The sequence below is a fragment of the Mercenaria mercenaria genome, chromosome 17 (assembly GCF_021730395.1).
Source record: "Mercenaria mercenaria strain notata chromosome 17, MADL_Memer_1, whole genome shotgun sequence".
Lineage (NCBI taxonomy): Eukaryota > Metazoa > Mollusca > Bivalvia > Venerida > Veneridae > Mercenaria > Mercenaria mercenaria.
Window position 1 is genome coordinate 25,434,963 of NC_069377.1, and position 72,089 is coordinate 25,507,051.

At 34.5% G+C, this 72,089-nt stretch overlaps 3 protein-coding genes across 3 annotated transcripts; all 3 read left to right on the plus strand.

Moving 5' to 3' along the window:
* Positions 1 to 21,136: 21,136 nt before the first annotated feature.
* Positions 21,137 to 21,962, plus strand: LOC128549930 (uncharacterized). Its single transcript, XM_053527715.1, has 2 exons — positions 21,137 to 21,167; positions 21,481 to 21,962. Exons 1-2 carry the CDS (start codon positions 21,137 to 21,139, stop codon positions 21,960 to 21,962), a joined length of 513 nt encoding a protein of 170 aa, XP_053383690.1.
* A 1,797-nt stretch (positions 21,963 to 23,759) lies between these two features.
* LOC128550365 (uncharacterized) lies at positions 23,760 to 30,881 on the plus strand. The gene is made up of 3 exons (XM_053529291.1): positions 23,760 to 24,135; positions 29,835 to 29,906; positions 30,297 to 30,881. Exons 1-3 carry the CDS (start codon positions 23,805 to 23,807, stop codon positions 30,545 to 30,547), a joined length of 654 nt encoding a protein of 217 aa, XP_053385266.1. The 5' UTR covers positions 23,760 to 23,804; the 3' UTR covers positions 30,548 to 30,881.
* A 6,629-nt stretch (positions 30,882 to 37,510) lies between these two features.
* LOC128550366 (uncharacterized) lies at positions 37,511 to 39,194 on the plus strand. Its single transcript, XM_053529292.1, has 3 exons — positions 37,511 to 37,744; positions 38,150 to 38,221; positions 38,599 to 39,194. The coding sequence occupies exons 1-3, from the start codon at positions 37,573 to 37,575 to the stop codon at positions 39,075 to 39,077; spliced, it is 723 nt and encodes a 240-aa protein (XP_053385267.1). The 5' UTR covers positions 37,511 to 37,572; the 3' UTR covers positions 39,078 to 39,194.
* Positions 39,195 to 72,089: the final 32,895 nt, after the last annotated feature.

Consider the following 72,089-nt stretch of genomic DNA (forward strand, 5'->3'; position numbering starts at 1 on the left):
AAGAAAATACATATGTGGCAGACAGTCTTAATCTTAAGAATATTTTGATGATTCAAAACCGATTACCTTTTCATAAGTACAGTATATAAGTTTAATATTAATATAGTATCGGTATGATATAAAATTTGAATTAACAAATTATCGACATACCTTTTTTTTCACACAACATCAACTCCTACTACTGGTTACCATATATTTCACAAAATATTTTGTTTCGATCTGCCGACAATGCAAAAGCTGCCGAAAAGGTTGGTAACATTAAACTTGTTTTTCTCAGACCGTTTAAATTTTGTACAGGAATAATGATCATTCCAAACGTCATATAACTTAAAACGATTTTACTTACTAGTTAAATGCATTTCGTAATAATTAAAATGTTAAACAACTGCATTATGTATATATTTTATCAGAGTAGAAATATCTTTTCACAAATAAAATTTTCAATTGAGGTAATTTTTATTCAGTTGGCCTTTGTCAAATTAGGGACTTTGCGAAATGTTATAACGGTGTATAAGAGTCATACGTTAAAATTGCAAGGTTTAATTCAATTTGATATTCTTTCATTTCCTTCTTGTTTTTATGTGAAAATAGCAAGATTTGAAGGAAAAAATAAATTTCCTGATACAGTCAAAAAGATACAGGATATTAAATATTAAAGTTGAAATAGTCGTCAAAACCAGAAATAATTTTCCTTACTAAAAAGTTTCAAAATCACAACTTTTCGGGTTTTGAAAGATTTTACGGCGGTATGTTTAGGACATGCATTCATTTTTTAAAGATTAAATAATCGCGTGCGCACTACATCTTATCTTGAGCGATCAACATCTTATCTCGGCCGGATAAGTTGTTGATCGCTGGAGAAAGATGTCTGCGCAGAGATAAGAATGCTGGGAAAATGCGTCGAGATAAGGTGTCGTGCACACAGAATAAGATGTTGATCGCTCGACATAGATGTCGTCGCATGGGTAGGAAGATGTTAAAACGCTGAGATAAAAGTCGTTTCGCACGAGATCAATTTGATCGCTCGAGATAAGATGTCGTGCACAGAGATAAGATTTTTATCGCTCAAGATAAGATTAAAAAGGTTTTGGGAAAAAATGCGAAAAATTTGGGAATAAGCGAATCGTTGTGTGGGTTCGAATCCTCAGGGGGTTTTTTTTTTCGATGTTTTTGTTTTTTTTTTCCTATTATTTTTCTTTTTTTGCTTTTTCCTTTTGTTTTTTTTGTTCCCGTATTTTGTTTTTTTTCTTTGAGGGGTTTGTTTTTGTATTAATTTTATATAACACTTTTTATATCTTAAGTTTGCATGGCTAAAGTACTGCTTTAATCAACATATCTTTTATTATAAAAATTTTGATCTCAATGTCCCCTTTTAGAATCTTGTCGTGTTTGTCACGAGCCATGAAGGAATTAAAAAAAAATTGACTGTCATTTTGTTTTTCGAAACCGCAAAAGATTTTGAACATGGACATATGTTTTCCCCCCTGAGCTAATTGTCTTGGTAAAATATAAAAATATTTAATTGTAAATGTTGAAAAATTTAAATTCCCCTATTTTCCCTTTTTAATTTATTTTAGTATGTTTGAAAATATCAATTTTCGTTGGGTAGTAAAGGATTTTTTTAAAAATAGAGAAAACGAATTCATGGGTCATTCAACAAAAAAACAAAATGTTGCGGGTTCGGTTTGTTTGGTCGTTCATGAGGGTAGTGGAAATTTGTCTTTTTTTTTATCATTATATTTTATTTTATTAACTAATACACAAGTAAAAAGGGGTATTAAAAAAAAAAAAACAACAAGTACCCGTACATTTTTTTTTAAATTTTTAAACCAGTTAAAATAAATAAAAGGACTTATTATATACATACAAAATTTTAGAAAATATGAACATTTTTAAAATACGATTCTAGTTTAATTTTAATTGGTAAATTAAGATACCCTAATTTTTTCCGATATCTATATACATTTTTTTAAAAAAAATTTTAAAAGAACAGATCCAAAAAGGCGTTATTATAGATTGCATTCAATATATAAAAAATTAATGGATACTTAAAAGGTGAAATCATGTTTGTAAAGAAATTGTTTTTAACCTTAAATAAAAAATGAAAAAATATTTTATTGGGGCGATATTGGGGTTTTTTTTTGAAACGCCGTAAGTGCAAAATTATTAAAAAATTTAATAGGATCCTTAAAGAAAAGGGGTCCGACAGGGCAATAGTTTTTTATTTGACGTCGGGGTTTTAAATCGGGTCTTGATCATTAAAAAAATTCTTTGTGTTAATTTTTTATATGCGCAATATTTTAAATTTTGTATAATTGTTGAACAAATTTGTAAAATTTTATATAGTAATTGATGTGAAATATATGTATTGAAAAGATTATAATTTTGTACCCAGATTCTGATCCGAAATGTCGCGATTTTTGGAAGATCCAATTGAAAACCTTTTATTATTGTACATTTTTGTAATAAAAGAATACGACTTAAATTATCGATAATATTCGCATTCCTCCCAAGGGAATATATCCGCTGCAAAAAACGTGAAAATTTCTTATACAAAATTTAAAATTTATTTATAAAAAACTAGTAAAATCACTTAGGATTTTTGTTAGTTAAATAATTTATACCCAAAAAGGATTAAAGAAAAAAAATTAAAAAAATCTTAGGGTTATGTGAAAAACGCAATAAACGAATAAAACGGATTTGCAGGGATAAAAGTACTTCCCCGGTTTTTATCAATATAAGTGTACCACAAACAAATTAATTTTTTTCGAACATTCTAAAAATGTATATTTCTCCAGTATAAATATGCTGGGAAATATGTTATAAAATATAAAGAGATGGGTTCAGCAAATGATGTCTTAATATGTGGTAACAATTAAGGGAGGCCCCTTATTTTTTCAATTATCATAATCCTCCGTACCGGGAACCTGATTTAATGCGGGGAAAAGAAATATTTTTCAAAAAAATTTTTCCCTTGTGATAGAAAAACGATCAAAAAATATTGAATAAAGACATTCACAAATATGACGACTTCGCGTGTTCCCCCTTATACATGTAATTTTTTCAAAATGTAAAGGGATAAGGAACCTTTTGTTTCACGATTGAAAGGCTCAATTAAGCGGAACAGCAAAGAAAAACAAAAATAAAACCAAATTTAAAAAACAAGCTATTCCTTACGATACCGTAAATGTTCGATGTGGCGCAGCTTCACAATGCCCCTGCAGAGTACAAAATTCCACTTTATTTTAAATTTGTTTTGTCCCTAATTACTTGTGAATAGTGTGCCCGTAAATTATATTATATTTATATATATATATATATAATATATAATATAATAATTTTATATATTAATTTAATTTGCTTTTTCGCCCAAAAATGTTTTCGACATAGTGAAATTATTTCCCCCCCTGCATTTCACGTAACGCCGTTTTTTGGGATTGCGTCTATGATGTCAATAGCTTGTTTTTTACAAATTTGGAACTTAAATATAGAGCATAAAATACTTAGGGTGTGTCTTTTTTACATCATTATGACTGTATAAAAAAAATAATAATACTTAAAGGGAAATTCAGTAATCAAATTGAGCCGCGCCTGAAAAAAAACATGGTGGCTTTCACCGCACGTCAGACCACTGCGCGTCCGGCAGTCTAGTCAGGGTTCATGCGTTCGTTAAAGTAGAGCATTTAAAAAACCTTACGAACAAAGGATCCCGACCCGATGCCGGATGCGCGGGTGGGTTTGGGTCCTGTGGTGATGGGTATATTTTTTGGTTTTTCCCCTGCTCGGCCAAATATTAATTATTCATTCAAAAATCGACTAAGAGATATGATATAAACAAAATTTATTAAAGTGTATATAACACAAACATTTTTTTTATATTTAAAAAATATCTTAAATTTAGTATTGAAAAAAAAATATTTTCAAAATTTCATTGAATAGTTTTTGAGATAATTTTATTGCATATTTTTAACAAAATCTTTTTTCTAAAAGACATTGTTTAAAATCAGTACGCACACTCAATGATTTGAACGGAATTGGGCGCAGCGAAACGCGCTTATTTGTGTTCAGAAGCTAGGTAATTAGGATGGGTTGTAGTAAAACCTTATAATCATTTTTTTTTGTAGTGGAACTATTTGTCTTTCTTTCTGAAATCAAATGCAAGTTCGAATTTTATTTTTGAGGTGAGTCAGTAACATTGGTCAAGATTATTTAGAAACCTGCTGTCTATAATGGACATTATATTGGTGTGCTGTCAATAAATAACATGCATGAAGAGTTACACTAATTTGTCCAGTAATACATAATAGTTGTAGCATGAACACGTGATGAATAATGTGCGTAAAATTGCCAAGCTAGAGCGTCTGGGCATTATCTGATTTAATGCGGATACTTTTCACTGTCCGAAGGTTCAAAGGTCATCTTTTGTACAACGGTATTCATAGTTTTGGAACAAAACAACGCTTTACAGAAAACATTTGCAAGGATATTAGCATCAATTCTTAAAAGGACGTATGCACCATTTTTAAGAAAGGAAACGTAAAATATATCAAGGTAAGATTTTGTATTTATATTTTCATAGAGTTATCGGAAGGATGTAAAATGCATTGTTTTATAGATTGTTACTGCATTTGATTTGACAAATTGACAAATTATACACGTTTCCCTGGTAACACTCTGCCCTCTCCATTTTTGCATGAACGTAGACATGAACAAATATTTCTTAAAATGGTATTATTACTAAGCTGTAACAATATTTACTATTTTTGAACAATGTATAATTCATGTACGTTTTGCATTTACTATACAATTATTTACTCATGTTTGGGTCAGATATGTGTTTTTACAGGTCCGTAAAATTACAAAAACTTTTGACCGAAACATATGTGTATAATTGCTATATAATATGCCCTTCTCAAATGCACTCATTTTAAAGACCTATATGTTAAAGATATTGTTTTTGCCTTCCAGAAAACAATAGTGTAGAATAAATAGTACAAACTATCCCCTGGCAATTTACATAATTCGACTGGAGTCATAAAATTTAAGAGCTAAAATGAACATGAAACTAAGAATTCTGATAACCCTTGATATTACACTATTGTAATTATTTATATTAGAATATTGACATGATATCACATTTTGACCAGCGATTATGAAAAACAATTATCTTTAAACATAATAAGTCATTGTAAAAATGAATGAATGAGTTGGGTTTTACGGCGAATCGACACAAAAAGGTCATATATCGCCGAGAAAATGTTAAATGGATTACGTTAATTGCAAAGCATAAATAAAACCATTGAAGTAAAAGCGTAAATACATAAATAGTGTAAAAAATCAAATGCAAACATTAAAAAGTATAAAAGCGGTGATTAATAATCAAATAAGGTTCAGATTTTATGATATATACCTATTTCTTTCAAAAACTGCAAAATTTTGTCGGCTGAAATTTGCTCGTACAGCTCTTTTAGAGATTCAACATTGTAGTATGAGTTGCGCTGTGGATCGAAGTCTATACAGTCGATTAAAATATGTTTAATAGTAAGTGGTGTTTGACATGGTATACATTCAGGTTGATCTTCATTGTTCAGCAAATACGAATGAGTCAACCGAGTATGACCTATCCGACAACGAGAAAGAACAACTTCCTCCCTGCGAACAGATCTATTTCCTTGGTGCCATTCACCTAAAGTAGGTTTAATTTCACGAAGTTTATTGAACGAAGCATTGTTCCACGAGGACTGCCATTTAGTTAAAATGTATTTGTTGATATTTGACCTAAAATCAGTATATGGTAATTTCAATTTAGATTGATTTAATGAAAGTGATTTCTTTGCTGCAGTATCAGCATCTTCATTTCCATAAATACCAACATGACTAGGAATCCAACAGAATATGATGGACTTTTTAAAAGATAGTTCATGAACCCTGAGAAAGAATGTTTTTGATGAAGGATTTTCTGTATTACGGTTGTGTATTGATTGTAATACAGAAAGTGAGTCGGAAAAGATGATAAACTTTTCTTCATTATATTCTGAAATAAAATTACGGGCCAAATCAATTGCTTTTGCTTCTGCTGAAAAAAATTGTAGCGTTATTTGGTAAACGTAATTTTGATTGATGCAGATGGCTAACGGCGGCACATCCAACCTTTGAATCATCTTTTGAACCATCTGTATAAATAGGAAAATGATCTTTGTAAGCCGATTTGATTTCGTTATATTTGGACTTGAATATTTCAGGGTTTGTCTCAGCCTTTTTCAATGCGGTTTTCATATCAAAAAGAACTGTTGGAGAATTAAGAATCCATGGTGGTGTATTCAGAACTAAATTATCTTTTACATCATGAAATTCAAAATCTGTTTCCTTCATAGAATTATCAATGCGAAATCCAAAAGGTTTAATTTGTTTTGGTTTTCTGTCATACGAATCGTGGTATTTGGGTTTAAATATGATTTTATGAGCAGGGTTGGATTTGTTGGCAGCTACCCTCAGAGCATATTGCAATGACAGTTTTTCACGTCTCGTATAAAGGGAGGGTTCGTTTGCTTCAACATACAAGCTTTCAACAGGCGATGTTCTAAATGCGCCAAGAGCAATACGAAGACCTTGATTATGAATAGTATCCAGCATCTGTAAATACGATTTTCTGGCTGAACCATAAACAACACAACCGTAATCTAGCTTGGATCGAATCAAAGCTCTATACAGTCTTAACAAAAAACTTGCGATCTGCTCCCCAATCAGTATTTGAAATTACCTTTAAAAGATCAACGATTTCAAACATTTGGCTTTCAGGTATTTTATGTGTGGTATAAAAGAAAGCTTTTTATCAAAAATAACACCAAGAAATTTTGCTTCGTCAACAACGGGTATTTTTGTACCATTTAGAAACAGCTCAGGGTCACAATGTTGTTTCCGTAATTGACAAAAATGGACACACTGAGTTTTTGATTGGGAAAATTTAAAACCATTTTTCCATGCCAAGTTTGAACTTTGTTCAAACACTGCTGTAATTGGCGTTCAATCGTACGCATATTTTTTTGAACGATAACATATTAGAAAGTCATCAACATATAATGAACAATCTATCCCTGGTGACAAACATTTCACAATATTATTAATTTTGATGCTAAAAAGTGTGACAGATAAAATAGAACCTTGTGGAACTCCCTGTTCTTGCTCAAAAGAGTCAGAAAGGGTAGAAACCAACACGTACTTTAAAAATTGCGATCTGATAAAAATTGCGATATAAATGTTGGAAGACGACCTTTTAAACCTAAGTCGTTAAGATCATTCATAATACCATATTTCCATGTAGTGTCATAGGCTTTTTCTAAAATCGAAAAAGACAGACACTAAATGCCTTTTTTTAACAAATGCATCACGAAATAAATTTTCCAGTCGAACAAGATGATCAGTTGTGCTGCGCTGCTTGCGAAACCCGCTTTGAAAGTTTGTAATTAGGCCTTGAGATTCAAGATACCAACTAGTCTAGAGTTGATCATACGTTCTAGCGTTTTACATAAACAACTGGTAAGTGCAATCGGTCTATAATTACTGGGGTTAGTGCTATCTTTCCCGGGTTTGGTATTGGAATAACTATAGCTTCTCTCCAGGAATCTGGAAAAATGCCAGTTTTCCATGTAATATTATAAATTTCAAGTAGGAGGTCTAATGATTCTTGTGGTAAATGTTTTAAAAGTTGATAATGAATTTGGTCCGGACCAGCTGCGGTATCGTGACATTTATCTAAAGCGTCAAGCAATTCTGTGAGTGAAAAAGATTTATTAAATCTTCATCATTATTTGAATCAAAATTTAAAGGTTTGCTTTCTTTAGTCGATTTTATGTTTTGAAACCTTTTATCATAATTGTTTGATGAAGAGTTTTTTGAAAAAGTTTACCAAGTGTATTGGCAATGTCCTCCTTGCTAGATGCAATAGACTGGTCTGTCTTTGTAAGATGGGAAACATTTGAAGATTTTCCTTTTCCACTTATTTTGCGAATCATTTCCCAGACTTTTTTAACCGATTGACCTAGAATTAAGTTTTGAAACGTATGAATGCCATGATTATTCTTTGCTTGTTTTATAGTTCTGCGAGCTTTTGCTCTCGAATCCTAACTGATTGTAAGTTTTCTTTCGTCGGCCGTATATTGAACTTTTAATGGCCGCTCTACGTTTTCGAACAGCAGTCTTACAATCATCATTATAACCAAGGCTTATTTTTATGTTTACCATTTCTTGAAGTTTTAGGAATGGACTTGTCAGCAATATCGGACAGAAGAACTGAAAACCGATCAATAGGATCATAAAAATTAGTAAAATTCTCCAAAGTCAAATCATTTTACATAGCGTTTCAAATTGCTTCCAATCAGCTTTATTAAAATTTGAAATATGAAGGGTGGTCTGATGGCAGATTAGAAGTATTTGAAATAATAATTGGAAAATGGTCACTACCATGCAAATCATACAGTACTTTCCATTCAAAATCAAGAAAGATGTTCGGTTGACAAATTGTCAAATCAAGCGAAGAAAAGTTACCTGTTGCAGGATGAAGATACGTTTTGGATTGATCATTTAATAAACAGAGGGCATTTCTTTCAATAAAAGTTTCAATAATTGACCTCTAGTGTTGTTGTCAGAACAGCCCCAGAATTCATGATGACCATTAAAATCTCCCATAAGCAAAAATGGTTGTGGTAATTGTTTTATAAGATCATCAAGTTCTTCAAGATTTAGTTTATATTTGGGAGGTATGTAAATCGAACAGATAGTAATCGGTCGATGTAATGTTACGTTTATTGCAACTGATTGGATACTTGTATTTAGAACAATTGTCTGTGCGGACATGCATTATTAATAATAATAGATGTACCACCAGACGCCCTATCAGTGTTAGTGTGTTTATGAAGTTATACACTGAATAATTTTGAAAGCTATTTATGTCCGTTTCCTTTAAAAATGTTTCACTAAGGCACATAAGTGAAGGATTATATTTTGATAAGAGAAGGAGAATTTCATTATAATTTGCTTTAAGTCCACGGCAATTCCACTGGATAATTTTACTTTCCATTTACAATGGCAAATAAAAATTAAACGACTGGAAAATTAAATTATTAGTGTTGCATTGACTCAGGAGGGAACCTTTGATTTTCCCCTCCTTTGTGCTGGTAAACTGGGCGGGGCAGATAATGGCGGATCGTCATCATCTTCCCCTGTTAACCGGTTCATATCATGAGGGAACCGGTTATGGGTTTGTATGGGATCATTGATCCCTTTCCAAACCCATCAGTTCTCAAGTCAATTTTTTGTTTGGGTGTTTGACTCACCCCACGTTGATTAGTGTTTGATGAAAACGTTTTGTCGTGACGACGGCGTACCTGAATACTTAGGAACATTTTGTATAGCTGGTGGCAGTGTTGGTTTAGCAGCTGCCCTTTGAAGTTGAGATGCCTCTGAAGGTTTTGCTGGTTACTTAGGCTTTTCATTTGGTACAGAAGTTTGAGTTGGATTTTGTTGAGCAGTCACTGAATCTGTTTGAGTACAGGCATCAATGCACTGTGTTGATTTGCTAGAGACAGATTTAGTTATTGATGAATAAGTTTGTACGAGTGTTGGAGATGTAAATTGGCATTGGCAAATTTGTCTTGCTTCTGGAAATCCAATGCCCTGTGTGAATTTGACATGAAGAACCTCCTTTTCGATTTTCCATGTCTTGCAATCACGAGACTTGGCTGAATGTGGCTCGTTGCAGTTCACACAACGCAATGGCGACTACAAGTGTCGTGGTCATGAGAATGTCCATCCTGTCCGCATTTTGGGCAAGTGTAATCGCCTTTGCAGTTTTTCTCATTGTGCCAAACTTAAAGCATAATAGCATTGAAGAGGATAGGAATATATGTTGTAACTTTGTGATGAGGTATCCAACTTTTACGAATGAAGGAGAAACGGAGTGCCAAATGTAAGAATAATAGTATTTGTGTGAATTTCTTTTCCTAATCGCTTGATTTTTATACGTCTAGCAGCAGTGACATGTTGATCTGAAAGGCCTTGCACAACTCCGTCTCCGAAACCCCTGCAAGGTCAGGACAACGAATGACCCCCCTTGAGGTGTTCAAAGTACGGTGTGCAATGCACTTACATGGCCGGTTGTAAAATGAAGATTACGGAAGTAAATTTCGTGATGTGAGGCTTTCTCAACTTCAACAAGCAGATCACCAGTTCGCAGTTTTTTGACTGATTTCGGTACACCAGCAATGCCTTCGATGGTTTTTTTCAATTATAAATGGCGAAAGGCTTGACATTTGAATGTTTCGTCTGTTGACTGGATCAAAAGAAATCGCGGAAATGCCATGTTGGAAGTGTATGGTCGGTGAGGATTCTCACCTTCCGTGCCGTCAGAATCTGTTTCGGTATGCGGTCGTTTTTTATTTTGGTTTTCCATATTAAATGTTTCAAATTCGTCACTCGCAGCCCCCACCCGCCGCGGAGTCCAACAAGGGAACATGAAAACAGAGCGGATATCCAGCTCATACATGTTTAGGGATACTGTAGTGATATACTCGCCAGGTATTTTTCAATCTTGTTCATATCACCGTTGAATGCAGAAAAGCAAACATGGGATTCAAGGGATTGTTACTCTACCCAACCGATTGGCCCTAAGCCACGCTTTCTAGGAAACATAGATTGAAGTACATATGAAATATAATGTTAAATACATTTGTGTGAACTAATATGAAGTTTATTGAGCGCAGTAAAATGTGACAATACAGCAGAGTAAAGACAGGTTTTGTGTAACGTATTTTGTTCCAAAGTTTGTGTTTGTGAAAATATAAAAATTATCACATAAAGATGCAGTTTGAAATAAGCAATAGAAAATGTAAACGTAAAGGTGAGATTTCCTAGGGCTTGGCATGACTAGCCGATTGATCGTATCGGGCCAATACGACCGCCAGAACGTCTACACCGAATTAGAGGCCAAAGATGTGTATTGGCACCCACATCCCGGGAAGAAGATGCGCACATGCAAACAAGTACGCATCATCTCCCCGGGATGCCATGGGGCACCTCAACATCCAGGACCCTCCTCTCCGGCTTACGGGCCGCCACCCACGGCAAACAGGTGGCTCCATTTTCGGGGGAGTCGTACCCCTCTGCATGGAATACACCCAGTTTTTTCCCCCGGGGAAAGGGGCCAATAAGTCTTGTAAAAGTCCCTGTTTCAGATTTTTCCTTTTTTAAATTAGTTTTTTTTTTTCAACAAATGATTTTGCGAAAGTTAAAACCCAGCACCTAAATGATAAAAAATTTGTCAAGAATTAAATAAAACGATTTTTTATCTTTTTTAATGACAAATGCATCTGTTTTTCATATTTTCCCCCTGGAATGATTTTTATTTGTTTTTGGGGCCCTTTGGATTTAATTGCTTTATTTCAATTTAAAAAAATAAAAAATTCTAAAAATTAACACCCAATTTAACCTATATAAAAACACATACTAGGAGAAAACTTTAAAACGGTTATTTGGCGTTAACCCATGGCGTGCGGGGAAGGGTCGACATTTTTTTATGAATGACCCAGGTGCGTAGCACGAAGTTTTGTTTTGTGTGCAAGAGAAGTGCAAGACTTTTCTGAAATAAAAAACCAAATTTTTTTTTTTTTTAAATTTTCAAGTTAGCGGGTGACATGAAAAAGAAATTTTTTTTTGTCGCCCCTTTTAAAAATTTTGTTCGTTTATTGGGCCAATTGTATGTTTAAATGTTTTTTTTTCTAATTCCTAATATATGAGCATTTAAAAACATATGAATGTTTAAGAAAATTAGATGAAAGGGGGACTTATGAAGTTTGAAAGTGTCCGATTTAAAAACATTAAAAAAAATTTTTTCTTGCTTTTTAAAAAAGTAAAATTTTTTTAATTTAAAATAAAAATTATAATATATCCAGAAAAATTTTGGTTTGTCATTTTTGTGGTCAAATTTGTCTAAAATGCTGGGCCAAAGCTACCCGAAAAAATCTATTTTCGGATAATTTTTTATTAATTTTGAAAAAATCAAAACCGCTATAAACGGGTACTAAAAAGCCTCCGAACCTAAACCAATTCGTCCCAAATTTTAGTGAACCAAAAAATTTTTTGAAAAATCAAATTTTTTTTTTTCAATTATTAAAGGGATTTTATATTTCTTAGCCTTTGCAATGAACATTGAAAACTGATCCCGGGATCAAATTACAGGCAATCCGCCATTTTTAAAATCACAATATTGATATATAAATTTTTTTTTTTGCCACCTTTTTAAAACACTTTTGAACAAATTGGATAACGTTGGTATGTATTATCCCGGGCAGGCCTTTTGTTTTTTCAAAGAAATTTTTTAATAATGCATGTAGAAAATAGTTTCAGATTAAAAAAAGACGTGATTTGCTATAATATTAATATGTGGGGTTTTTTTTGGTTCATCCCCCTTACATTTTTTTTTTTTTCACAATTTGTGTCTATGAAACTGTGACGAATCTGACACGTGTTTAAGGGTTTTTTTATGACAGAAAATAAATATAATTACAAGATTCTTGCCATTAAATTTGCTGGTATGTGAGTTTTACCTTCTTCAATAATTTAAAAATTAAGAAGTAACAAAAAAAATTTTTATCTTGCGTCTCTTTCAACAAGTAACCTAAATTGTACAAGCCAATATTGAATAAACCCGATTATATAAGTACATTAATCTTACAACTTAACTGTCGGGCAGTAAAATAATTCCCCTTAAAAAAGTTCGATTTTCGTACATAATTGAAGATGCCAGACTCCGAGGAAGAAAATAATTGGCAAACCCCTTCTTGTTAAATTTTAGAGCTTAAAATTCCTGCCCCCTGTATTTTTTTTATAGACCCAAATACTTCATTCTTCCTTTGCACAACAACCATCCCCTTGCTTAACATGCAATGAACGAGTGCATAATAATCGGTAAGGGGATTGAAAATTTTAAAAGAAAATAAAATAATCGATATCTGATCCCCTTTGCGGAGTCAAAAAGTTTTGTACTTTTTACTCTTTTGGTCCTAAATTTTTCCTCATTTTATTAAATTATTTTTTGGTTTTAGAGTGAAAATTCGGTTTTTAAGAGGGTTTTCTTTTACGTTTTTAACTTAGATTTTTATTTTGGGATAAAAAATTTAAAAAAAACTTTGTTTTAAAAAGTTTTATGACAAATAACTTCTGGTTGCATTTTGAAAAAAGAACAAACAATAAACATTTTATTTATTTTTTAAATCTTTGCGCTGAAAGAAGTTTAAATTTATTTAGTTTTTTTTTTTTAAGATATACTGTGTTTGATCTTTGTTTTCTTTTTTAAATAATGCTAAAATCCAACTAAAGGGTTTATTTTGAAAAAGATACACTTTTGTAGATTTTTGATTTTATTACAAACAATTTGGTGGTTGCGCTTTTATCTTTGTCGTAACCCGTTAAATCTGAAAAAAAATTTTTATGAAATGTATTTAGTTTTCCGATTGCTTGGTATGACTGATATTAAAACCAGGGGTTTTTTACAGGTTATGGGGGTGAAAGACTGAAAAGAAAGAAACAGCCCTTTAATAAAAAAATCAAGGGGTAAAAAATAGTTAGTAAGCTTTTTTTTTTTAGGAAAAATACCTTTTTTTGTGTTTAACCCCGAAAAAGCCGTGGGATATGTTTGTAACTTTTGAGCAAAGTCTGCAGAACCCCGGGGGATTGTTTGTGACCGAGACCGAGGTCGAGGCCAAACATATCCCCCGGTTTCTGCGGCGTTTACCAAAAAAAACGTGCATTATCGCTATTCTTTCAAAAAAAACATTCCGACGTTTAATGGATTTTTTTATATGTGATGACTTTAGTTTCCCGGGTACAATTTTAGTTCCATTCGGTTTTTTTTGGGGAATGGAAAACATTTTTAATACCAAACTGGGGTACAATAAAAAAAAAAAACCCCAAAGCGTGTTTTAAAGGTTTTTTGGCATCTTCTTTTATTTTTAGTTTTTAAAAACGTTAATTATACATATGTTTTAAACCTTTGTTTAACAGGAACTTTTTTTAAAGGGCCCCCCCCCCGCTAGCTCAGTAGGTGAGCGTTGGTCTGGTCGCGGGTCGTGATTCGATCCCCGGGCGGGGGCGTATTTTTCTCCGTGATATTTGAAAAACGACTTTGTGTCGAAATCTTAGTCCTCCACCTCGGATTCATGGGGGGGAATTGGCAGTTACAGGGAGAACAAGTTTGTACGGTACAGAACCCGGGAACCTGGTTAGGTTAATGCCGCCGTTACATGTGGAAAGTGTTGAAAAACGGCGTTAAAAAACCCAAAAAAAACAAAAAACAAAATTTTAAAAAAAACAATTTAATTCGAATTATTTTTTGTAAATACACTTAGAGTATGGACGAGTACGAAGCTGTGACTAGCTTTTAAGGTTTATTATATGAATTCTGTGAAAAAATCGGGTAAAAAAAACCCGACATTCCCAACAAAAAATCTTTAATTAACCCCCTAAAAGGGAAAATAGCAAAATTTTCACGCGATACTTTTTATTCAATTTTTTTCTATTTAAAAAGGAAAAAACCCTTCTAAAAAGGCTAAGGTAAATTTGATGGGGGATCTTTTGGGGTTGGAAATGATACACCCAAAATTTATTTGGGATTACTTTGCTTTTAAAAAGCTCAAAAAAGGGGTTAAATGGAAAAAAAAAGTACAGATGAAAAAATTTCATCTGCGCGATTCTACATATGCCCCTGGCAAAGCATTTCAAAAATAAAATTCATGTATTAACGCCCGAAAATTCCCTTGTTTGCACACGATTTTCCCGTTAAAATGCTGTACGGTCCAGTAAAAAAAAAGTGTTTTTATGCAAGAATATCAAAAAAAATGTGTAATTTTTTTAAAATAACGTCTAGCAGTGCATGATTTATGCTAAAAAATTTATTTGGTTTCTCTAGCGGGCTCATTGTTTTGCACTAAATAAAAAGTGGATATGTCCCATGCAAAGAAAATTAGCTTATTTAATATGATCTATATATTTTAAATTTTGTAGTATTTTTTATTTGTTCAAATCTAAAATAAAATTGACAGAATGACTTTTAATAAAAAACCCTAATTATCATTCAAATGACGTTCCAACCCGATTTTCAGTGCGAAATTCAGTCGCCCGATTGTAAAAAAAAATTTAATGGTTTTTACTGTGAAAACAAAGCGGTGATAAAAAAATAAAAAAGTGTTGATGTTTTAAGTATTTAAATGAAAAGTTAATTTATCACCTGTGCCCCTGAGGAGTTTTTTTGTGGTCCTACGCTCTAAGTCCTTATTTACTTTTTTTACTAAGAAAAAAAATGTTTTAGTAATAGCGAAATTATTTTGACTGTACCGTATAAAAATCATGATATTGAATTCTATATAGAACATCAGCGGCACAGATTTTTTGAAAAAAGTTTTCCGGGTTTGCTGTATTGAAGGGGAAAAAGAAAAGGGTGTTTTTTTAATTTTGGATTTTGAAAAATGAGTTTTAAAAAAAGGCCATTTTGGATGCGGTTTCAAATAAAGTTTTGAAATGCGAAAGCTTAACAAAAAGATGAACTTGAAAATTGCCCTTAAAGTTATATGATCCCTAATTTTTGGAGAAAATCAACAAGACCAAATTTTATTGGCCGACGAAAGGGCTATACCTCGAACGTGTAACGCTTATTTCTCTAAGTAAAACCTTTTTTTGTTTTAATTTAGGACCTCATGAAAATATTTTATGACCGAAATTGTGGCTGTATGAAATTTTTTGCGTTTTGTTATACTGTTCTTTGTTGATATTTTGTGTTGTTTTTGATGCTGATTGTAAATTCTTTAACAAAACTAAATACAAAATCTCTTGCACATTTATTGTAATTTCCCTTTATTAATTTAAAGTCTACATTTGAAAGGAACAAAAGAAATTTCTAAAAATGTTTAGCTATTTCTAAACAAAAATGTATTAAAATCCTTTTCCCACGTAATATTTTGTTTCGAACTCTTTTAAATAAAAACTTTTGAATCAAAATCTTTTTCCTTTAAAATTTTGTTTTTTTGTTTAAAACTTTTAACAGGTATTAAACAGCACGCGCGTATTAGTTTCGTAGTAATCCCGTTTAAAGCCAACCTTTTGTTTACTATTAAATTCTTTTTTCTGTTGATATTTTTACTTGTTTTCCATTATCAAATTTTTAAACGTATGCACAGGCCTTGCTTTAAATTTTTTAAAATACTCTATGTTTAAACGGTACTTTTTATTTGTTCTGATATTATTATTTTTGGGGGGGAAATATTTATTTTATTCGATGTTATTTTTTTCATTTTTGCATGTTTTCTTACAAAAAATGTTTATTTTATTAATGAACCTTGTCAATGTATTTCTCCCTTTTTGATTTTGGTTTTGTGTTTAGTAATTTTACATAGTTAAAAAATGAAAATTTTGGCGGTGCACATTTGTTGCTTTTTTTTTTTTTCGTAGTACCCCCTAGTTTTGTCTTTTCATTAAAATTTCCGCATTCCTCTGAAAAAATCAAACCCCAATTACTAAATAAATTTTTAACACATTCCCTAGCGTTTTGTACGGTTTTTTACACTTTTTGACACGGGGCGCGCTTAAATTCATAGGTTTCCGCTTAGCTGCCTTTAAAAAAATACTAGGTTGTTGGCGCTAAAACCAACTCACTTAAAAACAAATAATTTTTCGTATGTCCATGAACATAAAAAAACGGTTTAAATCATTTCATTAACGAAGGCCAAATGTTCATAATTTCTGAAAAGGGTCTGTGCGGTTATTTTTAGAAAATTTCAGAAATTATTTTTAATGCATTTACACTGAGAAACTGTTATTGTAATAGTGTTAAAATTTTTGTTAGCAATTTAAATAAAAGTTCTGTGTGTCCCCCCTTATTGATGAAAATCGTTTTAAAAAGGGCGTTTTACCCAAACAACAAAAAAAACTACCTGTTTTTAATTTTTAAAAAATTTCAAAAAATGTCTTGATAACAATTTATGTTTCATGAAAAAAATTATTGTTTCAAACTGCTAATTTTTTACGTTTTTTGTATCAAAACAAATAACAACATCTTTTTATATGCTTCAAGGTAGAAAAAAAACTAGGTTTACCCCGAAAAATATTAAATATCTTTTTGTCGGCTGCTTTTAAAAAAAAGCAATTGGCAAAAGAAGCTTTTTATCGGTACAGAGCATCAAATATGGCCCAAAAAATTTCTCGAAACAGGAAAACGAGGTTCCCGCCGGGGGTTTTATAAGTCAAAACCCGTCTTTAAAAAAACACCCTTAGGACAGCTAAAACGTTTTTCTTTGAGCCAGGTGGTCTCTATTCAAAGCCGGGGCTTTAACAAAGGCTTGACTGTAAACACCACTGTCCATTGCAAAGATTTATATATTATTTCTTTAACCACAAAAAATTAATTAAGTTTAAAATTGTTTAAATAAAAGTACACCTTTTTTTTAATATATTCAGCGTTAAAAAAGCTATTCCCGGCAAATAATAGGCTTTTTAAAAAAACCCCTGTTATGAGGGTTATTTTTTATTCCAGTTTTTGTGATCTGACTAGCTTTTCCCCGGGAAATTAAATTTTTTTGGTAGTTTTGGGGAAATATGATTTTCAAAATTTGCTTTAAAATCAATTACACAAACCCAATATAAATAATGTTTTTGGAATTTTTTTATTCGGTAGTTGAAATTTGAATGTTTTAAACGTGCATGTTTCATATTAAAAACCCGCATTAGCGCTGTTCGGCATTTTAATGCAGTTTCGAGTTTAATTTTTAAATGACCCCTCGATCTATTTTTATTTGTTTCTTTTTATCCATACACTGACACAGAAACAGTTTTCGGGTTGGTTTGTATTTGCCGGTTTTAAAGTTGTATCCTTTGTCAATGCCAGTTTTGGGAAAACCTAAACCCTTTATTATTTTAAGGATTTTTTGATACTTTTAAAAGTAAAAAATATACACTTTATACCTTTTAAAAACAGTTTTTTTAAATTCTTGGATTTAATATATTTGAAAAAAAGGGTTTAAAATTGATAGTTAGTTATTGTAAAATACACTGTGTAAGATAAAATCTTTCTGTTCTTTTTCTAAAAGTTTTTAAAATGTTCAACCCCAACTGTTTTTGTTATTGAGTTTCCTTTGAAAAGCTAGTCATTGATTATGTGTGCTGGCACTTGTAAATTGTATGTATGCATTGGGGTGTGTACATTTACAAGCCCCAATACGAAAATCCTTTGGCTGGGCCCGTACTATTTATGCAATTCGCCAGGGATATGTGTTTTTGACAAACAGAAAAAGCTAACGGACCTTCAGCTATTTCGGAAGAAATTAAAATGAAAGAGAAAAGAAATTGAAAACGAAAAACCCATTTCGATTCGTAATATCGCGCTTTTAATTTTCCCTTTTTGGGGTTTTTTTTTTTTTTTTTTTTTTCTATTAGAAGTCAATTTTCAGCCTTTATTACGAATGAATAACCTGGGGCTTTAGTGCAGCATTTAATCTATAAAAAATATTTGGCTCTGGATAAAAGAAATCCACGGGGTCCGTGCATTGTAATTTTGGAAATTCATCAAATCGCCAAAATGTCTTTTTGTGTTGTCTAGAGTGCATATATGCCTCGTGTAAATATAACCCTTTGAGAGCTGCAGCCTAGCATTTCAAAAATTTTTCAAAAAATTTTGGTATTAAAAAGTTTTTCTACGGAATTGGAAGGGGCCCCCATACGTAATACGTTTTAGTACTTTAAAGGGTTTCGGAAAGGATATTTTGTTTTGTTATTTTTCGTATATTCTAAATATATTTTTACTACATGCGCGATTATGCAGTGCCCCCATGCCCCGGGTTTTTTTCAAGCTGTTAGGCCCCCAAATTCAGCAAAAACCTTTTCTGTTTCTTTTTTTTTATGCAGGTGCCTTCGGACAGTGATAGAATTTTTTTAGAAATTGAGTTCCGTAATTTCGTTTAGACAATCAAAAGCGGACCCCTTTGCGCGCCTTTTTTGGGGGGTCAGTATTTTTAGGGAGCCTTGGTTTTTGACCTTTTAGCCCCCTTTATGTTTTTTAAATTACGCTTTGGAAATTTTCGTAAAAAATCCTCCTTTCCCCTTAATTGGCATTATCTGTTAGGTTTTTTTTTTCGTTACAGTTTTCTTTTTTGGGCCCAAAAGCCCCCCGGCTGTGATTCTGGTGTTCTGGGTTTCCATAAAATTAACCTTACCCATTAGTTTTGTACTTTTCTGTGAATTTTCCCATTTTTGTATTGATCATCACATGTATATTTATTTATTATCGGAGGGTACGTGTATTTTATAAATTTGTGTAAATGAAGTATTTTTTTCATTATTTCCCCAGCTTTGTTATTTAAAAATTTTTCTTAAAAATTACCTATGTGTGTGTTTTGGGGTTTTGGGTTTTGCTATAATTTTTGGTTTAAAAATTTTAGTTTTTTTAAGAATCACATTATAGAAAATTGGTGCGCTACGCTATTAGTTTTATAAGTAAACTAGTTTGGGCTGTAGTTAGTTTAAGGCAATAATAAAGCTCCCAAATAACACCCTACTTTGTCGTTCTTTGTTGTTTAAAAAAAACAGCAACTTTAAAATTTTTTCTTCTCCTGAAATTAGAGTACAATTTCTGCTTTCCACACCCCATTATGAATGGTTTGAAAATGGAAAACATGGAATCGAAAAAATTTGGTCGGAAAATTCCCCAGAAAACCTACATGCTGGTCTTGAATAGTTTAAGTGAAATTTTTCCGTATGAATAACGTTGAAAAATGCAAAAACGATTCGAAATAATTTTGGGCGGGAATTCCCCATGAAAACCTACATTGGGGCTTAAAAGTTCAAGTGAAAATTTCCGTTTTAAATAACGTCTGAAAATGGAACACTGGATCGAAATTTGGTCGGGAAAATTCCCCCATTCCCCCACGTCATTTGGGGATCAAATTGTACGACTACAAAAAAATTCATATTTTGTTATGCAAATGCCCTTTTTTTTGACCCGCGAAAAATTTTTTACCAAAAAAGAAAAAAAGATTTTTGTTTTTATTTTGGCACTGATCAATAGACCTGAGACGAGAATGTTAGTGAACTAAAAAAAGTTTGTAAAATATTATGGTAAATTACCTAGTTTAAAGGGAATCTTAAAAAAAAAGGTTCGCAGACTGGTGCAACAAATGTTTTTTAGGGGAGAATAAAGGAACACGAAAGGGAGAATAAGAAACCCCGAAAAGGGTATACCCTACCCTGGGAAAAAGATGAAATATTTAGATAAACTCGGACACAAGCGTCATAAATTTTTATTTGTACAACCTTGGGATTTCGGAAAATCATTTGTATCCCTTGGAACCGCATCGTAGACCCCCTGAGTGCTTTTTTAAAATGAGATAAAGCGCACCTTGAAACCTTTTAGAAAGGCCCTGGCGCTTGGCCGTGAGGTTCGAAAACCGTTTGGGGGTTGTGCTAGAATTCTTTCATGTCGGAAGCCTCCAGCTGGCTTACGAAGATGGGGGTTCTGCTCAGGTGTCCGCTCCTTTCTGATATAATGCCCGATGTGACATGGCCACTTCCCCTTTCAATCAAGGCGGAAAAGATCCAAATGACCCGAATTTATCGGGAATGACTTAAAAGTTGTTTTTTTTTTTTTGTTTATTTTATTTTTAGTCCAAGCTTGAGTATTTCAACCTATGTAATCTCAGTGTGATGCTTACGTGTTTTTTAACCCCTTAAAAATATTCAAATAACTCTCTTTTCAATAAACGTTATGTATTATTTTCAGACAAGGTAACAAATCGATGGGGAAAACGACTTGCGGGGAAATGGAAACATTTATTTACCGGGTAAAAATTCTGATAATTAAAAATCCAAAATGCCTTGATACGCAATAAAACATGGGATATTTCTGCAATGTGCTGTTATAAATTTGGAAATTAAAAATAAAATTGTTTTCAGTTAAATTCTAAAACCCCTCCCTTTAAATTTTCCCAGATGACAAACCCCCTCCGCAACTTTCAAAATGGACAAAACCTCCTGTGATTTTTAAACAGGGGGGCACCTCCCCCCCCCATCACAGACGCACTTTGCTGTAGAAGGGCTATCGTAGATGGGGCTTTGTCCTACCTGCTCCAAACAACGTGAGAGCTTTTGTTCGCTTATTTAGGGGGAGGGGTTTTGTCCGCTTTGTCAAAAATCAACGAGAGGGGTTTTATTCGACTACCATAGTTTTAGGTTCAGTGATTGCAGTATAATACGTAATAATAATTATACTCAGTACATTTCAACACACATATTGCAGGTTTTCTCATATATTGATAAAGTTATTGAACAGCTGTTTATTAATTATACATTCATTTTGTCCATTGATAAAACAGTCAGTGTTTTCGCTTCCATAAATAATATGTTTTGCCATCGCCTATCAAATGATTTGTTTCTTTTTTTTGAACAAAGGGTTTACATCTGGATCTCCTTATGATAAGGAAGGTGGTGCTGCAAAATACATCTGTCTACCGAAAACCCCTACATGGGCAAAATACGTTGACGGTATACAAAACATTGGTGGATATATGACCGGAACAGAATTTGATATATACCCGAATGTATTTAACCCGTTCCCTCGAAACATGCAAGATCAGGATGCGCCATGCGTTCTTTGCCGCAGCCCAAGACCAACTACAGTTATGGTTCCTGGTAGGACAAACTGCTATCCTGGTTGGACAATGGAATACACCGGATATCTAATGACGGACCATGTGAACCACAATTCTGCAAGTGACTATGCTTGTGTCGATGTTAATCCAGAAGCTGTGTACCATGGTGAAGCAAACCAAAATGGCAAATTATTTTACTTTACGGAAGTGAAGTGTGGATCTCTGCCGTGCCAGGAGTACCCAAATGGTCGTGAACTTGCTTGTGTTGTTTGTTCGAAATAAAGAGTTACTTTGCCATAATCAAAAGTGTTATATGCGGTTGTAGTCATATATTCAGTTAAATACTATGCATTTGTGTAAGTAACATCTTTTGGTCTAGTTAAAAGATAATTAAGAATAGTACAAATGTCATTGTTACGAGCAGATAGATAGATAGATAGATAGGTAGGTAATAAAAATGATTCAGTTAAGCAGATAGGTTGGTTAGGTAGGTAGGTAGGTACGTAGATTTTGGCATCAGTTATATAACGTGGGTATTAGAACATGGTACAAATTGACACAAAGACATACCGTGACGTCAGATCTTAGGGCTAATTAGCGTAATATAACAAAATTAAGAAAAAAAAAAAGAAAGAAAAAACGTTTATGAATTTAAAGTGGTGTGAAATATTGTGTGTTTTTTTTGTGTGTAATAAGGCACGGTTCACCAAAGACTAAAGTTACTCTTCCTTTTCTATCTTTTTTATTGTACGAGGCAGTTAGTAACGCTCTGCAACATCCACAGAATAACTTCATGCAGAAAACAATTGGTCGGCATGTCGGCATATTTGATTCCTACTGAACACCTATGGGGATCATCTTAAGGTAGTTCTGCTTTGACAAAAGTCATGTTGGATAGTTTGGAGTGATTAATTCTATGAGCAAATTCTTTATGTCAATGGCTTATTTGTGTTATTATGATTAAGCACAAACAAGTAAGAATCAAGAACGTTGCAATATACGAGCACAGTACACAACGCATTGTGACAAGCGACTTGCTATAGCAACGTACCATCGTTTTCCTAAACATTTTATCCCATTAACATCTTTGCCTTTAAAATATAGCCATAATATCAGAAAAAAATCTCCCAAAAAGATTTATTTAGCAAAACAAACTTATATAAAAAAAAACTTATTTCGATAGAAAATACGAATAAAGAAACGCTCAGAATTAAATAAACGGCATCTGTTCTTTCAACGATGCGTCATATAGGATAAAAGCATCCTTTTCCATAGTGTGGATATCCCTGTTTTTCATTAATCTTAGATTTTGTAGAATATTCGATAGAGGTGGTATTTTAGTTAAATGATAAAGAAATAATTCAAGACCTTGCCTAACAAATATATGAAACCTCATAGTGTTCCCACCGAAGGATTCGTTAGGACAAACTCCGACACTTAAAATTAACCTTTTTTGAAAATGTGCTTATTTGTAAATGAATAAGCAGTAGTGTCGGATTTTACTTTAGAACTCAATTTTTCATATTACCATTAACCTGATAGGACAGGCTTGTACCTTTAAGACTATAGTTACGCCTGGGTCAGCGTCAAAGGTCCGGTGATATTCCAAAACTCTTTTAGACAGCCTCCAAGTGGTCACCGAATAAAAGGACTACTAGCATCTAAGAGAAGTTTAACGACACAATTTAGAAATCCTGGATGGTCCTTGGGTTGAATCAGGTCGGACCCAGCACCCTATTATATATATCGGATTTAGTTATCTTACTTGACCCCTCCCCATGTCCTATCTCAGAGGGTGATAAGTGAAACATGTACAGCTATGACTGGTATAGGTTACCTACCATATTTCCATGTATGGCCTCTGGAGTTTGATATCGCTGGTTCTCTAGGCTAGGTACCCACCGTATACTGGTTTGGACTTTCAAATGGTAAGTTTGCAACCGGCAGCAACGTCAATGACGTTGGATTTCAGATATCGCTTGAAGGTTTCGGTGACAAGTTAGAAGGACAAACAGAAATGGTATCTATTTCTGTTATCTATATAGAACAAGTGAATAAGTGCAAAAATACACATTGCTGGCAACTCATATAGTTTTAATAGCTGGTGCTTAGCAGCTTTCTATAATGTTCTTTGCGGAAGTTATAATTGTGCTGGTAGCGTTTCATGGTGTAAATTGTGAAGAACAAAAGCGACTTGTTTTTCACAGCAGCGAAGACATTGCGTTGGAGTTCAAGACATTACGCCAGAAAATAGAAGCTCTTAAAGTAAATCACACAAACGACATACAAATGCTCCAGAGTTCACACGCACAAGAAATACAAATGCTACAGAGTTCACACGCACAAGCAGTACAGTCGCTCAACAGTACACAAGCACAAGAAGTGCAAGCACTCAAGTCTATGCAAGCGCAAGAATTAGCAGCCCTAAAAACAGAAATTTCAGTATTGAAGAATGGTAAGTGAAGTAGTAGTTTCTATTAAAAAGAGATTAATCGTTTGAGCAAGGATTTGCATTGGTTAAAGGGTGACTGATAGGAAAGGCTATCATTTCGCGAGGTAGGGTTAGTTCAACCACTGGAAGATAACGATGTGAAATAAGGCACTGCTTAAATCGAAAACCGACCTGCCTTCAACATATCTGAATTAAAATCGTAAATGGATTTTTTATGAATAATGTTCTTTTAAGTTATTTACTTGTAGAAAATGTGTAATTACGAAAGTTTTGGCAAATGTCAAGAAATTTTGCATATGTTTATTCCAGTACTTCTGCAACATGTTGCCTGTCATAGATCAGATGTCATAATCAATCTTCATCTTCGAAATATTTGCCACTTTACTCGTTTGTTTTCATTTTGTTGATGCGGTTCACCTGCCAACACTAGGTTTTTCGAACGTAAAACCAGATTTTTCGAATACTAACCTATATTTTCAACGGAAGTAAAACCATAGTTAACGCTCATGAACCCAGGTGGTTTACGTCCAGTAAACGAGGTTTCTCGATTGAACTATGAATTTCGGTCGTTACCCTAAGTTCATGTGCGTGAATCTGTATTTACGGGCGTAAACCTGGGTCCACGAATAAAAACCATAATTTACGAACGTGAACGTATGTTAAGGATGACTACCCATAATAGGCCTCAGTTTCACCAAAAGTTTACATACAACGTGATAATGTAACTTTTGAAAATGTCAAACGATAGAAATAAGGTGCATATTGACAAGTTATATAGTGACAGAAGTTCTCAAAAAATTCCTTTAGATTACCTCCATGGATAATTTTTTTCATGAGTTATCTCCCCTGAAAATTAGAAAAAAATAGTTTTCTCCTTTTCCCTACGGGGAATTTTAGATTTCTTTTTGATATTTGTATCAGAATAATATAATGCAGCTTTCTACCTCTAAATTTTCTTGAAACTCAAGCTCAGATTCTCATAATCAAAGAAAATATATATTTTCCATAGGCATCAATGTTACCTTCAATACCGATCATCTCCCCAAAAAATGATAAAATTAGAAAAATCTCTCGGTGAAACGTTTTTAATTTTGAATGTCTTTAAAGTGACCAAATTTCATTTAGATATTACCATCCAGTTACAAGATATGAAATATGGCTATTACACCATGTTATCCTTCACGACCGTTAACTTGGGTTTACGACCGTGAACATGGGTCATCGACCTTAAACATAGGTTCAAGCTCGTGAACATAGGATAACGGCCGAAAATCATAGCATTGTTCGAGAAACCTAAGTTCATGTTCGTTAACTATGGTTCGCGGCATGCCAAATACCCAATAATTACCTTCTTGATCGAAAAACTGGGATTATTGAATACAAACCTATTTTTTTCGAGCGAAAACAAAGGATAAGGTGCATAAAACACAGTTTACGTTTATAGCACGCCAATTGTCCAGTCATTACGCGAACCAGGTTCACGGTCGCAAAACTAGGAATAACGATCGATAAACTAGGTTTTCCGAATATGAAACCAGGTTTTTTCGAATATTTATCTATATTTTCGAGCGAAAACATAAGATAACGGTGGTAAACCGCTCATGAACCCAGGTTTACGTTAGGTAAACGAGGTTTCCCGATTGAATTATGAATTTGGGTCGTTATCCTAAGTTCAGATGCGTGAATCTATGTTTACGGGTGTAAACCTGGGTCCACGAGCGTAAACCATAGTTTACGAACGTGAACCTATGTTAACAAACGTGAACTTGGATTTATGACCGTGAACATGGGTCTACGACCGTAAACATAGGTTCTAGCTCGTGAATATAGGATAACGACAGAAAATCATAGTTTTGTTTGAGAAACCTAAGTTCACGTTCGTAAACTATGGTTCGCGGCATGCCAATTATCCAATAATTACCTTCTTGCTCAAAAGACGAGGATTATTGAACACAAACCTATATTTTCGAGCAAAAACATATGATAACGAGCATAAACCATAGTTTACGCTTATGGTATGCAAATTGTCCAATAATTACGTGAACCTAGGTTCACGATGGGAAAACTAGGATAAACGATCAAAAACAAGGTTTTCCGAACGTAAACCCAGGTTTTTCGAATACTTACACCTATATTTTTCGAGCGAAAACATAGGATAACGCCGTAAACCACAGTTATAACTCTTAAACGTAGGTTCACGCTTGTAAACCCAAGTTCACGGTCGTAAACATAGGTGCACGTTCGTAAACTATGATTTACGGGTGTGAACTGGGGTTCATGAGCGTAAACATAGGATAACGACCGTAAACATAAGATAACGACCGTAAACCACAGTTAACACTCTTAAACTAGGTTCACGCTTGTAAACCCAAGTTCACGGTCGTAAACATAGGTTCACGTTCGTAAACTGTGTTTTACGGGTGTGAACTGGGGTTCAGGAGCGTAAACATAGGATAACGACCGTAAACATAAGAAAACGACCGAAATGTGTAGTTCAAGCGATAGACCTAGTTTATCAAACGTAAACCATGGTTTTCGGGCGATTTATTAGGATTATAAAATCAACTACGAATTTCTGCGTGGACATGGGTTTACGGCCTTGAACCTATGTTTACGAGCATGAACCTACGTTTACGAACGTGAACTCATGTTTACGACCGTCAGCCTAGGTTTATTATCGTGAACGGTAGTTAACGGACGTGACATGAATGGCAACTGTGAAAAACTTGTATTTACGAGCAATAAACTAGGTTTTTCGAACGTAAAATCATGTTAACCTATTTTTTCGAGCGTAAACATAGGATAACATCATAATCATAAACCATAGTTCACGCTCGTAAACGTAGGTTCACGTTCGTAAACCCAAGTTTACGGTCGTTAACTATGGTTTACGTTCGTAAAGTATGATTCACGCTCGTGAACCCCGGCTAACACTCGTAAACGTAAGATAACAACCGAAATTCATCTTAGTTTTGTTCGAACAACCTATTTTATCAAACGTAAACTAGGTTTACGCTCGTAAACATAGGTTCAGTAAGCCATGGTTTACGTTCAATAAACTAGGTTTCTCGACTGAACTATGAATTTCGGTTGTTATCTTCTGTGTCCGAGCGTGAACGTTTACGCTCGTGAATCCCGGTTCAAGCTCGTGAACCATAGTTACAAACGTGAACGACGATATTATATTTTTTCGCTCCAAAGAATAGGTTAACATACTTTTACGTTCGAAAAACCTAGATTATCGATCGTTAATCCTAGTTTTTAGACCGTAAACCTTGGTTCACGTAACTATTGGACAATTGCCATACATGTCACATCCGTAAACTTTGATTCGTTAACATAGGTTCACGCTCGTTAACTCATATTCACGCCCGAAATTCATAGTTGATTTTATAATCCTAGTATATCGGCCGTAAACGATGGTTTATGTTTGATAAACTAGATTTCTCGGTTGAACTAGAATTTCGGTCGTTATCCTATGTTTAAGCTCCTGAAACGAACGTGAACCTGTGTTTACGACCGTGAACTTGGGTTTACAAGCGTGAACCTATGTTTTCGAGCGTGAACTATGGTTTGCGGCGTTATCCTATGTTTTCGCTCGTAAATATAGGTTATATTCGAAAAACCTGGTTTTACGTTCAAAATCCTGTTTTATCAATCGTTAACCCTAGTTTTATGAGCGTGAACCTGGGTTTACGTAATTATTGGACAATTGGCGTGAGATAACAGGTCATTAATTTGTTTACAATTTGCGAAAGGTTGCAGATCAACAAGTCGCAAAGTCTTCTTCAAAGAAATCCGAAGCTCAACATTCAGTGCACGTGCTGGAAGGACATATTTGTCTTTATTTGAAAATTTATAGTTTTAGTTTCATCGAGAGTTGCATGTTAAACAGTATATAAGTGTTTCGACTTTGAATAACAATAAAACAATTGTGATTGCTTTTTTAAGTATATCGTTGTAGATGTTGCTCTCCTCAGTTTCTTTGGAGCTGAATTCATTTCAAAAATGTTATGAAGTCAGGTATTTGACAAGTTCTTCACTGTCAGAAAAGTTGTTCCTGCAATATTCAAATTATAACTTTGGATGACACATTTTCAATGGCCTGGTCGCACGTTTCCTCCAGTCTATAGTTCAACACAGGTTTGCTAATGTGTATACAATTTACAAGGGAAACTACATTAAAACTAGGTATTTTCAGAAAATCTTACAGAAGAAAATGATGAAACTATTATTTGAGTGATACATATATTTTTGTCCGAAATAATATACATTAACAAACGCTCTTATTTTTTTCAACTTTGATAATTTAAAAGGGGTATGGTCGACGTAGGAAGGTTTCAAATTTTCCAAAATTTTGAAAGAGTTAATAACGTCTTGATTCAGTGTTGTTATATATTCTGGTCTTTGAGGTCATGGAGTCCTTTCAATAGATGTGTAATAGAGTTCCACTTAAGCCGGTGCTGGGGGAGGGGGTGGGGATGGGGCGTGAGAGATGTTCACGTTTTATTACCCCTCATGAACAGACACAATCAGACCGAGTTTGTTATTATTCTGTATGGCTGCATTTTATGCTTCATAAAGATTTTTTTACAGGTTTTATTGACTATCGCAACAGCAAACTGCCATTTGGCGGCTGTAAAATGTCTCCCCGTACTTGGATTCAGTGTTGCTGTATTTTCTGGTCATTTGAGATAATGACGTCCTTTCAATAGATGTGTAATAGAATTCCGCTTAAGCCGCTGCTAGGGGGCGTGAGAGATGTTGTACGTTTTATTACCTCTCGTGAACAGACTCAATCAAACCGAGTTTGCTAGATTTTATTCTGCTTAATTGCATTCTATGCTTCCAAAGGATCTTTTTTACAGATTTTATTGCTTTTATCACCTAAATGCAATAAATCCAATAAAAAAATATCATATAAAGCATACAAATACTGACCACAGTTATACAAATAGATAATGAAATACCACAGGATTCAGTTTCGGTTATGGCGTGGTCACACTACACGTAGTTAATCGTAGTAAGGAATGATCGCAGTTGATCGTAGTTGATCGTACTAAGCGTAGTTACACGTAGATAATCGTAGTCAAACGTAGTAATGATCGTAGTTCGAACTTATGATTTGTCCGTAGTAAGCAAATAATTTTTCGACATGTTCAAAATCTGACTACGATTAACTACGATGTTTTGACCCTACTGTGACCGTAGTTTGAACGTAGTTGATCTTAGTTAAACGTACTTGATCGTACTTAACAGTAGTGTGTATCATTTTTGATCGTAGTACAAGAAAAACACATCGACAGTACGGTTCAACTACGATCAACTAGGGCTCCACTAAGGCTAAACTAAACTAGGGCTCCACTACGGCTAAACGCTTTTCCGTAGCTCAACGTAGTTGATCGTAATTTGTCGTAGTTGTTCGTACTTCGATCGTAGTATAAACGTAGTGTAACGTAGTAACTCGTGGTAAGACGTAGTGATACCCTAGTTAACCCTACCCGATTTACTCGTAGTTGAACGTAGTTGTTCGTACTTACACGTACTTCAACGTACGACAAACTACGTTTAAAATGAACTACGACCAACTACTTGCGTGAACGTAAATGTGACCATTACTTTAAAGTAAAGACACAGAGGTTACGGTATTCGCAAATGATTGTTTAATTCACAAAATAAGAAAAAAAAACCTGTTTTTTCAGGTCAAGGATCGACGTATGTGAGATGGGGTAAAACAATGTGTGATGGTAATGGAACAGAGAAGGTGTATTCAGGTAGAATAAGAAATTTAGAAAAACCGTGGTATACATGTATTGTATTTATTACTGTTTCGTGTAAGCCTGTCCAGACCGAAACCCATGCATGTATTTAACGTAACTGAGCTTTTTCAAATTGCCATAATTTATTGTATATATATATATATATATATATATATATATATTATATATATATATATATATATATATATATATATATATATATATATATATATATATATATATAATTACCTTTATGTTCGCACTACTTTTATAAAAGCGAAATAGTATCATAAAAGGCAAATGTTATTCTTATGGCGAGTTTTGGACCCCAACAGCGTTCTTATCTCCGAACTAATGTTGCTGAACAGCATGTTAAAACAATTTAAGTCTATGATTTCATTACAGGATTTTACTCAGGATCACCATATGATGTCGAAGGTGCTGCGAGCTACGTCTGTCTCCCACAACATCCTACTTGGGCAAAATATAAAGATGGCATACAAAACATAGGTGGTGAAATATCTGGCACAGAGTATGAGATATCTTCAATTATGAACCCATTTTCTCAAAACATTAACAATCAAGATGCACCTTGCGTAGTGTGTCGAAGTCCAAGACCAAAAACTGTCATGATACCAGGAAGGAAAGACTGCTAACCGAGCTGGACACAAGAATACACGGGGTATCTTATGACTGGTTACACTGGCCACAAAGGTGGTTCTGACTATGCATGTGTTGACGTTGACCCAGAAGCTGTCTATCACGGAGAAGCTAATCAAAACGGCAAGCTACTCCATCTTACAGAAGTTAAGTGTGGATCTCTGCCGTGCCAGGAATACCCGGACGGACGTGAACTTGCATGCGTTGTTTGTTCGAAATAATTTGAAGAAAATAAAATAACTCTTTACTTCACGTATTTTGACCTGCGCACAGTTAACATATCCTCTCCAAAGAAACCACTAGTAGTGTAAAAATATATTTTTGTATTGTGTTTACACAGACAGGATATACATGCTCATAAAATCTTGCTTGGGATTAGGATCATATTAGAAAAACATTTGAAAATAAATGCGTCCATTTGACCATCTGTCTTGATCACTATGCGTGTATGTGCGTTTCCTTAATACAACACCGAAATCTGTGTCGTAACACAAAAAATGCAAGACAATATATACTATTCCATTGCACCGTAGTTGTATGAATGTATGATAAACATCGACATTGTAAACTACCCCCACCTGAACGGAGATGCCACCGAGCAACACCATATACAAATTATTCGTTTGATAGCACATGCTCAAAAGTAGATGATTTTAATAATGTAGGGATAATACACGTTTTTGTGTGTATTAACGTCTGCCGAAGCCCGCGGGATTGTTTGTGACCGAGACCGAATGTCGCTATTCTTGCATAAAAACAATACACGACGACTTTATGTATTGTTTTCATATGTGATGACTTGACGATTCCGGTACATTTTTTATTTACCATTCGTGTTGTTCTTGGAAACGGTAAACATGTTTAAATATCCGTATCCAGGGCCCAGAAATAAACAACAATATCAAAAGCGCATCCTGAAGGTTTTTAAACGATTTTTTTATCTCTCGCTGTTACAAACATTAAATTACCAATGACTGTTCATATCACTTCACAATTTGGTGCACTCGAGCACAATTTCAAGAATAATAACTTTACATTCGAGCTATACTGAGTACGGACACAGTTTTGAGTACTGATGAGTACGAACGTAGTGTCAAGCTTCCAAGCTGTTTATATAAATTCTTCGAGAAATTAGATAAAAACATACCGACTGATACTTACCAAAATCATAAATATGATTCCCAAAAACAAAATCGCACAGATTACACGCGATTCTTTAATATTCACGGTTGTCTACAAAATCTGAATCGACGCCGAGTTCTAAAAGGGGAGTAAACAAGGGAAGAAACGAGTACGAACATTGTTGGTGGCAGTGCATTTGGCGTTAGTTACTGATACAGCAAAACATTCTATGGTTTAGATTGCATCTTTTATGCTTCCAGAAGAGGTTTTTATGAAAGAAACAAGACGCAGATACCAGATGTCAATCTGCGCAGAAATACATATACGGCCCTGGGAAAGCATTTCAAAAATAAAAATCAGGTATTAACAGCACGTGAATTGCCTTGTTTGCACATAATACATGGGCGGATCCAGTGAAAAATGTAGATTTTATGCAAGAATATAAATCTAATTATTAAAAAAAAAAATTGTTTCAGTCACAAACTACGGAAAGCTATCTCTTCAAATAGTTCAGCGAGAGACATTTTTGTTGTGTTAGAGGTACTGTTTAGTTTTTCAGCTTGAGAATTTTGGTTGTTTCAATAATCCCGAATTCATAGCTTTGGGTATTGTTAAATGACAGCTGTTTTTAATTTTGGTACTTTCTGTGACATGCAGGCTCCATTACATCAGATCTCTTATTGGAGAGGCCTCTTGATAGTGTTGGCTTTTAAACTAGGAGAATTTAGACTAATCTACTAATTTAACGGCGTTAGATTTCACTTTCTAGCGCAAATTACGGTGAGCCAGTTTAAAATGGCCCAATGCGCTTGCGCACGAGTAAGTTTTGAAATCCTCTAAGACGAAAATAATTGTTCGTTTAAAATAAAGAAATATAGATCTAGTGTAAAACTGTTGTTACAAATGTTGAAAACAGTTATTAACAGCAGAGTATATAGATATATATTTACTATTCTTTGTTCGCAGTATTAAAAGATATGCATATGCATTTAATCACGTTAAGATATATTTCGTTCAATCAAATAAATTTATTTGTTTAACTGGCGGTTCGTTTGCCCCGTTCGTTTGGCCCGGAAGATCTGCCGGAATAAGAAGAGCTCTTCCGAGATGCTCGATTGTGCATCTTCTGTTTTTAGATCTTCTGTGTCTTCCACTCGATTTTCGGAAGAGGTAGCAGAGATGTTAATCACGTGATCAAAACAAGGCAGCAATTCGACATATAAAACTTACAAACTGAGTAATAAACTAGAACAAATAAAATGTTTAGAATTTCTTTTTCAAATAACACATTAACAATAAAAAGAAAAGAATGATATATTCTTTTCACTTCCGGCAGACGTCCGTTCGATTGGAATTCTCTTCCAAGCTTTTCTAAAGCTTCTCGGAAGCTATTCTCTTGGACCCAAACGAACGGAGCAGTTGACAAAGAAGCTTATCAGTTGAGGTTCTCGCAAACATGGTAAGATGCCGAATTGGCAGCTTTCATCGGGGCCAAGTTCGGACTTGGAGCCAAAGACTTCAGTGTTCAATTATTGCAGTGGTAGCTTTTGAACATTTTTAAATGAAATTCAGTAACTATGAAATGCTTTGGTCTACAATCCTCGAATTGGCAGAGGTTGATCATATCATAAAGATGACTTATGGATTTTGAGATCATTAGGTCGTGGTTACAGTGACCTGGACCGGGAAAACAGTTTCCAGTCTATAACCCAAGAAAGCTTGGGCCTAGAATCTCTAAACTTGATACGAAGGTTGGCCATCACCAAGAGAATGATGACCCATAATAGGTCACAGTGATCTGCATCAGGGAAACTGCTTTTCGTATATAGCACAACCTATCATATAACCAGAGACATAGATAACAATTGTTAACTGTGTTAGAAACTTTATTAAATGGTGAAGATAATATGCAAAGATCGTATAGTACAGTGCAGGTTTGATTATCAGCCCCAGTCAGTAGTTACGTATTCCTATGACTCTTCAAGTGTGAGGCTCCGTGATGCTTATCTCCAAAATCCTACGCATAACGGAGGGAGTGGATTTTGCCACTTACTTTGGAGCTAATGCCAGTGGTATATATTGATTGACATTTTCTTGTCTATTAAGCTGAAAATAGGCTAAGATGTGAAACCGGCATGCCCCAAACGCGTTAAAGCCCCAGCTCCCTTTACATAGATTACTGATTGTTCCAAGGCAGTGCCCCTATATTCAACCTTTTGTCTATACCGTTTATATTTGTTATACACGTTGTCTTGTATGCTGATGATGTTACTTCCCATCTTTTCTTATGATACCACCCTTATTTTACATATACTTTCCTTTTTACCCCTACCTCGTTTTTTGTTACTAGTATACAGAATAAGATGTATGGTATATCAGTCCTACATATCATCATTATCACACATCGGTGTGAATAAATTCAAGATGCTTTTGTGAGCGTGAATGTATCATGTGACTACTCATAAATCGAAGAACTTGACCGATGGAAGTCCGTTTGGGCGATATCCAAAGAACCATACCTGTATAGAACCGAAAAGCGATAAACAAAAATCGAAAATTCGAGACGACCATACGTCTGTTCCTTTAAGATCATGGAGACAATTCAATTTTACTGTATTATAGAATTCCGCCGGTGCAGCGGTTGCGAAAGGTATCGACATTTCCTAACCTCTTGAGAACAGTCTCGACCAAACCGAGTCTGCTATTATTGTGATTGATGCGTGCTTACTTAGGTGCATCGTATCCTTCCAAAGGATATTTTAATAAATATTAATGCACCATCCTTGTTAAACGAAAAGAAAACAACAACCAAAATTCCTGTTTCTCCGATAAAATTTTAACAGAAGGCTTTTTCTAAATACGGCAACACAGAATAATTATGAAAATTCATTGTAAATTTAAACATATTTTTCAATGCTCTATGTAACTTTTATTTAAGAAATAATAGAGTTATGGGGATTGAGAGGATATTACATGTCATTGAGTGTCTTTTCATATTGAATTTATTAAACGAGTTGAATAAAATGATAAAATGCGAGGCTATGCCGAACATTTTATCAATTTTATTCAACGAGTTTAATAAATTCAATGTGGAAAGTCACAAATGTAATATTCTTTTTATCACATGTTAGCTTTTGCTGTCGATACATCAAAAATTCTACTTTCTTTTACTATATAAACAAGTCAATTTGACCAACGTCTCCTATACTATAAACGACGTCGATGTCAAAGCTTTATTACACTCCCGCGACGTCAAACATGTGATAAAATGTATTTTAATATGGCTAACAATGCTTTAATCATCACAACGATGTTATGTTGACGTCACGTCAACGTGATATTTAGCGCCATATACGCATCAAGAAATAGCCCTTTCAAATTTCATGAAATGTTTTACTTAATACCATCTTTTAAACGAAATGTCATATTGCACAAAAGTTTTGATTAACTTATACACATACTGAATTAGTTATTCGCTTTGCAGAATAATTCGCAATAATTTTCGCTCGAACTTAATTCTGCCGCAAGAAGTATTACCGTTTCCGGTCCTGGCGTGTTTTAACAAATACCTACTATTGGCGCCATGCTTGCGCGAAGAAACAGTTCCATCATATTTGATATATATTTTACAATAAAGAACATATTAGAATCGAAATAATTTATAGCAAAACAGTGCTTTATCACTATTTATACACATGGGCGGTTAAACGTCGTCTGAAATAATTTCACGAGGGCTGCACCCTCGTGAAATTATTGCGCCCGACGTATAACCGACCATCGTGTATTAATAGTGATAAAGCACTGTTTTGCTTTAAATTATTTCTTAAATAAAACACTGTTGAATGGCTTGCCAAACTTGGTCCAAACTATTGCACGAAGTCTGATGGTTATCAGGCAATAGTTTTGACTATTGACCGACAAGCCATTCAGTAAGTGTATATTCTAATATGACTAACAATGCTTTAATCATCACAACGATGTTATGTTGACGTCACGTAAACGTGATATTTAGCGCCATATACGCATCAAGAAATAGCGCTTTCATTTATTAAATATTTTACGTAATAACATGTTTTAAACGACATGTCACATTGCACAAATGTTTTGATTAATTTAAACACATACTGAATTAGTTATTCGCTTTGCTGAATAATTCGCAATAATTTTCGCTCGAACTGAATTCTGCCGCAAGACGTTTTACCGTTTCCGGTCCTGGCGTGTTTTAACAAATACCAACTATTGGCGCCATGCTTGCGCGAAATAACGGTTCCATCATATTTTATATATATTTTACAATAAAGAACATATTAGAATCGAAATAAATTATAGCAAAACAGTGCTTTATCACTATTTATACACTTGGGCGGTTATACGTCGTCTGAAATAATTTCACTCGGGCTGCGCTCTCGTGAATTTATTACGTCCGACGTATAACCGCCCATCGTGTATAAATAGTGATAAAGCACTGTTTTGCTATAAATTATTTCTTAAATGTCAAATTAGTCACTTATGATAGCTCACCTAGCGTTGTTTAAGATTTTTTTGAAAACAAGACAAGTGAACAGACTTCTAAGAGTAGGCCTACTGCTGGTCATGATTTTGTAATATGATAACTCTCTTTTTGTTACCTGGGCATGGTTTAATTGTCGTTTACTTTCATTTACATTGTTTCACCTATCTAACATCTACAAGTTTATTTACAAATAAGCATGAGTCCCACTTTATGTGGGCAGCATCAGCATATACATTTCTATAATACATACATTCAGTAATATATCACATGACAAAAAGGTAAACGGCTACAAATTGTTTTTATTTTCAAAATACAATAAAAATGCTATACCCGTCCGTTCTATTATAAAGTAAGGAAATTATCGAAATTTCGATCCAACATACCGGTATGTCTAAAATCATAGTTTTTTTTCTATCAGTTTATGTTTTAATGTTATTGCAGCTAAGAAGAACGAAAACTTGCATTTTCTCATAGACAGAGACGTTTTTATCTCGGCTTTAATTTTGTAGGTAAAACAACATAAAAAAACGTCTTTTTCTGGTCTCAGATGTCGCTGGGATGGGACCCATATGCCCATATGGGACCCTTCTGGGAAACATATTTTTGATACCAGAGAAATGTATTAGAATTCAAAGAAAATATAGGAAAAAGGATTGTTATACTAGTGACAACAATTATAGTCTTAAAATCAAGAAGTTGATGTATCATTTCACTGAGACATTGTACATGTGTCCCCTACGGGTCCGATGTGGGCAAATACTTACAATATGGGACCCAGATGGGACCATTCTGGGAAACGTGTTTCTTTTGAGACAAAAAAAACAAAAACGTAGAAACATTCGAAGAAAACATAAAAAACGCATTTCTATGCTAGTGAAACCACTTATAAACATAAAATGAATGAATTGGCATTTCACATCGCGTGCTGGGTTGTTTGAAGAAAGGGAGCTGGTAATTTTTATGAGTGAAAAGTAAAGAATTTTTGTCAATAAGCAATGCAAATATGTTCTTTTTCACATTTACCGTTGAATTACAATCATATTAATGTTTCATTTTTTTTAAAATAAAAAGCAGCGAGGAAAGAGATGGTCCACAACTAACAAGATAGTAAAAGTAATTCATGCTGAAGATGTTCTTATCTTTTAATTAATATTTTTTTAACCATTGAGTGAAGGAAAATAAACTAAACTATTAATGTCTTGAACATTTGGTAACCTTATCTTAATTTTAACTTGAGTAAACAGTAAAGAATATTGGACTAACTTTGACAAGGCTTTAGTCAAATTGTAGACAAAGATCTTAGGTCAACTAAACAAGATAACACTCTCACGCTAACATTATACATTATTCATTCAGTTAAATTAGAAGGAAAGTTGGGTCGTCAAAATGATGTTACTTGATTTCTTTATATTTATGTTACTGTTGCGTGGTAATGTGGGAGAAAACAGCGAATCCCGACGCCTTGTTTACCACAGTGGTGAGGACATTGCCGCCGAGGTTCAGAAGTTACGCCAGGAAATACAAGACCTGAGGGCTGAAGTGACAACATTAAAACAAGGCAAGTAATACTCTTAATTTAAATAAGATAATCTGTTTTGATATATTGATCCGTCTCAAAATTTAACTATATTACGACTTATCTCACAAGTTTTCGCATATTCCTATAGATGTTGTCGGCTTAATCTTTTTTCGTTATGATCACACTGGATCATCTTTGCGAAAAAACATGATTTAGCCTTATATCTGAGACACAAAAATGGCAATATAAGTCATAGGTCACCGGTATTGAAAAAGAGTTACCTGCCCTTTTATTTTATGTACTAATTAAACTCATCTAATAAGATCGCTAAAACAAAATCACGTTTTCTTATCATGCAGAAATAATATATGCCTTTTAGCGTAATCATGATTACGCCAAATTTAGGCATGCGAATTCATACGGGCGTATTGTGATTTTCCTCAGAAAAAGGTTCAACTTATGTCAGATGGGGTAGAACGACATGCAGTGGAAACGAAACAGAAAAAGTGTACTCAGGTAAAGTTTTTATTATCCCGGTTCGTCTCAACAGGTCGGTTTGTTAGAAAACAAGGGAAAAGACCGAAACTTTCAAATATAAATACGAAAATGCTCATGTTGAAATATATTTGATAATTAAACCAAAACAACCATACTATACACTCATGTACCAAATGTCTTTGCAGAAGGCAATACTCTTAACTTAAAACTATAGAACTCTTTTTCAAGATATTTTTGTCAACTAGCCTTTGAGCGCAGAACGAATATTTGTACAACTTTGAGTAAATAGAAATATTAAATATCTAATATTTAAATAATATAATAAATAGTATGTTTGCATTTAAGTGTTATAATCTAACATACAATTCACAGATTCCATGTGTTTCCTTCTTCAGGATTTACTTCAGGATCACCGCATGACACGGTAGGTGGTGCGAGTTACGTCTGTCTGCCTCAACATCCTACATGGGCAAAATACGTTGATGGTATACAAGACGTAGGTGGATATATTTCCGGGACAGAATATCAGATATATACAGCCACGTATAGCCCATTTCCTCAAAATATGCAAGACCAAGATGCACCATGTGTTGTTTGTCGTACCAAGCGGCCAACCACACTTATGATTCCAGGAAAGACAGACTGCTACCCCGGCTGGACAATGGAATACATCGGGTATCTAATGACTGAACATAGCACTCATAAAGATACCAGTAATTATGCATGTGTAGATGCGAATCCAGAGGCTGTGTATCACGGAGAAGCGAACATGAACGGAAAACTGTTCTACTTCACAGAAGTAAAGTGTGGATCTCTACCATGTCAGGAGTATCCGGACGGACGTGAACTGGCGTGTGTTGTTTGCTCAAAATGAACGACCCGAGATGATATATCTGCACTCGTATATGTCTAATACTTCACTTATCAAAATAAATACATTTATTTATGATTCTGTTTTAATCACGATTCCATTATATCAATGTCTTTTCCGAATATATGAATGAAAGTGTTTCATATGTATCTCCAGCTGGAAAAATCGATTATCGTAGATCCAATATTTGCAAAACTGAGATATTGTTACCGCTAATGCCACATCTTCGATACATACATTATTTACATTCGTGTTATGGATTTCACTTAGTCGAAATATTAAAGACGAGTATTTTTATATTTCAAAAGTTTAAATAACAAACTCCAAATTCTAGTCACATAATAACGTAAACTAACAAAACTCATAAGAAGTCTCAGACTTATACCTTTCATGAATTGAAAAGAGGTAGTCCAAACAATAGGACACTTTTGGAACAGCGTGATAACTTTTGACTGTCGCTGTCCCGTTAGAGGGACGGCAACTATGAAATAACAGGACTGATCATAAAATAAGTAATATAGATAAGCCAATTAAGTAAGGGTAAAAAAGAGGTTACTGGTCATACTACATTTGTATTTATGTAAATGATTGTTATAATACAAAGCAGAGGTCACATTAGAAAACGACGTCTATAGAATTTGATAGGTAGTTAGGTCTAATTTAACTGTGGCCTAGACATTAAGCACGAGTCCGGCTTCAGTGGAAGATGGGATCGTATCATATGCAAATCTTAAAGTTAAACGTTTTAAATCATTTAGGCAACAAAGAGTTTTAAAGGCACTCGCTACAGTTTTTTTCGGACGGGTCGATATTTACCCCAACACCGTGCCAATTTGTAATCGATGTAGCTCACTGCAGATTTAGTGCGGTCTTCTGCGCATGCCCGGAAGTGATTATCTAATGTTGCGTATGGCAAAAATTTGCAAATTATTGTATGTTTGCATGCATTTAATGTACAAAATGTATAATATACTGACTAAAGGTTAGGGTAAGTATCACCATGGTTACAAAGTATATACATTTAAAGTACTTTTAGTTCAAATTGCTTCAATCCGACATATACTGGAGTCTGTTATTTATACCAGCGCCCAAACTCTGCATTGAGTCACAGCTGTTTCTAATCCCGTACCGTACATTCGTAAACTATAGGTTTTGTTAAAAAAAGGCGGAAACTTTCATCGTTCTATGCCATCAAAATGCTTCAGAAACACCTTAAAATCCGCTTATTAAGAAATCTGCCGTTTGATAATTTTATATATATATTTCTAAGTCATTTGCTCAAACACTGAAAGAGTATTCCGTACCAACCTGCGTTGTATAAATGCCCACCACACCCCACCTCGTTGTAATTTGATTTAAGCGAAATCTAATATGGTGACCTATCAATTTTCTTTTTGTTTTAGATTAGGTAGACATAACCAAAGGTATGTGCAGAGTTTGATTAAATTCTATTATGTTAAACTCGATAAAATAGCAGAAGTACCAACTTAAAACTGACAAAAATATGCAAAAATAGCCCTTGGGTCTGCTGATCAAGTATTCCTTTCTTTACAAAATCATGTTCTTTTGATTTCTCTGAGCATGTTTCAAATAGATATATTGTTTTCCGTTATAAAAATGCTTAGATAATCAAATTTATGCTGATTATTGTACTTTACTGAAATATATTTTAGGATTACAGAAATTTTGAAAAATGTTTAAAATAGCACCATATCTAGGGGCAAATTAAATTGAAACAAAGCTGGTGACCTAGTATTTTTATTTCATTTTTCAATACATCATAACATGGTCTTTTAATACAAAACATTTCATCAAAATCTATTATTGAGAAAAAAATTACGAAACTGTAGCGAGCGTCCTTAAGAGATCAATTGCACGACTATCTGTCCGCCAGAATATCTTCTATGCTATATTTCAATTCATCGTGGATACAACATGTGCATGGAACCATCCGAAGTCGAAGATGGACGCGACTACTAGTACGAATTTAGTTGAAAAAGTTAAACGTTTGGAAAATACGCAAGGCATTGCGCTTGTGTTGAACCGAAAGGTGGCATACCGGAATGCCCATATTTGGTCTAAAACATCCTGAATAAAACAACGATCTCCCTTCTTGTCTCTCTGTTAACACTTTAATTATTATTATTGCCCAGATGTTAGTTTGTCCATGTCAAATCTTCATGGGATATTTTCTAAGACTTGCAAGTATATTTTGTGAAAATTCTACATGCATATAACCCTTTAAACAGCATAATAGACATATGGTAAAATGTTTTTAGTAATTTTATGAATAAAAAAGGCTTTTTGGCAGGTTATATATACCAACCTTGGCCCCTATCCCTCACCCTACCCCATCCCAACTTTGAAAACGTATAATTATAGCTGAATTGTCTTATATTAGGTTCATGGAAAATGTGCAGTCAATAGAGGCACACATATTTACATGATAAGAAACATTCTTCAAAGATAAGGACGATTGTAATTCCATTTGTAATGCTGATTATTTCATATTGTACCATTGGAAAGAATAACACAGTGAGGTTTGTATTAAAGTTTCTTACAATTACTTGTGCTGCGTTGTCTTGTGTTGAGGCTCGAGTAAAACACAAAGAGCGGCGATTGGCCCTTCATAGCAGCGATGACTTAGCCCTAGAGGTACAGACACTCTGAAGCAAGGTAGATCATTTTATCTCTTCCGTATGGATTTAGAGATGTTGTACCTTTACATGTGTTTCCGTTGGGTTTAACGTCACATCGACACAATTGTATGTCAATTAAAGACTTTCTAGGTCTTGAAGGCGGAGAAAGGATTCGGGTTATCATTCCGAGACAGTATTAAATGGACGATCAGATAGAATCAGTGCATTCCATAAGCATGGGTTTCTCACATGACAGAATTTGTAAACCACTATGGAGGTTTTGAATCCGCAGCTGAGGGGAATGTGATTCGAAGTTAACGGTCGCAATCACTCGCTCATGGAAACCGGTTCTTGGAGCCGTTCATGTTCCTGTCAGAATAAGTGTTACCGCAATTGATACAAAATATAGTTATGAACATATGGACATATAGTTGTGTCGGAAGCCTGTCCGCTTAGCTCAGTAGTAGGTAGAGCGTTGGTCTATGGATCGCGGGGTCGTGAGTTCGATCCTCGGGCGGGACGTATGTTCTCCGTGACTATTTGATAAATGACATTGTGTCTGAAATAATTAGTCCTCCACCTCTGATTCATGTGGGGAAGTTAGCAGTTACCTGCGGAGAACAAATTTATACTAGTACGGAATCCACGAACACTGGTTAGGTTAACTGCCCGCCGTTACATGGCTGAAATACTGTTCAAAAACGGCGTTTAACCCAAAACAAACAAATAGTTGTGTCGGTGTGACGTTATGTTTTCATTATAACTATACGAGTCTTCATCTCACTTTCACAAACACTTGGAGGTCCTTCTCCGCCCCCGCTAAATAATTTAGTACTTTTTATTACATTGATATTTTTAAAATATGCTGAATATTCAATGTTTGAGATATGTGCTCAGTGTGTTTTAAAAGACTTAAATACTGACTGATATTTGGCAGGGGCGGTAAGGGGATGGGCTTGACCTCCAAGTGCCTGTGCTCAGTTTGACATAAATATGACGATATTGCCATCATATATTGATGATACAGAACTTTCATATGTAAGTATAACCTCACGTTTCGCACTCAAACAGTAGTTCTAATGCCTAACAAAAGTGTTCGTTAGTCGCCAATTTGTTCCAATTTTGTCATTTCAATGTTTAAGCCAATGTTTTGTGTTGAAAATAAGTAGAGATCAGTTGCAAGTCACATACGATACTGAAATAAAATTACAACAATTGGAATTATCTTTTCAGAACAAGGGTCAACGTATGTTAGATGGGGCAAAACTACATGTGATGGAAATCGAACGGAAAAAGTGTATTCAGGTAACTATATGATATCATATCAACTTCATATGTGTACACTTTGAACATAGTTTGAATTTGTAAAGACAAATGTAGAAGGACACTTTAACAGTCACATATGAAAATATGTAAATTGCAAAAACTGTAATAAATATTAATGACTTCAATTTATAAAGAAACAAGATCATCGTTGTGTGGAGCATACATCCCCCAAAGCAATGTACCTATTATGTTTAAGAGTCATATCTCAAAACATTCTGAAGGTATTGAGCGGAAACTAAACTGCAAACAGACTGATGGATGACAAGCACCACCCATCACATAATACATCCATCTGATTACTCGGCATGCCAGTGACCATGACCTTTGACTAAGAAACCTCAAAATCAGAAGTCTATGGAGAACGTTCTTTTTGAAATGACTGTCACTATAATCGATTGAAGTCAACATTAGCACGAGTCATTCACCGCCCATGAGCAATGTGTCTACCAAGTTTGAGAGTCGTAAGTCAAGTCATTCTCAAATATTGGACAGAAAAACGTTTTTACACTATATACTAATAGCCACTATTACCTTGACCTTTTACCTACTGACCTCAAAATCAGTAGGTTTAATCTACTGCCTACTGACAATGTGTTTGCAACGTTTGAGGGTCACAAATGAAATCATTCTCAATATACTGAGAGGAAACGGTTTTGTTCTGACATTTAGTGTGACCTTGACTTTTCAACCTATGCCCTCAAAACAAAAAAGGTAATTCACTGCCCAGTGGCAATATGCCTGAAAAGGTAGAGGAGAACACGTTGAGTGGAAACGGTTCTTTGTACTAATAGTTACTGTGTATTTGACATGTTGACCTCAAAATGAATAGGAGCCATGCAATGCCTATTAGCGATATATTGAGCGGTTGTCACTGTTACCTTGGCATTTGACCCACATATATCATTAGGTCAAGGCATTCTTAAATCATTGAACGGAATGGATATTACTAACAGACTGCAGATGACCTGCGTCATCAAACAATAAGTCCCGCCGGGAATATAAAAACAACATCCAATCGAAAATTATCAGATACATAAGGCTTTGAACCAATTTAGAAAACAAACAATTTTCTTTCTTTGAAGGTTTTGCGGCTGGTTCACCGTATGAAATAGAAGGAGGTGCAGGGAAATATCTATGTTTACCACAACACCCTACCTGGGCCAAATACGTTGATGGTATACAGAACATAGGCGGATATATTTCTGGTACAGAAATTCAGATAGTTGTCAACACATTTAGCCCTTTCCCATAAAACATGAACGATCAAGATGCACCATGTGTACTGTGTCGCAGTCCCAGACCGACCACTGTCATGATTCCAGGTAAGACAGACTGCTACCCCGGCTGGACAATAGAATACACCGGATATCTCATGACAGATCATAAGATTCACATTTCTGCGAGTGACTACGCTTGTGTTGATGTGAAAGCGGAAGCGGTGTACCATGGTCAAGCCAACTTGAACGGCAAGTTGTGTTACTTTACAGAAGTGAAATGTGGATTATTGCCTTGTCAGGAATACCCAGACAGACGCGAACTGTCTTGTGTTGTTTGCTCGAAATAAGATGTTGCACATGTATATGAGACTGACATTGTGAAATAAATTTTACACAAAATATACATTTATTTTGACATCATATCTACAAGCTCTAAGTGCATACTGGTCAAAGACACTGGAAAAATCCCTTGAATAACTTTTGCAAACCTACTACTATCACTCACTTGCATCATTTTTTGTATATTACAAGATTTACGTAAACTGATTGAATGTATCCGTGTAATACAACAGACTGGCACACTGGCAGTATTGGATATTAAACCCATGTGTCCTTTTAAATGTGGCAATATCTTTATAATAACCACAACATAACGACAGAATATGAAGATGAAGGCAGGTAAAGGTAAATTTTGTTTACCCTAAAAAACTTTTGATGGACCTTCTTTTTTTAAACCCGTCCAATCCAATAAATTCTTATCCATATCCATTAACCACTGGCTCGACTGAGGCAGTCACGGTATGGTGCCCTTGCCAAAGGAGGACACGACTTTGGATTAGAACACTGGGCATGCAGCTCCACAGGAAGAGTCCTACTACATTTGATCAAATATGTCCTCATATAAGAATTCTTTCATTAACTGTAGGTGCGAACTGGAATATCCGACTGAAGGGTTACTGTGTATCAGGTAACGAAAAGAACTTAAATATGTTTACTCTTTGTAACTTATAGCACAGGTACTATTTCCGTCATATTTCATTCTCACAAATTGTATGTGTTAGGAACGACAGCATGGGTATGGCCACCAACCTTGCGCAAGTTAGATGGATATCTTCGTATAAACATACATATACAAAGAAAACAATCTGTTACAATCTGTCTTAAAATGTTTGCTACCTTGCCATGGAACATCAATCAACAACAGAACATCAATTAGAAATATGCCACTAAAATGTCAATTAAGGCACAGTATAATCAATTGTACTTTCGTTAGAAAAAAAGTAATAATATACCTAATTTGATCATCGGTGCTTAGTAATTTTCTTCAAAAATACAATTATAGCATCTCCTTATGACATCTAAAAAACATAGACAAATATCAAACAGGGAATGCCACGCCCCAAAAAACGCAGCCTCCTCAAAACGAAACCCACAGCACGCAAACGCGTGCACCACACACACACACACGCACACGCACACACACACACACACACACACACAAAGCCAACACATAAGGACAAAACGAACAAACAAAGGAACACAGTGGGGCACCGCCTTGGAACGGTCAGTGGCAAAAACACCACTGGGGAGCTTAAACCGGTTTATGGTGCGCACCGAACCTCACTCTTACCCCCATCATGTTCCAATGACACGAGACAGTGTAAATAAAAGTAATCCCCTCCAGGTGAATCTCTTACACACGTAATGGAAACAAAAAGGCATGGCATGTAAAACACAAAAATGCTCGTGTATAAATATATAAAAAGCAAACCTTAAGAACCAAAAACGTATGTACTCAATGCCTTTTCAGAAGGCAGAGCAACAAGAGAAACACCCTTAAGGGCCCGACGAAACAGGCCAGAAGACAAATATCAAAACAGTTCAGTCCTGGTAGGATTTATAAACTGCTTATCATAGAGTCCTCCCCCTCTTCCGTCAGACACAATCAAAGAGGGAAGCGTAGTGTCCAACTGTAAACGGGTTGAACACTAAACATGCGGTATGTCTCAAAACAGTTGGGTCGTAACCTCTTTTAATAAAACGTTTTATAATTTTACCAAATACATTTGGAAAATTACCATGACCCAATATCTTACGAAGTTTAAGCATCCTTCATATTCCAAATATGTGTCCCGTGTTGAGGGTTTATTTCCAGAATACAATACAAGTTAAACTTCTACAATCTTTTATACATTTAAGCTAGAATTTATTGCATCAGTAAGGTTCTGTTAAAAAGATATACTTTTTTTACTTAAGTTTCAAGTCAGTTTGCAATTATATTCCACAGATTTAACGAATGCCGGTATGCCACAAAGTCTAGACTGATAAGAACCATGTTTCAGGTAGGGTATTACTCAGGGTGGATACTATCTAACAGGTATTTAGAATATTTTCACACATATAAGTGAATATGACTATGACTATGTTAATGTGTACCAGGATGCCATGTGTCGATAAGAAGCTAACTAGAATGTCATCACGGAGGTCAAGTGTTGAGATCTGCCTTGTAAGGTACATCCCGAAGGACTCAAATTGCAGGATTTTTACATGCATGACTGCTTTTCTGTATAGCATTTAACATAGATATCTTACTTTTCTATTGCATTGATATCATACAGACAGGACTAGGATTGACAAACAGTGTTCACTCAACAATTTCACTCTATAATCGGATTGTTTCGTTTGTGTATAGGGTAAGACTCTACAGTATAGGCTTTTTCTGTTGAAAGCAGACCAAACGTACGCTATACTCTATCTTATTTACCTATGGAGACTTCGATATCGACTATAACTGGTGAAATCCAAATTTCAATGCAAAACGCCCATTAAAGGAATTATCCATTTTGTTTTTAGATAATTTCAGATGGTATTTCACGCCTGGTAAACTACAGAGCTACCTCTTTAAGAGGTATACGGTAAACTGCTCTGTCGCAACTTCCGAGGTAGTGCACGTCGCGATAAAAGAACATCAACAAAGGTGAGTGTCATCATATTTTTTGCATTTTTACAAGCAGTGTATCGAATATCAAAAATCGGGGAATGGTAGGCGATGTAGATATGATTTAACTTTACAGAGAACTTTAAATTTGATAATTCATTCTTAATTTGTGGTCGTGGTGATGTTTACCAATAAGCTGATTTAGCAGTAAATTTGGCCATTTCGTAATGAAAGCACTTTCATTGTCGAATATTTATATTTCAGCTAACATTAAGAAGCAAACCGAGTAGGCGTGTGATAGTTGTAAAATATACAATGCATTTGGAAATAAAATATGTACTGAAAATGCTTGAGGAGAAAAATTATTCACTTTTTATTGTAAGAGATAGCTCTGTCGTGAAGGAGATAGTCATGTCGCCAAGGAGATAGCTCTGTGTTGCATGAAAAGAACTCTGTGTTCATAGTTTAAACGTTTTAATATTTACTTTGGGTTGTCCTCATTTGAAATAATGTAAAGTTATTGTTCCATTTGATATACATATGTATGAATTCTACGTATTGTTTTGATAAAGGTTTTTCGTGAGGTTACAGTTGTAAATTTTGAACAGTTGTACATTCTGTTAACCTTTTTGCTCAGGTGAGTTATTGTGATCGCTCGATGTCCGTCGTCAGTCGTCTGTCTGTCTCTCCGTCAGCATTTAGCTTGTGTATGCAATAGAGGCTGTATTTTTCAGTTGATCATGAAATTTAGTCAAAATAATTGTCTTGTTTAAATCTAGGGCAAGTAAGAAAATGTATTATCTGGGGTCAAAAACAAGGTAAAATTAAAGAAATAACTTATCTATGTAATAGGAACTGCATTTTACATTCTATCTTTATAAAATTTGATGAGAATGTTTGTCTGGATAAAATCTAGGATAAATTTGAATATAGGTTAGCTGGAATTAAAAAAAAACTAGGTCACCTGGTTAAATCAAAGGAAAACTTTAAATATGTGATAGAGGCTGAAGTTTGATTTCCATGAAATTTGTTTAGAATGATTGCCTTGATGAAATCTAGGTAAATTTTTAATATTGGTTATCTTGGATAAAAAACTAGGCCACAATAGCTAGGAAAAATAAAAGACACAAATTTTGTTTGCAATTGGAACTGTATGTTATACCGGATCTTCATAAAATTTGATCAGAAATTTGTCTGGATGAAATCTAGGTAAAATTAAAGTACGGATCATCTTGAATAAATAAATAGGTCATCTGGTCATTTGAAAAGAAAAACCTTGTGTACGCAGTAGGGGCTGAATGTTACACTGGATATTCATAAAATTTAGATTGATGGCCTCTAGACTTTTAACAAGCTTATCCTTTGATCTGGCATACTGATCTAGTTTTTACCCCACTTGATCTAGTTTCAAAATTTTCCTAGAGATCATCAAGACTAACATTCTGACCTAGTTTCATAAAGGTTTGGTCACATATGTGGCCTCTAGAGTGTTCACAAGGCAAATGTTGACGGACGACGCACGACGGACGCCGACGGACGCCGGACAATGAACGGTCACAATAGCTCACCATGAACACTTTGTGTTCTGGTGAGCTCATAAAAAGTAACAAATCAATATGACATTTTGTAAGTCAGTTACGTACCTCCTAGATCGGCTAGGCTCTTTCGACAAACGCGTCTGATTGGTTCAGATAAAAGATAAGTTGATAAAAATGAAAATAGCCGAGAATATTAGAATTTCAATTATAAAGAAAGTTCTTAAATTTAGAATTCGATCACTGCAGTAATTACGTCAGTATTTGTATGTTTAATTTAGGTTGCTAATTAAATGCGTACATTGTTAAAACACTAAATGCATTATGATTAGCCTCCAGGTAAAGTTGTCCTACAAAGTTTATTTAGCTCGGAAATCAGCATGACTGTTTTAAACTTTCAGATTTTAGATTCATTAGTGCATTTGAACGTGCTGGTACAATGATGAAGTCACAGCGACTCTGGTATTTGTACAAAGTATATTTTATTTACCGGTACGTACAAATAAACTGGCCGTGTCCTCAACGAAAAATAATTAAGGTATCATTATGTTCAGATATTATTTTACAAGCCTTGTAAAATCATATCTGAATATAATATAGTGTAATAGGTAGTGTAAACAAGTATCAGAGCCACCTCTATTAAAGTTACAGGCAACCCTTGCTTTTCAAAAGATAATTTCACGTATCATTTTTTCTCTAACTGAATTTATCTTGTTTTACAGAAAAAAGTAGCACAAGCCGATTGTAAGAAAATATAGCCCGCTCGCTTAGATCACTAGTGAAAGTGCAGATCTATTGATCATGGGCTTTGAGTTTGAACCCCCTGACTATTTTACAAGGTGTATGTAGGAGGACTTGATAGTTAGTTGCTGACAAAAAGTTAGTACTGGTGCTGAATCCAGAAGTACTTGTTTTAATTGTTAACACAGCACTACATAAAAACAAGCAAAATAAATATGAGAAAATAAGAAAATATTCAATATGTATTATACAAATGATGTATAAATATCAAAATGAGATAATTGAATTGTATCTCGCAAGTGGACATAACTACTATCCGGTTACATTCAACACTGCTCAAAACTGTTACTGCAACACAGAGCTATCTCCTTAGCGACATGACTATCTCCTTCACGACAGAGCTATCTCTCGCAATAAAAAGTGAATAATTTTACTCCTCAACCATTTTTGATACATATTTTATTTCCAAATGCATTGTATATTTTACAGCTATCTCACGTCTACTCGGTTTGCTTCTTAATATTAGTTAAAATGTAAATATGTGACAATGAAAGTGCTTTCATTACGAAATGGCCAAATTTACTGCTAAATCAGCTTATTGGTAAACATCACCACGACCACAAATTAAGAATGAATTAGCAAATTTAAAATTCTCTGTAAAGTTAAATCATATCTACATCGCCTACCCCGATATTCGATACACTGCTTGTAAAAATGCAAAAAAATATGATGACACTCACCTTTGTTGATGTTCTTTTATCGCGACGTGCACTACCTCGGAAGCTGCGACAGAGCAGTTTACCGTATACCTCTTAAAGAGGTAGCTCTGTAGTTTACCAGGCGTGTATTTCTTAAATTTTTTTAATAAACAATATTTGTGGTTTTACAAGGGCAAGAGGAAAGCACAAATGTAAGCATCTTTAAAAAAGTAAATTAGTTTGCAGTCATTTCACACAGAATAAAACCCTGTAAAGTCGAATTTGATTTTTGGGTAACATCTCATGATCTCTTAACGCATCGAGGATAGTGATTGTAGAAGTTCGGATTGTTGCTAATTTCTAACTCCGTGTTAAGTTTATCAATGCAGAGATATAAAGTGCATTACCTATATAAGATTGACATCAAAGATAAGAAATCATAATAAGGATAGGCTGCACTACCTTCTTTTAAGCAAATGTTTAATATTTCGATTTCGATTAGAACTTGGCAGTAAACTCGCAAAAAATGTTTTATTAGGAAAATTTAATTGCACTTCTTGTGTTTCAAAGCGCCACAAGTGAAGAGCAAAGGAGACTGGTTCTTTACAGTGGGGATGACATCGCTTTCCAAAATTTACGTCAGTAAATAGAAGCCCTGAAGGCTAACTATACCAATGAAAAATCAACATTGAAAAGTGAAATAGAAATCTACTTACGCTGAGAAATGGAAAGTAAAAGAAAAACTCACTTATTTGGCAAACTTGGCAAAATATCCACCCTAAGGTGATGATTTGTCAAGAAAATCCGCAATATTTACCCAACAGACACCATCCCCACTCGGGTAGCTGATGACTACCCATGACAGATTTAAAGATACCAGTAACTACGTCTGTGTAGATGTCAACCCAGAGTCGGTGTACCACGGTGTACTAACTTAGGCGGGAAGTTGTTCTACTTAACAGAAGTAAAGTGTCGATCTCTGCCATGTCAGGAGTACCCCGATGGACGAGAATTGGCGTGTGTTGTTTGCTCGAAATAAAGTAATGAATAACTGTGAAATAATCTTGCTCATTAAAAGACACTGTCAACTTTGTTAAGTGTTTTATATTTATTGCGATTTTGTTTTGTTTTAATGAATGCTTTTGTATATTATTACTATCACTTTAGTTCGTTTTCAAGCATTAAACAGTCGAACAATTCTGTTTGCAAATCGCAATTCACATGTTGCAGTGGTCTTAGATACAGATTACATTTACTAGATATGAAGGAATTTTTTGTTTACATTCTAAAGTTAAAATGTAGCAGATTTTAAAAATACCTAAGGTTCTAAGTTTATTTTTAAGAAGAAATCTTATTTTTCTATATGTTCAAGAAGAGAAAATCACAGACAGAAATTGCAGCATTGAATAGCACAATTCTGTTATCTATGTATCACTGGGCTAGTAATCGGCCAGGGGAATTAATTTTCTACACAGGTTTCATAAAATGCACAAACATATAAATTTTTCCATGTCTGTCTGTTTCTACGCCGCATGTAGAGATCAGTGATTGTATAATACCACAGTCACACATACGGCGCGGATAGGTACGTTTAGCTACGGACAGAAACGTAGTAATTCGTACCGATCCGTACCTGAGCCGTATGGATTGGTACGGATTGATACGGGTTACTACATTAAGGTACGGCTCCGGTACGGATCGATATGGATTGATACGGATTACTACGTTTCTATCCGTGGCTAGACGTAGCTCCCCGCGCCGTATGTGTGACTGGGGTATAACATACATATTAACAATACATCTATACAGTGTATTCTGATATACATGTAGTCTATACAAGATATATAATAATTACACAATGATAGCTGCAGAAAAATATCAGCATATCTCAATTTCCTTACAATGCGACTCTTTTATATATTTACAGGTAAAATTTAACAGATTCAGTATCATTTTAAAACAGACAAAAATTCAAAAGGAATTACTATGCTCCAAGCTTAGACAGAACGCACCTCCCAAAAAACAAATCCCTACAGTAGTACAGGACCATTTTGCTAAATTGTGTTTTATGCCTCCAGTGGATATCTATCTATATTCTGGCATAAAACTGTTCTTGTCCCTTTTCCGGGGTGTTTTAACAAGGGAAAAAACGTGTGTTAACACTGAAACTCTCGCGCTGCTATAACACGTTTTATAAATGAGCGTTCCGTGGAAAAGCGTAAACGTATTACAGCCCCAATAATTCAAATGGAAATGACGTCAACGTGAAAAAGCAACTCAGATATTCTCGCACATTTCATGGAAATTTAATACTTGTAATATTGAGGGAGAATTTATTCATTGGAGAGGTCTATCAAGATCATTCCATAGTGTTGGCTTTCAAATTAGGAGGATTAAGACTAATCTACTAATTTTACGGCGTTAGATTTCACTTTCTTGCGCAAATTACGGTGTGCTAGTCTAAATGACCCAATGCGCTTGCGCACAAGTAAGGTTTGAAATCTCTAAGACGAAAATAATTATTCGTTTAAAATAAAGAAATATTTATAGGTTATTAGCTTTGTATCGCGAAATATGCACGAGTTCTCAGCGGAAATATTGCGCGACTTTAGGAGCGCAATATCCTTCCGCAGAAGAACGAGTGCATATTTCCCGATGCAAAGATAATAACCTTTTTATTACATACAGATGTACACGTATAAATATAATGTAAAGATCATAAATGTGTTCGATTGCATGAATAGGACTGACCATACTGAACCAAACAGAAAAAATATTGCAAGAACAAACACTGAATTACGTCACGCACCCGATATGAAATTCAGGCGTCAGTGTATGGAAAAATATTGACGTTTCCGGTACCTGTGTAACTTAACGGGGAATAGAAACGTGTATGTAATAAAATGTAATACTATTGATACAAATGTTGGAAACGGTCCAGTTATAAACAATATATATATTTAGCGGGGAAAAAGATTGAAGGAAATGCCTTTTTTAATATTACATGGTTTAAATCAGTTAAAATATAAGTTAAAAATCTCAACCGGTTTCACCATTAATATGGCTCTTCAGGAGAATGTTTATGACGTCGTCGTCAGGCAACGACGTTACCAATAATGACGTCCTTTTGTAAATGATGAATATTGTTAAATTGTCGTTAGCATCATTGAAAAAAATATAAGATATGAAATAATGCATAAATTCCGTCCTTGTAGATTCTGAAACCATTTATACAAGTAGTAATAATTATTTCGCATTCAGAGACGGTTTAAATAGATTGGTGAAATATGTTTCTTTCATCTTCCGAAGGGTATTATTATTTTCTTTTGGCTTGTAAAATGGGAATATGTTGAATTTCGGTGTACAATTTTTTGCACAGTTTGCTATATGTCTGCTTACTGGAAGTATTGAGTTCTGCTCAACCTGGGGCTAGAGGGCCGGGACGGGACGGTAGCATGCATTTCCACTACCGTCCATGAACAGGCTCCATCAAACCGAGCCTGCAACATTTTCGTTTTTGTCGTGTTGAGCGACCTGTGGAGTTTCCACTTTTTCCATTTTATTGATTTTGAGGTCATTTGGTCATTTTCACAGTGACTATGATGTCACTAATAGGTCACAGTGACCTGCAGCAGGGAAACTATTTTCGTCTATAGCACAACCTATCATATAACCAGAGGCATAGATCACAATTGTTATCTATGTCTAAATAACAATGGTCATCTATGTCTCTGATATAACTTTAAACGTAGCAAAATTGGACCTCTCCTATGTTTCTTTTTACAAGGAAGCATACTTGTTTATGGCTGTGACTAAAAATAGATCTGGTGCGCCTGTGATATATTTCAGATTCCGGTATATACCGAATTCAAGCAATCTGAACGAAAAATACCTTAAATGTATATATTTTGTAACCATGGTGAAACTAACCCTAACCTTTATTCAGTGTATAATGCAAATTTTACACTTAATGCGTGTAGACATGCAAAAAATACGTAATTTTGCCATGCGCTCCAAAATTCCGGGCGTGAACAGAACGGCTGCACCAGATCTGCAATGAGAAACATCTTTCATTTATTTCTTTTTCACGCTTTATGCTAGAATAGCGTTAGCGCATTTTATCTTTTTATCCCTCGGGATTCTGCAGACGTTATATCACGAGAAAACATGCGTTATCCCTATATACTATTTACTATCACATGTATGTTTTGAGAAGAAAAGGGACATAATTATGCAAAATTTAATGTACTAAGTGTTAGGTTTTTATGTACTTTGTTGATATGTCATAAAATAACTTTTTGATTTTATAGTCAAATTTACCCTATGAAAGTAAAATTAAGTTAACTATTTACATGTAGCTTAGTTTAAACAATATTTATTTCAATGATAACATAAATACACAAAAGTGGATCAACATAAAAAGAACAATGATAATTAAGACAAATTAAAAAGTTTGTTATATACAGATTTGAAAGGCTCATTAGAATACAGCTCTTAGGCTTATGTTTTGACATTTGTTTACTCTGTATATATTCTAGCCTTTACATGAGCTTTAATATCAAACTGCCAACATCAAACTTCAATTGCAAGGTTTGTACCTAGTCTGGCTACCGGCTAGATATTCTTTTTTTTAGTTAGAAAAAATAATTCTTTTATATATTCTGACTTCATCAGTCTTGGCTCTGATTTGAATAGACGCATGAGTTATGTTTTGTGAAAAAAACATAGGGTCAGAACAAAGACTAGCTGTGAACTCAAGCAGCCAGAAAAACTAATGCATAAACTGATCTATAGGGAGCAACCCAATGTTGGTCAACACTAAACTAAATTTGTCTCAACCTTACACCATTAGTTATTCATTGTTATAATTCAGGCCAATTAAAACGTAGTTGAGTGATCAAAACCTTAGAATCTAGGAATTTGTAGTAAAACATGTCGAGCATACGAAAACAAATTATGATAGAGATCAAAGTAATTATGATATTTTATCTGACATTGTATATGTGCTGATATTAATATTTTAAAAGCCTTGTAAATAGAAGATTATCGAAATATGTCCATGTTATTACTTTAAAGTTATAAAACAGGTATTTTTTATTGATTTATCAAGCACAGGATTCCGATTAGTCATAATAGAGTGATTAGGCTAGTATCATTACTTTCAGAACACCCTTCGTATCAGATGTTTTATCTATATTCTGTGTTCATATGGATCTTTTGTAAGCTAAAAATAAATGTATAAGTGACATCTATATTAACAACCTCATTACTTTGAAATAATTTGATTAAGTCGTGATTTTCACCAAACGGCTAATTGTCGGGATTTTTATGAATTGTGCATTTTCACTTTAGAATTTTTCGTAATTCTTACTTCGCAGTAAGGTTTAATTGTTTAATCTAGATCTATATCCATTTCGGCTTTCTTCTCTCTCTTGTCTTCTTTTCCTATCATCTCTCCTATTTTCTGTGAAGCTTCATTAAAAATCCTTTTAATCTCATCAGCTGGTCTGAATGTTTTGTCTTCATTGTTGACACTATTCTGTATTCCTTCGATGAATTTAGCCAACGAACCTACGACAACTGAGCTTATCCCGTTTACCTCTCTGTCTTTTTTTCCGTCAGATTCGCATGTTTTATACCTTGACTCGCATTCTTCCTGTATAAGCTTTGCAATTTCGTAAAAACTGAATAAAGTATTTGATGTGTTTCCTGAGGATCCTTCGTCTTCCTGCGTGAAAAGCTGCTAAAAACATTTTCGAATCTTCGCTTTAAAGCTTTTCCGAAATCTGTACGAGTAGGCAGTGTTTGGAACAAGTCATCAAATAATACAAATTCTGCTTCTTTATCCCTGTTTTTGATTGATTCCATTAGCTTTTCAAATTTATCTAGATATATTTTCGCTTGCAAACTGTTTGAATTATTAGCGTCTTTATAATCATATGATGACGTGTCATCTACTACAGACCGACATATTTTCAGTAAGTTTGTAAAGGATTTATTAATCTTTTGAATTTCAGCTTTATCAACTCCATGATGTTTGCCGAAATTTTCATATAATTTTATAAAATCATAAAATATACAATTTGCCATCTCTTTTGTACTTCTGTCTATATTCTTTGCTTTTGCATCTTTACTTAGCATGTACTCAATCATTTTAATATCAATAAAATGTATTTCAGATTTAGGAGGTTCTAATACGAATCTTTTCATATATGCCAATGGCTCTCTGCGGATCAATTCAACCTGCTCTCTCAAGACATCAAATAACGCATCATCACAGCCATCGAGAAGATTCATTCTCCGGACAAAATAAAATGGCAGGTTTCCCTTTTGAAGACAATCTGTCATGAAGTCAAGGCATTTAAGCACCGCAACCGGTACATTTTCGTTTGTCCAGAATGATTCGTCTAAATCTTCATTTACCCAAAACATAACGTTTTTTCCAATGATATGATGTAAGACATTTTGGTTTAGTCTCAAGAAAACATTTCTGGTAGGCTTTTGATACTCGCCAGCACAATAATCGTTGCTCTTTCATGCTTTGTGCTAGTATTATTTCAGATAGGGCAAATGACAGTCTGAAATACGGGTCTCTCTCTACGACTACTGGTTTGCTATGCAAGGCTAACGGTCGTTTTGCTACGACCTGACATCCTGATTCCAAAACCTTTCTCATAATTACTTTCGAAGGCCATTTTCTCGAACGAGTAAGCCACTCATCAGCTACACGTGGCCATCCCTCAAATCTAAATGCAGGGACGAAGTCTATTGACCTTAATTTTGAGAACGACGTTTCTCGTTCTGCTTTATCGTTTTTCGTTGCCTTTTTGATACATACACCTACAGAACAACTTTCTTTTACTAATCCAGGATCTGAATTCATGGCGTTTTTGTTTTTATGCTTGTTATCTAATTTCAAATCCGAACTCAAGTCATTTTGTTTTGTTTTTGTTGCTCGACAGCCTCGTGATATTTTTTTCATGTATGCATTTGCATGCAATGATTCAGCTGAAACCGTATCTCGTGGCGTTTTGTTGTCTTTTTTGTCAAGGTATGTGGTACCTTGCATCGCATAACCTTTCCCATTATCAGCAGCATTTATGTGACGGTCTCTGTTCGTATCAGGAATATTTCTTGTTTTACCATTACCTATTTCTTCGCCTTCGCACATGTGAAGAATTTTATTTAACATCTCTAACAGTGAAATGTTGTCATGTTCAGTCAACACTGGTCTGTCGTTAGTGTCAAACGTGGATGATATATCTTCAGCATGTGATATTTCAGTTTGTTTTGCTAGATTAATCATTACACCAAGGATGCATTTGGCATATTTTTCCATTCTTGCTAATATAAATTTCAACGTATCAGGTTTATCACTAGAATCAAAAGCATTTTGTTCAACCGGATATAACTGCATCTGTTCTTTTCCAGCTGATGTTGGTCGAGTTACTTTCAAGAACTTTCCATCCTCGGACAGGACATCTTGTATATCGTACTTCAGTAACCATTTTGATGAAATGGAGGATTTTTCAAGAAGTTCTTTAAGAACAGCTGCTGGAAGATATACACCCTCGATAGGATCTTTCACGTTTTTGAAGTACTTCTGGTGTTCATTGTTAACTCTTATATGCAGAAATGCTGGGAATGATTTGTCGTAATCAAATAAGCATTCTTTCAAAATTATCTTGTTGGAGACCATCAACACGTCCATATCGCCGCAGTCGCTGGGTACAGTAACTTTTGAACCATCTACACAACTTCCCACAGGAATAAGTTCTTCATTTCCAAAAATATCGCAGCTTAACACTTCATTCCATATTTCTATATGTTTTAATAATGTAACAAAGTCTGGATCTATTTTCGAGTCAATTTGTTTAGCAAGTGTTGTGAAACCAGGATGGTCTTCGTTCTGTTTAGAATCAGTCATTGTGCTTTGAATATGATGCTCCCGCTACGTCAGTCTGTTGTAAAAAGTAAATGATATATTCTAAACATTATCAACACATTTTATATAAACAAGATCTTCTTAAACACGTATCATTGTTTGATGGAATAACTACTCGTTTGAAAATTTTTAATGATTCAGAGTAAATAATTTCATTTCATACTCCTCCAATTTTAGAGCAATATAACTTTGGAAAGAAAAACACAATGGCTGTTTGTAAAACACATATGTACCTCTGATGGCCTGCCGGACAAAATTATCAAATTAGTATAGACCTTTGACCTAACTGACTGACCATAGGGTGACATCCTATAACATTTTTCTACTCTGCATTCAACGTTCTCAGTTATAGACTAAATACATTGTAAATACATACAAAACATTGGTGTAAAACTCAAAGGGCTCCAATTAAAGGTAAAACAAGTTAAGTTTTATCTTTTAAAAACAACAGTAAGGAATTCACAATATATGTATAAAATCAACACAGTCAATACAGGAAAACAGAGAAGAACATTGTAAAGAAATGTAATATTATGCAGTTTTAAAGAATTGAGAAAATTTCAAAACTTGTTTTTATTTTGTCTGTGACTTAGAAAAATGTTGCTATGAAAGAGAATTGAAGGTGAAAATCAATAAAAAAAAGTTTGACCTTTAACGTAACAGCTAAAAATGTATACATTTTTATATAAATAACTATATTTTTTAAAAACTTAATAAATCAATAAAATGAATAATATCTTCTTTTAAACATGATAATGTATCAATTTAATATGATATTACTGATAGAAAGACTCTCTTAAAACATGCTGTCGATAAATGCATACCCGTTAACCGGTTGCGAGTAAAACAGTTCGTGGCGGACAAAAATAGTTCTCAGATATTGGGGTAAGTATTTCCGATCCAAGAATCGGTTGATGCAAAATATGTCAAAGATCTTTATTTCTATAAAAAGGAGCATGAACAAAGAATATGTCCCGTGTTTCCCATTTAAAAGTAATGTATATTTAGCTACTTATGACTAGTTAAAATATTCATTTTGTTCAGAAAATACAGAAACGAACGTTTGTCGCATTATATTTAATTCTTTTTTCAACTTAGGGCTATATTAGCATCAACCTTTAAAATAATGTTCGCTCTGAATAATATTCAACTTTTAACCGACAAAGCCTAATATTTAATGATTGTAACATTCAAACATGACATGGTCGGAAAAAAGTGTGACAGAATTGCACCCAGTTCAAAATTATTTGTGTGGCGAGACAGAGCCATTCCGTGTCTTTTGTGATTCTAACTTATTAAATGGTCTTCTTTGTGATATCGAGCTCACAACTCTTAAAAAGTAATGTTTTAATCTGACAAACTGATGTAAGTCAATGCATAGTAAATCACAAAACCGCGTATCAATGTTATATATCATCAACATTTCTTCATACATTTCTAAATCACGCAATGCAGTGGTGCGGTAGTTTGATCTGATGCATTCCCGTTTATGAACGTTCCATTCGAATTATTATATCATTTGTGATAATTCTTTTAGGAACAGGATGCAAATATTTCTTTGCTTATACTGTAATACAACAGCTGACGTGTATAGGCAGTTAATTCAGCCCATCTGTGGGAGTCATAGCTTTGACACGTTAAAGTACAGGCAACCTGAGCGTGACTATCGCACAGGAAAAACAGGATATCGAACAAAAGTATGTGAATTTAATAAACCTGTGTCACAAATGAATTTTTTGTCTTGTAAAAGTCATTTGTCATATTGTGCAAGTTATATTTATATGACCAGTGCATACTTTTTCGTGCTGGTTCCTTTCATACTATTCATTATACTTGTGTCCACACTGTGAGGAATACTTTGGTTTTAGAACAGAATGTGTGTTCACGTGTGCGTCAAAGCTTGCCTTCAGGAGAAACTGTGTGTTGCAATTTTCTTAAGGACACGTCAGTACTTTGCTGTTATCTCTGGTATCACCATGTAGTACTGAATGCCTGGTTATTTTTGACTTCGATGAAAAATGTTCTCCGCAGGAAACACATAAATGTGGCTGATGTTTAGCATCTTTAGGAACTCTGTAACTCGGCATACTATTCTAATAAATGAGTAAATATGTAAATATTTGGCAGCTGATTGGATATTCAGACTAATGAAACTGTAAGACTCCTTATATAAATAGCCAGTCCATAGTTCGAACAAAAGCCACTCACTTAGATCAATAGGGAGAGGCTGTGAGTCCAATTTCAAGTGCCCGGACGAAAACTTACATTCTCTATGACCATTTAATACAAGACAATTTGCTAAAATCATTCGTTCTCAAACTTTGATGCATGGGGAGCAATTGACAGGGTTTTTGTGGAGCACAGTGTAATACCGGTAAAATACACAAGAACACCACAAATTAGGCTTGCTGTTATATGACTAAAACAATCTCAAGAAACGACGCTAAACCCTTAACCAACAAATAAACAAGCAGTGTCTGTATTTAACAAAACTTGAAAATCTATTTCTGATCTCATGTAATAAACTATTTATGGATTGGTTGCATTCAGACTTCGAGCAAATAGTATGTTAGGCCGAGTTATTCAGTAAATGTATGCCATAAACGTGACCGTCGGGCTTTATATGAAAAAAAAATTATATTTTTGTTTCAAAATATACTTGCGATGTATATAATCACCATACGAGTATTTTATATCAGTGTATGCATAAGAAATGCTTCATGTCATCTCTGCTGTACTCTTCAAACATTATAAATAATAAATCCTTAAACAGACACAATGCACGTTGCTTTACCCCGCTATTAAAACTACGCAAATGTCCATAGATAAAGGTACTAAATCCAAGGTTTACGCCTGTCTAATTTTTCACTCTCCGAAAGTGAGACATAGCTATCCTAGTACCGATTGCTTTCGTCAGATTACAATGAGTAACGACCTTCATATCACTACTTAGACCATTTATCAAACTAAAACCACAAAACAAATACATCTGCTCTGTCTTACCACACAAATAATTTTTGAACTGTGCAATGTCGCCACACGTTTTTCAAGCATGTTATGTCTGAGCGTTGAATATTGCGTTTTGTCGATATAAATGTTGGACAATATTCAGAGCAAATATTTTTTTAAAGGTTGCAGTTGATACTATAGCCCTAAGTTGAAAAGAGAATTAAATATAACGTGTTAAACTTTCGTTTTCGCATTTTTCTTGGATCGAAATATTTTCCCCAATATAGCTGCCGCTAAAAATCTCGGAGAACTGTTTTGTCTGCCACGAAATGTTTAGCTCGGAACGTGATACCACGCGCTAAGAATAAATCAGTGTTCAAGTGTATGATAGATTGGTCCATTTTACGAAAACAGGTAATGCTCTGTTTTACCACGCAATATCGAACAGTTTATCGAATGAACTTTTATTAGTACATAGTAACGAAATAGGTTCGACAACTAGCATATATTAAATGACCGCTCACTCCATTTAGCAAAATAACTCAAGTCGTCGGCGCCAATGACTTCTGCCCGTAAAATAAAATGCACAAAATGTAGCATTTGATTCTTAAATATACAGAACTTAACCTTCTTTGTTTAAGTGACAATCAAATTGAGTCATGTAAGAATCTGGTTAAAATGACAATAGTGCCTACATATCAGTGCATACTCAGTTTTAGAGTTTTGCCTTGTGAAGGCTCTGTTCTTGGAACGTAGCTATTCCTGTTAGACTTTTGTTAGACGTTTTTACTTGAGTATGTTCTAGTACTTTGTTAGTAAGCATTTCGTTTATGTACATTTGAGTTTAAAGCATTTTAAGAAGATAAAACATAAGCTCGACTTTGACAAAGCCAAGTTAGTCGAAACTTCGCCTGGTGTATTTTCTTTGACTCGCTTATTTTTTGTTTTCAATGAAAATTGCTATTTATTAGCTATACTTCACAAAAACAGTATCAATGATGAACTTTTGGTTCAGTCTTTGCAAACCCTCTATGTTTATGTAATGATTATTGATATATATCTAAATAATAATGTAACATAATTTCTATTATAACATTTACCTTTTATTTAAAGAATAACTATAAAAGAACGACATTTCTACCAACTTACCTCATTCATGTAATAATTAACTTCAATGTCCGCAAATCTTTCACAAGATTTTTTTTTCAGAACTGTCGCGACTGCTAAAACTGATAAAAATGTGGACAGAATGGAACAGTATTTGTTTTATATAGAATATTAGTGATATAGATTCCATACGTCTATCTACTTGCTCATGTTTGATTGGCTCATTTTGTAATACAATCTCAATGCATATGACTGCGCATACAATTTTCCAGAATGAAATACTTTTTCACAAAGACCTATTTCGAAATATATCAATTTATCTTATTTATTTAACCTATGTTGGAGGCTTAGCTTAATGTTAAACTGACTATTTATACGTTAGATTTGATGTTTAAAATAGCAATGATTGATTGACTGGGTGTTCTTTTTTATTTCCTCATGTTTTGATAAAGATAGATAAGAAATAAAGCAAAATAATTGTCCCTATAGAATTAAAAGATGCTGTAATAGTGCACAAAACCTGGAATTATTTTCCTTAAACAAAGGAAGTTTTTAACGTACAAAGTTTGATTAGATTTTAATAATTTTGATCAGGGAAGTTTTGACACAGATAATTACTTTTTAAACAACTCATCTGAATATACTGAATTAAAATTCCGCAAAAGGTTTCACATTTGACCATCTTTTAAAAGATATCAAATGGCCATCTTTCACTAAGATATTTATATTTAGATATTTACCTCATACGTAGAAAAACCTCATCACATGTAATTACTAGATACACATCTATCAGGTGTGTACATTTTTGTACTATTTATAGCTCTTCTGATTTTTGAAACTAGTCTATGAGGTAATGACGTCACTTGATCGTCGGCGTTGGTTAAGATTTTTGTTTAGGTCCACTTTTTCTCAAAAAACTATATTGATCTAACAGCAGTGGCTTTTAAACTTTGCACACTATTTAAAGTCTTGTTTATCATTACTAGGCAAGTAAGTAGATCAAGAACCATAACTTTTACATGCATTTTATCAGAACTGTCGCTCTTTTATGTTAAAAAAATGGGAATGTCTTGGTTCAATCGGTTAGGTCCACATTTTCATAAATACTGTGAAAGCCCAGAACTTTGTTCATTTGTTTACTATTAGATTACTAAGTAGGTACAATGTCAGATTGATATACATGTGCAACATCTCATTTCGAGCATACATATCTATGTTTGTTTACATTTATAATTTATTCTTTATTATCGTACTCAGGAAAGTTTTGGCAAATGTCAAGAACTGCTGCATATGTCTATTCTAGTACTTCTGCAAAATTTAACCTGTCATAGATCAGGTGTCATAATCAATCCTCATCTTCAAAATATTTCAGAATCTATAAGTGTAACTGCACGGTCGCTAAATATTTATATGACCCTCTCGAAAAATAGGCAAAAACTCGAGTTTGCCAATTTACTGATTTGTTTTCATTTTGTTGATGCGATTCACCTGCCAACACCATTCAGCTAGCCGTAAAAGATTTTTCTTTCTTTGAAAATGTATAGTTTCATTTGTTTTTATAGTTTTATTTGATGTCTCGCATGTTACAATAGTTTGGATTGTAAAGAGTTAAACTGTGGATAAGGGTTTTTACTTTGAATAACAATAAAAAATGTGATTTTTATATTTATCGTTGTAGATGTTGCTTTCATCAGTTTTCTTCTTATATAGTGGAGCTGAATTTATTTTAACAAAGTTATGAAGTCAGGTACTTGACAAATACTTCACTGTCAGAAAAGTTGTTCACGCAATATTCAATTTATAACTTGAGATTACATATTTTCCATGGCCTGATATCATAGGATTATCACACGTTTCCTTTTGTGAATCTCCGTTCCATAGTTCGTGCTATTGATCAGTCTATAGTTCAGTACAGGTTTGCTAGGCTTACATAAAAAACTTTGAAATTTATTTCTGATTTCGGACCTATCAGTGTATACCATTTGCAAGAGAAAGTACATGGAAACTAAATAAGTATTGTTAGGCACGTCAATGAAAGTACTTTGGGTGTTTATATAACGGAATTAACGACACTTTCTAGTTGAAGATATATTTATTTTTATAACAAAACGACTCAGCGGAATTGACGGACAGTATGGACGAACTACAGTACACATCCAAAGATTACTATACAGGGTTATATGTATTTACTGAAAATCCGTTATGGGTTATAATAAATTGTTGTTGAGAGTTCGTTGGGCGTATATATAACGGAATTAACGATACTTTCTAGTTGAAGATATATTTATTTTTATAGCAAAACGACTCAACGGAATTGACGGACAGTACATATGAACTACAGTACACATTCAAGGTTAACTATATAGGGTTGTACGTTTTTACTGAAAATCCGTTAGAAGTTATAATAAAATGTTCTTGAGTGTAAACTACTTTGAGTAATGTTTATGTGTCTTAGATTTCTTACGGTTTTAGCGGATTAATGGGTCCAGTGTCTTAGTTTTTATCTTTGTTTGTTTTCCGTGTTTAACGGATTGGAAGCTAGTAATGAACAGTTCGGGCCTGAATTTATAGTTTCCCGCGTAGAAATCTTTGAAAGAAGGTGTGTTGCCGCTAGCCAATGATTCTGCAGTTCCTCTCCCGTTAGCCAATCGCTGGATGCCGTCAGATCAGTTACTCAGCAATTCATACGCCGTACAAGACAAAGATCCGTAAAATGCAAATATAGTTCCGTAAAACGTCTCTGCGGATCCGTTGACTCCACAAAATGTCTTATTCTGGTTTAGTTAGGATAGCGAAAGGCTTTAGAAACGCCGAAGCAAACATCACAGTTCTTCTCTTTATTTTCCGACCAGTTCGGGTGATTGAAACGGTTTTGTATAATAGAAATAAGCATTTGTCATATCCGATCGGCAGTTGTCTGTTCAATGTAAATCAGTTAGTAATACCCTGATTTTAGACGAACTGGAGTTACTTGCGATGCAAAATATGGATGTAATGCATGGAGATGTATTGTTACGATACAGCAGTATCATATTTTAGTAATAACAGTTCTGATATAGGCATAAGAATTATGAATGTCGTCCGTTTTCACGACCAGGAAGGAAAATAATGGTTAGAGTTTTCCTTTATGTATTGCTTCTACCGTCTGTTTGTACGCGTTATGATAGTTATAGCAAGCATAAATTCAAGCCCATTAAATGTTTATGTCCACAAATGAAATAAGAATCTATTGTGATTGTCATAGACACATAAATAAAGCAGGGTGGGGTATCTCATACTGCAGTAGTTTCAGAAAATCTTACAGAAGATATTTAAAAATGATGAAACTATTATTTGAGTGTTACACGTATTCTCGATCTGAAATTATGTACATCAACAAACGCCCCTATTTTTTTCAATTTTGATAATTTAAAGGGGTATGGTCGATGTAGGAATATGGCTCCCAATTTTCCAAAATTTTGAAAGTTAATAATGTCTTGATTCAGTGTTGTTTTCTGGTCCTTTGAGATCACGGAGTCCATTCAATAGATGTGTTATAGAGTTACTAGTAATAACGTGAACTGGTGTGTTTGCTCAAAATGAACGGAACAAGATGAAATGCACGTTTAATATATTTAGTTTTTATTTACTAAACATAAATACATCAAAAATAAATACACCTATTCATTTTTCTGTTTTAATCTCGATCCCATTATATCAGTGACTTTTTCGAATATAAGGGTGAAAGTGTTGGCTGTAAAAAAAAACAACCGTATATATGATATTTGCAAAATTGAGATATTGTTACCGCTAATGCCATATCTCCGATATATACATTATTTACATTCTTTGTTATCACGGATTGCACTTACTCGAAATATTAAAGACGAGGTTTTCTATGTTTTTAAAGATTAAATAACAAGCTAATACACTGACGAGATAAAGAAACGCCTCATTCAAACTCGGTATACAATTTTTCGTTAACCGTGATTCAAAATTAGAAAAGAACAATTCCATTCGCAAATTAGATGCTTTACAAGAATTTATGGTCAATAAGAAATCATTTCATTGTCGCATTATGCTTAGATCTTGAATTTTAATAGCCCGGTCGGAGAAATTGCATTAGAAAAATCAGTAGCGCGTGTGGCCACCTCTGCTAGCAACCACAGCAGCAAGGCGACGCCTCATAGAGCCGCACCAGTTGCGTAACAGATACCGTGGGATTCTGGCCCACTCCTGGTGCAGCGCTGCTACCAGTTCCCGGACGTTTGCTGGCTGGGGTTGACGTTGGCATAACCGCCGTCCGAGATAATCCCACGCGTGTTCAATCGGATTGCAGTCCGGTGAACACGCCGGCCAAGGTAAAACATTAATGTTTCTAGCCTGTAGAAAGTCCCTGGTGACGCGTGCAACGTGAGGTCGTGCGTTGTCGTGCTGATAGACTAATCCTTGATGTTGACGGAATAAAGGGACAACTACATGACGTAATATCTGGTCGATGTAACGCCTGGCTGTGAGATTACCTTGGCAAACAACGAGTTGGGACTTAAACCTATGGTTGATTGCTGCCCACACCATTACTCCACCTCCACCGTAACGATTGTGCTCCAAAACGCAATTGTTTGCGTAGCGTTCATGGCGTCGTCTATAGACACGGATACGTCCGTCGGCGTTCCACAAGTTGAAACGCGACTCGTCACTGAACACTACGTTCTGCCAACGCTGGCCGCGATGGTTGCGGGCCCAAATAAGACGTTGTTGACGGTGGCGTAACGTTAGAATTGGACCGCGGTAGGGCCTACGACAGGTAATTCCGCGTTCTCTGAGTCGATTTCTCACTGTATGTCGACTAATTGGACGTCCACGGTTACCTACAACTATACGTGACGTAGATTGCGCCGTCACAAATCTGTCACGTAAATGACGTTGACGTATATAATTATCCTGTCGTATTGACGTTACACGCGGTCTACCTGAACGTGGTCTATCGATAGACGTTCCCGTGTCTCTAACACGTCGAATAAGACGCACAATTGTCGAACGAGAGACGTTAAAACGTCTAGCAACTTGTTCCTGCGTTCGCCCACATTCAAGCATAGCCAAAACCTGAGCCCTCTCTTCAGAATTCAGCCTCGGCATTACGAAAACTAATGTTTTTTTTCAGAGAATAGCTGAAAATATGGTTGTGTGTCGTATTACACATGTACATGTGCAAAAATCGTTCAATCAAACCACATGGTTTACATGCATGGACTGCACGAGGAAATCATGACCAGGTACATGAAGTGAACAAATAGCTGAATGAAGTCGCGCGAGTTTTTGTTCACTGTGTTTGTAGGTCAGAGTACATGTAGATTTACTACATTTCACAACAATTAAAAGCGTTAGGAAAAAAATAACGCCAAATTTCAATGAGGCGTTTCTTTATCTCGTCAGTATATAATATGTAAACTCCAAATTCTAGTCACATAAAAACTGACAAAATTCAACACAATTATCAAACTTATCCCCTTGTTTAATTGAAAAGAGGTTATACGAATCATATTCAGGTAAATGATAGATTTAATACAAAACAGAGGTCTCATTAGAAGAAAATGTCTATAGAATTTGAAAAAGCTCTGATAGATCGTTAGCATTAAAACTGGCTATTTAGACAGATATTGCAAATCCAATTTTTAATTCAATTAAATTTATTTTACAAACGGCAAATTGTTTTCCAGAATGAGTGTTTCTCATTGCAGAGTTGGTGCAGCCGTTCTGCGCATGCGCGGAATTATTATCAAATGGAACGCACGGCAAATATACTCATTTTTTGCATGTCCGCACGCATTTAGTGTATAATGTGCATAATATACTGGTTAAAGGTTATGGTTAGCAATATTAACTTACAATCTATTTAAGAAATAATACATATAAAAACGAATGCAGGAATTCCTGCTATTAAAATGGTTTGTATGTTTTAGACCATGGATCGACCTATGTGAGATGGGGCAGGACAACGTGCACTGGAAATGGCACCGAGAAGGTGTATTCAGGTAAAATACAATTATGATGATGAATTAATCTTTGCGTTCGAAAGAAGTGGGCATCAGTTAGAATCATATTAATACGGGAAAACCGAAGGTTTTTCCGTCTATAGATAATGTGTACGTGTATATGTCAAAGTAAACCTATACACCGTTCAACTTGGGAATATGTTCTATACTTTCACTGTTTTTTGTCGTTGTTGTTTCTACCCATAATTCCCGGAACTGCTGCCGCGCAGTTCACGCAGTAAATAATTATCAGGCATTTGATAAAATAAAATTGCTTATGAACGATCGGGCGCCGTATTACTGTTATAGATATGTGAAAAAGAAAACAAATTATTCTTATACTGTCGTATTCTAAGGAGTTGAAAATTCGCGCTATTAATGAAATCGGTGTTATTGGGTTTCTTTATGTAACGAGTTTATGGATGATTCAAACGGCCCGCTTTTTTTGTTTCCAATATTGAACAACAATGTACTTTACAACAGTGTTGGAATAACAAAATCATCGCCAATTTTCAGAAAAGTAGAAAAGCCAAGAATTTCAAAAATGTCAAAGTAAAACGAATTTAGACACGCTGCCGTAACAAAAATTATTTTTTATATTCATAATTTTATCACTAAACAACGGCATAGTTCGCCGTGGTTCAGTGGTTAGCGTGCTTTATATGCGCGAGGTCCGGAGTTCGAACCTCGTGAGATGCCTTTTTTTAAATATTGCTTTAGGCCCAATTTTATTATTTTTTTATTGATATTTATCACACTTTTCGCAAATTTTGGAACAAAAATCAATAATGTGTATAGTTAACCAATGTTCTGCTTGTAAATTTTGAACAAAAAATCAAAGGCATTGAAAAGCATATGCTGCTTATTTCCCCTCCCTTCCACAGTCTTTCACATACATTGCAACTACATTCTCAAAAAATCCTTCCATTGACTAGAGTTTTACACTTGTAAAAAAATGTTGGCTATAAACTTCAGAGGCCTACGATCCCTATAGAGCTAAGATTTAACCTTAATCATATTCAAAAAAGGGCCCAAGACTGTTTGGAGTTCTAAAGGTAAATTAAATTGGATTTCTTGAATTTCGACCAAGAGTGTTTGTGTTTAATATGGATAAAATTCTGGTAAAGAACTTTTTAGAATGAATTTGAAATATGAATTTTACATGTAAATGGTTATTTGCCATTCTCACATACAAGAGGTTTACCATAGCTGTATCAGTGGGCCAAAATTTATGCTAAAAGAGTGTCATATGAAAATAATGGCATTTAAAAGAGTTGCAATAGTCAGTGTTTAGGATAATAGGATTATGTAAGTTCTGGTATCTATACTACAAAAGAATATTAGAAGAACATGAGGTTGAGCGTGAGGTTACGCAGACTTAATGTGTAAATTGTTGTGTTTTACTTTTGGTCTTTTTTAAAAACTATTTATAACAAATGAACTGAAAAGACACTGTGCATTCCCGGATTCAAAAATTTGTACTAGAGAAACAAACTGACAGCAAAGGCATGGTCGTTGAGGCGCACAGCGCCGAGTGTAGGTATGTACCGAAGAGTTTTAAATATTAGTACTTCTGTAACTGGTGACCCATTGGTGCATTTTGGGACTAGATTCTGAGCACCCAACTATCACTATTCTCTTTAACTCACGGACACTTTTTTCCATTGTCTGTCTAGTCTTGACACATTTGAAGAAATGATTACGTTCATTTAAACAAAACATTTTAAAACGTTTCCCTTTTTTATAATTTTTACAACAAGAGCAAAACCGTTAGGCTTACTGTCAAAACTGAAAATATCAGAAATAACAATTATGCAGAAAGAAGAAAGAATCTGTATGACTAGGTTTTCCCATCAGTTTTCATTGATGATGTGAAAGTAATAAACGGGAAGGATGCAAGATGCACAGTGAAACAGATAGAGGAAATGTCGGATTTAATTCGTCAGCGGTTTTTTCTGATTTTAAAAGTATAGCTCATCCTGTGTTTATGCACGTTAGATATAGCATTTTTGACCCCCATCCCCACCCCCCTCCCCCACCCCCGAGAAAATGAGAGACAGGGTAGAAAAAGCTTCTGCAGTTGGAAGCACTTTATACCAGCATATAAACAGTATACGTAAAGAGCGCTTCCAAAATGCATTTCGTAGTGGCTTTTGCCCCTGGAAAAGTATGTAAGTCAGGTGGAGAGTACTTTGAAGGTCTAACATAGTCATTTTCAACTGAAGTATGGATAACCCGCCACTGTTGCCTCTACTTTTCAAATGCTCCTCGTATTACTTGCTAGTGTCGCTTATATGGCTATACGTTTTATTCATTGTCCGTTATATCGACCATCTACTCATGTTTGAAATAGGAAAGATCTGGCCCCGGTCTAATTATTTCACTCAATACATTATACAGGTAGATATGAGATAAAGGAACTTATGTACACATATATAAACGGGGTACAAAAACTGAATGGTTATTACATAACTAGATTGAAAACAAATGCTTGGCAAAAGTATTCTTCTATTAATATTTACAATATGTCTGTAAATCTTCCAAAGGAAAGTATGGTACAAATATATCAACACAGATTATTAATATTTAGTCTGGAGAAATAATATTTAGATAAAAATGATATCAAAAATCCTTTGGAAATCAACAAAATGAAACTTTTTCCTGTTTAAAACTGGTTCTTGACATTCTAGTAAGTCATGAAATTCATCTTCCATGATTGGATTGCACAATGTACGTTTTCTTTGTTCTAACTGAGTTTTATTCAAATTTCTGTTTTTTATGGGTAGTTTCAATCTGTATTTTATCACGTGTTTCAGATATTTTTGTGGTGCCTCTCAAAGATACTTTTCAAAGCCAAGGCTCTTTTCAAAATCCATTAATTTTTCAGTGAGATGAATTATCTAAACCCGTGTGCCACTAGTTTAGAAATACACTTCTAACAATTTTTGTTTGACTGTTTGCACCAGCTTTTTTATATTCGGGAATTAATGGGCCAGCCGATCATTAAACATCAAACATTATTATGTTGTTTGAAATGCTCTTTTCGGATTAAGAATGTGTTTTAAAAATTTAAGCTGTACTCTTTCGATTACATCCGAATGGAAGCATGTGAGCTCCAATGCCTGTATACAGAAAATATGTATAATTTTAAATAGTTTTTATATATAGATGATATTTGTTTGTTTCAGTGAAATATCAATTTTGTTTCACAAGTGAGCATCAAAAACTGATATTTTCACGAGTTGCATAGCCACGAGTGAAAAAGACTTGTTTTGGTGCTCACGAGTGAAATAAAATTGATATTTCACTGACACAAACAAATTTTCTTTTTATTTCATGTGTAAAACTCTACTTTTGTTGCGTAATTTATCAAATGTCGAAAATCGCGGGAAAGATCAACAGAAAGCATAACACAAATGACGTCATTTTAACGACGCCATCGTCATTATGGTCCCCGGTATTCATAACGCTCGGTATACAATTTGACTTCAATCGCGACGGAGGACCGGAACTAGCAAAAACAGTGAAAAATAAAAATGATAATCTACTGTTTCAAAACTGTGGATTATCACTTTTATTTCACTGAGAAAACTCTATATTTCACTGGAAAACATAAAATAAATTTCCTTTATTAAGAATTTACCGCTGGATCGCCTGTGCATGGTGTGGACGGCGGCGCCAACTACGTCTGTCTACCACAACATCCGACATGGGCCAAATACGTGGAAGGCATACAGGACATTAGTGGATATATTTCCGGTACAGAATATCAGATATATAAGGACATATTCAGTCCATTTCCACAAAACATGAACAATCAGGATGCACCATGTGTTGTGTGTCGTGCTCAGCGGTAAACGACACTTATGATTCTAGGTAGAACAGATTGCTACCCCGGCTGGACAA

Bases quoted from the DNA above. Each gene is read 5' to 3' on its own strand.
- LOC128550365 (XM_053529291.1), top strand. From the start codon at position 23,805: ATGTTCTTTGCGGAAGTTATAATTGTGCTGGTAGCGTTTCATGGTGTA. The intron at 24,136-29,834 runs GTAAGTGAAGTA...CTGTTTTTTCAG, and splicing joins AATTTCAGTATTGAAGAATG to GTCAAGGATCGACGTATGTG. The intron at 29,907-30,296 runs GTAGAATAAGAA...ATTTCATTACAG, and splicing joins AACAGAGAAGGTGTATTCAG to GATTTTACTCAGGATCACCA.
- LOC128549930 (XM_053527715.1), top strand. From the start codon at position 21,137: ATGGGGCTTTGTCCTACCTGCTCCAAACAAC. The intron at 21,168-21,480 runs GTGAGAGCTTTT...TTTTGAACAAAG, and splicing joins TCCTACCTGCTCCAAACAAC to GGTTTACATCTGGATCTCCT.
- LOC128550366 (XM_053529292.1), top strand. From the start codon at position 37,573: ATGATGTTACTTGATTTCTTTATATTTATGTTACTGTTGCGTGGTAAT. The intron at 37,745-38,149 runs GCAAGTAATACT...GATTTTCCTCAG, and splicing joins AGTGACAACATTAAAACAAG to AAAAAGGTTCAACTTATGTC. The intron at 38,222-38,598 runs GTAAAGTTTTTA...TTCCTTCTTCAG, and splicing joins AACAGAAAAAGTGTACTCAG to GATTTACTTCAGGATCACCG.